Here is a 65,950-nt window from a genome sequence, read left to right as displayed (position 1 = left end):
CTATAGGGTGATAGGTAGGGGTCCAGTTTCATTCTCCTGTATATGGATTGCCAGTTATCCCAGCACCATTTGTTGCATACAGTTCTTTCTCCATTGCTTATTTTCTTAACTTGTTGAAGATTAGATACTTAAGAGTATGTGGCTTTATTTTGGTGTTCTCTATTCTGTTCCATTGGCCTATGTATCTGTTTTTATACCAGTAGCTTGCTGTTTTGGCTACTACAGTAACCTTGTGGCATAGTTTGAAGTTGGATAATGTGATGACTCTGGTTTGGCTCTTTACTTAGGTTTGCTTTCGCTCTTGGGGCTCTTTTTCGGTTCACTATAATCTTTAGAACAGTGTTTTCTAATTCTGTGAAAAATAGCATTGGCAATTTGATAGGATAGGATTTGTAGATCACTTTGTGCAGTATGGCTATTTTAATAATTTTGATTCATTCAATCCATGTGCATGGAATTTTTTTTCATTTGTTTGTCATCTATGATTTCTTTCAGCAGTGTTTTGTAGTTCTCCTTGTAGAGATCTTTCACCTTCTTGGTTACATATATTCCTAGGGATTTATTCTTTTTGTGGCTATTGTTAATGGGATTGCATTCCTGATTAGGCTTTCAGCTCTAACATTATTGATGTATACAAATGCTACTGATTTTCATACATTGATTTTCTATTCTGAAATGTTAATGAAGTTGTTTATTACTTCTAGAAGCCTTTTGATGGAGTCTTTAGGGTTTTAGGTATAGAATTATATCATCAGTGAAGAGAAATAGTTTGACTCTTTCTTTTTCTCTTTGGATGACTTTTATTTCTTTCTCTTGCCTGATTGCCCTGGCTAGGACTTCCAGTATTACATCAAATAGAAGTGGTGAGAATGGGAATCATTTTTTGTTCTACTTCTCAAGGGGACTGCTTCTAGCTTTTTCCCAATCAGTATAATGTTGGCTGTGTGTTTGTCATTGATGGCTCTTATTATTTTGAGGTATGTTCCTTTGATGCCTACTTTATTAAGGGTTTTTTTTTTTTTTTTTTTTTGAGACGGAGTCTCGCTCTGTCGCCCAGGCTGGAGTGTAGTGGCACAATCTCGGCTCACTGCAAGCTCCGCCTCCCGGGTTCCCGCCATTCTCCCGCCTCAGCCTCCGAGTAGCTGGGACTACAGGCGCCCACCACCGCGCCCGGCTAGTTTTTTGTATTTTTTGTAGAGACGGGGTTTCACCGTGTTAGCCAGGAGGGTCTCGATCTCCTGACCTCGTGATCCACCCATCTCGGCCTCCCAAAGTGCTAGGATTACAGGCTTGAGCCACCGCGCCCGGCCGGGTTTATTTTTTTAACACACAGAGACATTGAATTCTATCAAAAGCTTTTTTTTTTTTTTGTGCATCTATTGAGGTGATCGTGTGGGTTTTGTTTTTAATTCTGTGTATACGGTAAATCACATCTATTGATTTGCATATGTTGAAACAACCTTGATTCCAGAAAAGAAATCTACTGGGTGATGGTGAATTAATTTTTGAATGTGCCGCTAGATTAAGTTTGCTAGTATTTTGTTGAGAATTTTTGGTATATGTTCATCAGGGATATTGACCTGTAGGGTTTTTTCTTTTTCTTGTGTCTTTGCTAGTTTTGATATCAGGGTGACACTGGCTTCACAGGTTAGTTAAGGAGGAGTAACCTTCTCTATTTTTTGGAATCATTTCAGCAGAATTGGTACCAGTTGTTCTTTGTATATCTGGTCGAATCCAGTTATAAATCAATCTGGTCCTGGGATTTTGTTGCTTGGTAGATTTTTATAACTGCTTCAATTTGCAATTTAAGATTGGACATTTCAAGGTTTCAATTTCTTCCTAATTCACTCTTGGGAGGTTGCGTGTTTTCAAGAATTTATCCATTTCCTCTAGAATTTCTGGTTTGTATGCATAGAGGTGTTCATAATAGTCTCTGAAGATCTTTTGTCTTTCTGTGGAATCAGTAGTAATGTCACCTTTGCCATTTCTGATTGTGCTTATTTTGGTCTTTCCTTTTGTTACTTTGTTAATATAGCTAGCAGTCTATCAATCGTGTTCGTATTTTCCAAGAACAAACTTTTGATTTTTGATACTTTGTACAAATTCTTGTATCTCAATTTCATTCAGTTCTGCTCTGATTTTATCTATTTTCTTCTGTTAGCATCAAGGTTAATTTGTTCATGTCAATCTAGTTCCTTTGGTGTAATGTTAGGCTGTTAATTTATGACCTTTCTATTCTCTTGATGTGGGCATTTAGCAAAGTTTATCTTTTCTTCTTAATACTACTTTTGCTGTATCCCAGAAATTTTGGCATGATTTGTCTCTGTTTTCATTAATTTGAAAGAATTTTTTATTTCTGCCTTAATTTTATTGTTGATGCAAAAGTCATTCAGGATCAAGTTGTTTAATTTCCATATAACTGTGGTTTTGAGCAACATTCTTGGTGTTAAATTATATTTTTATTGCACTGTAGTCTGAGAGTATGGTCTAATTTCAACTTTTTTGAATTTATTGAGAGTTGGCTTTATGGCCAAGCACGTAGCCAATCTTATAGTGTGTTCTATATGCAGATGAGAAGAATATGCATGTGGAATATTATGTGCTTGTTGGGTGGAGTACTACTAACATAAAAATACACTTAAGTACACAGCCCAAAGACTCTATAAAACAACTACATCGTTGACTCTACAAAACAACCAGCTAACAAAATAATGACAGGATAAAAATCTCACGTATCAATATTAACCTTGAATGTAAATGGTCTAAACAACCCCACCTAAAATGGATAGAATGGTAAGTTAGATAAAATAACAAGACTCTATCGGGTCAAATCGGTCAGGTGTCAAGTTTAAGTCCAGAATTTCTTTGTTAGTTTTCATCACAACGATCTGTCTAAAGCTGTCAGTGGGATGTTCAAATCCCCCACTATTATTGTGTGGCTGTGTAAGTCTTTTTGCAGGTTTAGAAGTATTAGTTCAATGAATCAGAGTGTCCTAATGTTGGGTGCCTACATATTTAGGATTTTTAAATCTTCTTGTTGAACTAAATGCTTTATCATTATATAATCCTTTTTTTTTTTTTTTTTTTTTTTTTTTACTCTTGTTGGTTTAAAGTCTGTTTTATGTGACATAGGAAGAGCAACCTCTGGTCTTTTTGTTTTTCATTTGTATGAGAGATCTTTCTCCAACCCTTTCCTTTCATCCCATGGATGGCATTACATATTAGATAGGTCTCCTGAAGACAGTATATGGTTGAGTCTTCCAGCTTACCACTCTGTCCCTCTTAAGTGGGGTGTTTTGATCATTTACATTCAAGGTTAATATCGATGTGTGAGATTTGTTTCTTGTCATTGTTTTGTTAGCTGGTTGTTTTGTAGATTCAACTGTGTAGCTGCTTTATAGGGTCTTTGGGCTATGTATTTAAACGTGTTTTTATGTTAGCAAATTTCATTTTTCATTTCCCTAAAGAACCTCTTGTAAGGCTAGTGTAATGGTAACAAATTCTCTCAGCATTTGCTTTCCGGGAAAGGATTTTATTTCTTCTTTGCTTATGAAGCTTAGTTTGGCAGGATATTAAATTACTGGTTGGAATTTATTTTCTTTAAGGATGCTGAAAATAGGCTTCCAAGATTTTAAGGATTGTACGGTTTCTGCTGATAGGTCTACTGTTAGCCTAATAGAGTTCCCTTTGTCAGTGACCTGACCCTTTCCTCTAACTCCTGTTAAGGCTTTTTCTTTCATGTTGACCTTGGAGAATCTGATAACTGTGTCTTGGTGATTGTTGTCCTGCATAGTACTCTAAATTTCTAGAATTTCAATTTCTTGAATTGGCATGTTGACCATGCTAATATGATTGAGGATATTTTTGTGTGGATTATATTCCCAACAACTTTTCCAATTTTTTTTTTTTTTTTGAGATGGAGTCTTGCTGTTGAACTCCAGCTGAACCCCAGGCTGGAGTTCAATGGCACAACTTTAGCTCACTGCAACCTCCACCTCCCAGGTTCAAGCAATTATGCTGCCTCAGCCTCTTGAGTAGTTGGGACTATAGGCAAGCACCACCACACCTGGCTAAATACATATTTTTAGCAGAGACGGGGTTTCTACATGTTGGTCAGGCTAGTCTCGAACTCCCAACCTCAGGTGATCAGCCTGCCTCAGCCTCCCAAAGTGCTGGGATTACAGGCATGAGCCACTGCGCCCAGTCTCTTTTAACTGTTTTTGATTATATGAATCTTCCAATTTTCCCCAGCCACCAGTGAATTGTTTCTAATTCTTTTTTTTTCTTTAAAGAGAATGATGGAAACTCCACCCTGTTCCAGTGCGAGAGTACAGGGATTCCCTGGAAAGACTCTGGCTTGGAGCCCTCAGACCAGAGTTTAGGCCCAGGGGTCCACTTGGTGACTCAGGAAAAACCTGGACCCCACCTCAAGGGATCGTGGATCCCCCTGGTGGGGGTCTCAGAAGTAGGAGGCTGCTGGGCCACGTCAGGGACAAGGCTTTCTCCAGCATGCCCATGCAAGGTTCCTCAATAAAAAGAAATCATATTGTCTGTTCTGCAGCAGGCACGCCATCTCCAGGCCCCTAAGACCTTCAGGGGACATCTCCGCTCTGCCATTTGTGTGAACACACTCCACCTCCCAGCCTCTGCCATGTCACAGATGACTGAGGCTTCAGATGAGTGACCTCCCCAGGGTACCATGGGCCTGTGCTTGGGTCTCAGCCTCTTCTATGACCCTTGGGTGGCTCTCAGCATGGGAGGCTGCTTCCTAGGCCTCTATTTGCTGTTCTGTGCATGGGACAGGTAACAGACCTCTATGGCGGACATGAAATGCCAAGCACCTGCCACAGGGCCTGGCAACAAATTATCAGGAAATTCAGGTCATTCTCTGGGAGTGGCCACAGATGCTTCTCAGAACCCCAACCTCTGGCACTACTCCAGCCCATGCAGTCTGGGGAGGACCCTTGATCATCCAGGTGTCCCAGGCCCACAAGTATCTGACACCTCAGATGGTACTTGTGGCCCACTGTGTGACCCCAGGCATACCTCCATGTTCTCTGGGCTGGGTCTCTCAGCTGCCACAGCTCTGCAGAGCCCAGGCTATGGGCTCCAGCCCCTAAGCTCCAGATTGACTTGCTAAATGTAATCTCCAGGGCTAATTTTAATCCTGGACAAGAATTGGACACATTCCCATGGCCAGGATGGGTCCCTGGAGGCTGGAGGTGACACCATCCCACATGACCCAGTGCCAAGATCATCCCCCAAATGACCCCTATGCCTGTGGTCTCATGACAGCAGGGACTGGGCTGAGCTTGGGCCTGAGTCTCTTGAGCATAGAAGGCTCAACTAAGCCCCTTCTCAGTCTGTCTCAATTTTAGTTACAGAGACACTATGGCTAGTGCAGGGGGGATCATGTGACAGGGGAACCCTAAGAGGCAGAAAGTCGGGGGGGCCTTTCTGCACTGAGATCCTAGAGCTGAGACAGGAAGTGAATTCCATGCAGAAGGAACAGCAGGTACAAGGATCCCAAGGGTGAGAGAAACAGCAGTGAGGTTGGAGTGGGTGGGGAGGGTGAGAGGCCACAGAGGCTGGGCCACACTGGGCCTTCTGAGATGCAGGAGGCTCTGGGTTTTAGTCTAAGAGCAAAGACGAGTTATGAGAGGGTTTTGAGGAGAGAAGGAATGGGGCTGATTTATCATTTTAACATGCAGCTCATGGCTACCATGGAAAGCAGGACTATCAGGGTCAGAGTGGAGAGGAGGCTGGAGATGAGGTCAGGGCTGTGTCCATCTGAGCAGAGCTGGGGTGGTACCCTCTGTGCTGGTCTGTACCTCACACTGTAAGTCACTGGGTCCCATGGCTTATTTGACCCTCCAGAACATCAGGAGGTGCCCCACCAACTCTGGTGTGAGGTGACAGGTGTAGATGAGCTGATGCAGGGCTTAACTCTCCTGACCCCCCATGACACTGCAACTCTCCTGATTCCATCACCAAAGAACCAAACTGTTCCCCACTCTGCCCCGAGAGATCAAGCTCTAATCATGGCCTCCCTTGCTTACACATTCTCCATGGTTCCACATTGGCCTTGTGAGAAAATTTCTGCACCCAACCTGACATTCAAACAGCTTGCCCTAATCAGCTCCTGCCTACTTCTCTCTATCTTTGATAAATATTTCTGTCTAGACAGTCCTTTTTTCCCTTCCTCACCTAGCCAACTCCTAGTGACACTTCAGAACTCAGCTCAGGTCAGATGAGGAGGGTCATGCCTGTAGTTCCAGCACTCTGAGAGGCCAAGACAGGAGGATTACTTGAACGCAGGAGTTTGAGGCCAGTCTGAACAAGATGGTGCAACCCCATCTCTACAAAAAGTATAAAAATTAGCTGTATGTGGTGGCATGTGCCTGTAGTTCCACCCTGAATCAGGAGGACCAATTGAGCATGGAAGGTCAAGGCTGCAGTGAACAGTGATTGTGCCACTGCACTTCAGACTGAGCTACAGAGAAAAAAAAAACTCAGCTCAAAAAAACATCTCCTCCAAGAAGCCCTCCCTGTCATTCCTCTGGAATCCCACAGTCCCCATTCTTCCCCTATAGTTCTGACCCAATGAGGCTGGCAATAGATACATCCAGCTTTGTCTCCCCTAGACTAGACAGTCCTCTAGATCAGGCCTAGGAGTGGACAGTAAAATTTAGAGAGTGCAACAGGTAAAGAGAGATGTGACCAACTCCCTCCTCTTTAGCTTCCCTTGACAGCTTCCTCTCAGACTGCCCCAGCTGATATCCTGCCCAGAAATACACATGCTTGCAAATCCAGCCACTCACCATTGACCTGTCGTGGACTCAGGTGTGAAGAGCCAGTCAAGGAATGCAGACCTGGAAGCCCAGGGTGTGCGTGTGTATTCTAGTCATGTGAAAATCCCACCCAAGCTCCAGACAGACCCTGGCGGCCCATTCTGTAGATGTTGGTGAGGTTGGCATTTCTGGGGAGGTATCAGCAAAGGTTTAATGTGCCAGGCATGAGGCAAAGGCCAAGGTTTAAGGAGGCATCTTCTACACACACACCTGCCCCCTTGCCTTGTCCAGCCAGAAGGCAGAGAGCTGCGGCATCTGCCCAGCACAGAGGCAGATAGGTGGATCCACTGACCCGAGGATAGAGCAGGGAAGACAGGACAGGAGAAATCCAAGAGGGCATCTAAGGGGAGAAGGCACGTAGTTTGGCTTAGATGCAGAGGCTAGGTAGGGGCCTGAGCAGATGAGTCGGGGACTGGGCATTTGAAGCTAAGAGTCTTGCACTTTCCTACCCCTTTCTTTGGCACCCTCATACTTGAGCATTTATTAGCAACTTGTGCTAACCACTGAGCTAAGCTGACCTCCAAATAATTAGAAAGCTTAAGTAAATCAACATCCATAGATGACAAAGGTGACTGAGGACCTACTGTTACAAAGGCAAGGTAATTTGAGGCTGCAATGAGCTATGAGCAACTGTATTCCAGCCTGGGAGACAGAATGAGAGCCCCATCTGTACAAAAAAAAAAAAAAAAAGTAATAACAGAAAGTATACATCAATCTCAATTTTTTTAAAAAAAGGCAGATGGCTTTACAGCTGTTTTATCAAAACTCAAAGTAACAGGAAAGCCCAAATTATTTCAACAAAGTCAGACATTTTAAATAGATGATAGCTGCCCAAGTCATTTTTATGAAACTTCTTTATGTCAAAACGTAAGTCTAAAAAGAGAAAAGTGTTGACCTTCATACAGGCTGTGTTAGGCAGAGATTTCAAGGAAGTCTTCTCTGAAAAGGTGACATTTGAGCTGAGACCTGAAGCACCAGAAAGAGGCAGCCAAGCCAGGAAGAGGCAGGAATGGGAAGGTCTAAGGCAAGACTGGTCCTGGGAGCGGGAACTACAGCGGAAAAGGCCCAGAGGTGATCAGGAGCTTGGCATTTGGAAGCAGAAAGAGTCTGTGTGACTGGACAGCATGAGAGGAGGAGATGGTGATAGGGAGCGTAGTACTGCTCAGGCCACCTAGGTCCTGGAACCTACAGTGAGAAGCATGGGCTTGACTCAGAGGGCAAAGGAGAGCCATGGAGAGTTTGGGTAAAGGGGAAAGTTGGCATTTAATTTTATAGCTTTTTGAAGTTTGTTTTGTTTTGTTTTCTTAGAAACAGGGTCTCAGTCTGTTACCCAGACCAGAGTGCAGCTCAAAATATTTTCCAATTTATCTTGTGATTTTTTTTTTGGATCCAATGATTTAGAGGTGGGTTGTTAAATTTTCACACATTTTCAGATGTCCAATACGTCTTACTGTTGTTAGTTTCTAATTCCGTTGCAGTCAGATAACTTGTTTTCTCTCTCTCTTCTGTCTTCTGATCCTGTTTTTCCATTGACTACCATTTTTTAAATAAACTTATTTCAATGTGGTATTTACAATCCTATTTTAATTTTTTGCTCTATCTCTGACGTAGCTGTTCCAGGGATTATAATGTGCTTTTCAATTTTTCCAACGAATGAAGAACGAAGTGATGGACTTCTTGCCTCGGCTGGGGCTCTGGAGTGCTGCCCCGAGGCGGTGGATGGAGGGTGCCAGGCATGACATCAAGAGTTCTGCAGCCAGGGCCTGCGGCAACCTCCCGCTCCACCTCCCCGGAGCATAGCAGCCAGCACCCCAGCGGCCCGTGCGCCCCGGCCAGGCTGGACCTCAGCGCTGTGGCGGCCGCAGACCTCACCTGAGCAGGCCCCGGGCTGCAGGCGGACCGCCGGGCGCCCAGAACCCTAGAGGCAACCGGCGGGATGGATCCGCACTGCGGCCCTGAGGAATGGATGATGTGCAGGCGACGAAGCTACACACGTCTTTCATTTTGGAGGGGGGGAAAAGAAAAGAAAAAACGGAAATGGAAGTTTGAAAATGTGTGGGCTCTCAGTCCTTTCCTTTGCTCCTGCGCGCCCGCTGGGGTGGGAGGCTCGGCGAGCTTCAAGAGGTGGCCGGGATTCCCCCACCTCGCCCCCATATACCCGGGAGAGGTCAGCACGGCCCCTTCCATGGGTGTCACAGAGACGGATGCGGGTCCCTCTCCCCGGGAATAGGTAGGTCTGGGTCCAGTCCGCAGGACTCCCTCGCGAGTGCTGACGCAGAATGGAATTGAGGTCGGGGCAGCGCTGGATCCCAGGGCCCCTGCCTGCCTCCTGGGGAGCCCGGTGACCCAGGCAGCCCTGGTAAGGCCGCAGGTGTCTGGGACGCAGCGAGGCCCCAGGGCTCCCACAGGACGAACGCGGACAATGAGGCCAAGGAGGCCCTGCTGCCCTCGGGACTGTCCCTCCAACACCCAGCTTTCCGTGGTTCCTGAGCCCCCTCTGCAGAGGGGCAGGGGAGCCCACCCTGGATCCAGAGGCGCCAAGCTTGAGGGACCCCAGAGCTCCAGCCAGGCCGCTTCCTTTGTGGATGGTGAAGCTGAGGTCGAGAGGAGGGCAGGGGCAGGGGCAGGTCCCGGGCGCTCCCCAGGCAAAGGGAGCCGATCTAGGGGCTAGGGTCACAGGAAGGGCTCCTGCGACCTCTAGGGCCATAGACCCCAGGAGGATGAGAGACTGGGGGCCTTTCGTTCACCCCTGGGGCTGGGCAGAGGTTCAGCCTGTGCAACCCGAAACAGCTTTTGGCCAGTCCCAGCCGCGGCCCCTTTAAGAGGGGGCGGTGCTTCAGCCTGGCGCGAGGGAAGCTGCCAGCGTGCAGGCCCCTACGGAAGCCGAGACTGCGCTTCGTGCGAGGCCCGGGCAGCAGCGGCGGCGGCGTGGTCAGAGGGAGCCTCGCAGAAGCTGTGGTGGCTTCCGTGTGTTGGTGGAGGAAGAGATAGGTCTTGGCGGTAAGTGACGGGGGATGCACCCCACTGGGAACCCACTGGGTCTCCCTGCTCCTTCCCGGCCGCTCCCTGCTTTCGGGCCCTGACTTGTTCGTGGGCATCTGGGCCCGAGTCGTCAGCGCTGGGCGGTTGTGGGATCCTGGCCGCTGCAGCGTCCGCACCCCGGCCGGGAAGGCTGTGCCCCTGTGCGACCCGCGTCCAGCCTATGGGAACACCCTGGCCCAGAGCTGGCGGTGAAGCGCTGGACCCGGGTCCTTCCGAGCCCCACGGGCCTCCGAGCTGGAGTGTAGGGTGATTTTTGATGCCTCAGGATCTTTAGAAAGAGACCTCGCTAGAGCAGGGGACAGCTGTAGTTTCAATTCTTCGAGGAGTCTCCAGCTATTTAGCTGTTTTCCATGGTGTGTACCCTAATTTTCATTTCCACATACAGTGTATGAGTTACGCTTTCTCCAAAACCACACCCCCATTCCAATTTTTTTTGTTTTTGTTTTTTTTTTTTGAGACAGAGTCTCGCTCTGCTTCCCAGGCTGGAGTGCAGTGGCGCCATCTCGTCTCACTGCAACCTCCGCCTCCGGTTTCAAACAATTCTCGTCTCAGCCTCCTGTGTAACTGGGACTACAGGTGCCCGCCACCACGCCCGGCTAATTTTTGTATTTTTATTTTTAGTAGAGACGGGGTTTCATGATATTAGTCAGGCTGGTCTGAAACTCCTGACCTAAGGTGATCCGCCGGCCTCGGCCTCCCAAAGTGCTGGGATTACAGGCGTGAGCCACCACTTCCAGCCCCTCCTATTTTTAAAATTTTTTCTAGGAATATTCAATAAGTGTGAGATTATATACATGTGGTTTTCAATTACAGTATTCTAATGAATAGTTAATTTTGAGGACCTTATCTCTTACCTGTTGTTCCATTTTATATCTGTGCAGAATTGTCTGTTCAGGTTCTTTGAGAAATATTAGATTGGATTTTTTTTCTACATTGTAGTGTTTTTTGTGTACAAGTTAGTTGACAACTCCTCATGAATTACATGATTGCCTGAAATTTTTGCCTAATCTATAGGATGCTTTTTTATTTGGAAAGTAGTTTTCGTTGCTATGCAGAAACTTTTCAGATTGATGGAGTTCCACATGGTTTTTTGTTTGTTTTTTGCATTTCATGCATGTAATCGTGGTCACCCATATTAGAAAACATGTGTCAGTAACAAAGCATTTAATTGTCAATGAGGTTTTTCTTCCAGAGTGTTTGTTTCTTTTCCTCTTTGCAAAGGTTAGCAGAGATTCAAGTGACCCAAAATATATGCTCAACCTGTGTTTTAGTTAAAACCATTTTGTGGTTTATGGTATTTTGTTTTGGCCTTTGGTTTGTGGGGGGGGAGGTTGATTTTCATACATCGTGTAAAATAAGGGTCCTATTTCTCGCCTCTGAATCCGGATATAATGTTTCTTAAAGATATTCATTGAGCAGACTGCTTTCCACGTTGTAGTGTTCTTTATCAAAGTCAGTTGACTGTGTCCATATTTGTGGTGATCATGTTTTTGTCCTCCCTGTTTTGTCCATAGTTCTAGGTATTCGTTTTTATGCAAGTACCATGTATCTGCTGCATAATTACAACTTGGCAGTTTAATTTGATATCGAGGATTGTGGGTTCTCACTTCGATTGTATTTCTCAGGATTCCTTTAGATATTCATTGTTTTTGTGGTTCCCTGTGATTTTAGCACTATGTATTTATTTCTGTTAATTTTTTTACAATGTAAAGGTCCATAATTAGGGCACATTTGTATACATACAGAGTGTTTGTGGTGAAAACATTTGGAATCTTGCATTTACAAGCGTCTCCATTATCACAAACAGTTGTTAATTTCTTTGTGGTGAAAACATTTGGAATCTTTTTTTCCAGATTTTGTGAAAAAGGTGTGATGTTGTGTTAACCTCTAGTCACTGTGCTGTGGAACAGAGGAACAATTCATTCCTCTCATCTAAGTGTAATTTTGTACCTATTTCTGATCTCTGTCCGTGCCCCCTCTTCCCTCCAACCTCTGATAACCACTATTGTGCTCTCTAGATACATGCAATAAAGCGTTTTATTTCGGATTCTACATGAGTGAGATGTGGCAGTGTTTTTCTTTCTCTGCCTGGTTTAGGTCATTTACCATGATGTCTTCCAGGTTCAACAGTATGGCTCCAAATGATGAAATTTCATTCTGTTTTTCTGGCTGAATACTATTCTATTTGTAGACATCCACCACAGTTACTTTATCCCTTCATGTGTGGGATGGGCAGGTAAGTTTATTCTTTATCTTGACAGTTGTAAATAGTGCTGCAGTTTGCATAGGATGGCAGATATCTCTTGCATGGACTGATTTCTTTTTCACCGAAGATATACTTAGTAGTAAAATTGTTAGATGAAGTGGTAGTTGTAGGTTTAATTTTTGGAGGAATCTCCCACTGATTTTTGTAGTGTGTATACTAATTAACATTCTTACCAAAAGAGTTCCTCTCTGGAAATTTACACCAGCATTTGTGTCTCTTGATATATTTTATCACTTGGATAACATCCATTTGAATTATAGTGAGATGATATGTGTGTTGTTTTGATTTACATCTTTCTCATGATTTGTGATGTTATCCAAGGTTTTAAAACTTGTTTTCAATGTTATGTCTTCTTTGAAGAAATGTCTGTTCAGGTTCTTATGCCCCATTTTGTTTGGTTATTAGTTTCTCTTTTGTGTTTTTGCTAGTAAGTACTGTTAGTTGCTTAGACATTTTGAAGACAACCTTTTATCAGATGTATGCTTGCCGAAACCTTTCTTGTAAACTTCAGAATTGTTTTTTTATTTTTTTCATGGATTTTTTTTTTTTATCTGCTTGGGCACAAACTCTAGAGGGTGATGCAATCCCACGTGTGTCTGTTTTCTTGATTCCCTGTGATGTAGGTGACTGATAGAAGAAAAACAAAATCATGACGAAATTAATCCATCACCCATGAGTTTTCCCCTGTGTTTTTGTTTTGTTTTGGCACACTGTAAGCACAGATCCCTGCTGACCTAAATATCCCCACACCTTATGTCTTCTCATGGGAGGAGCTTGATTCTTTCAAGTTTTGTTTATGAGTCTCTAATTCATTTTGAGTTGATTGTTACGCCTTTTACACAATAGGGGTCCTATTTTATTATTTTACATAGGGATATCCAATTTTCAAAACAATTTATTAAACTGATTCCCCTTCTTTATCATGTCTTTTAGTGTTCTTTTACAAAATGTGTACACTACCTAGGAATTTGGGTTTGTGATTGAGCTCCCTCATTCTGTCTGTTGGTCTGGATTTCTTGGTTAATGCCAGTCATCTGTTTAGATAACTAGCTTTTCAATGTTATTTCAAATGGAGGACAGTGATGCATCCCACGTACTTTGTATTTCCAGGATTGCTTTCGAAATTCAGGGTGTTTCATGCTTCCATGTGAATTTTAGCATCGTTGGCATCCTTTAAAAAAAAAGAAAAGAAAAGAAATTGCCCTAGAGTATATGTATATAACTAGAGGATGCAGGGGCCATTTTGATATAGGTACACCTAGCATATTGATTAAATCACAGTATTTAGCATCTATGAAGTCTGTCCTCTAGGTATTATTTGTCTGTGGAGAAGATATTCAGAATCCTTTCCAGCTATTTGGAAAATTTACTACAATATTAACCCTAGTCACCCTGCTATAGAAGAGAAGTGCAGGATTGATCTCAGTTTTCCAAGTGTAACTTTGTACCCATTACCAATCCCTGCCCAGGCCCCTTCTTCTCCTCAGCCTCTGGTAACCACTGTCGAACTTTCTACTTTTATGAGGTGAAGTGTTTTAGATTCCATGTGCATATGAGATTATGCAGTATATGCCTTTCTCTGCCTGGCTCATTTCCTTTAACATAATGTCCCCCAGGTTTTTCCACATGGCTGCAAATGACTAGATTTCACTCATTTCTGTGGTTGAAGAGTATTCCATTCTGGATGTATATTGCAGTTTCCTCATCCCTTCATCATTGAATGAACAGGTAGGTGTATTTCCTGTCTTAGCTATTGTGAGTACCACAGTACACAGGGCAAGGCAGGTATCTCTTCCACACAGGAATTTCGTTGGCTGTAAATGTATAGCCAATGGCGGGATGGCTAGATGAAATGGCGTTTTTACTTTGAGGAACTTCTGGCTGTTTTTCCTAATGTGTGTACAAATTGACATTCCTACCAATCGTGTATTAGAAGAGTTTCCCCTTCTGCAAGTCTATACCAGTTGTTTCCTTTTCAAACTTTTATTTTTGTTTTAGGTAACATTCATTCTATGAGAGTGGAAGTGGTATCTCAGTGTGGTTTTCCTTCACATTCTCGTGAGGATTAGAGCTTTTGAGAAACTTTTCCTTTACCTGTGAGTCAGTTTCACGTCTACTTTTCAGACATGTCTATTCAGGTCCTTGGTCCAAACTTAGCTTGGGTGTTTGTTTTTGCTTCTGTTTTTATTTTCCCCCCACATGGTAGTGTTAGTTTCTTGCACGTATTTTATAATGATAACCCTTTCAAAGACAGGGTTTTCCATAGTTTTCTTTCAGTCTGTGAGATGCCTTCTCTTCTGGTTCGTTGTTTTCTTTTCCCTACATAAGATCCAATGTTTTCCATAGTACCACATGTTTATATGCTAGTGGTGACTTTTGTGTGCAACTAAAAACAGTGAATAGGCCACACGCGGTGGCTCACACCTGTAATGCCAGCACTTTGGTAGGCTGAGGCGGGTGGATCACCTGAGGTCAGGAGTTCAAGACCAGCCTGACCAACATGAAGAAACCCCGTCTGTACTAAAAATACAAAAAATTAGCCAGGCATGGTGGCGCATCCCCGTAATCCCAGCTACTCGAAAGGCTGAGGCAGGAGACTCACCCGAAACTGGGAGGCGGAGGTTGCAGTGAGCCAAGATCGCACCATTGCACTCCATCTTGGGCAACAGGAGTGAAACTCCATCTCAAAAAAAAAAAAAAAAAGAGAAAGATTGTCACACCCTGGCATTGTCTATGGGTTTTTTTCTTCTATTTTTCTTCTTTTTATTTTTATATTTTACATTTTGCAACGTGTGTGCCTAGGTTAGTCTTCTAAAATATACTCTCACCCTATGTTTCCTAAGAGAAGTAAGTGGTTTTCCAGATTGAGTTGAGGTCTTTAATGTAATTTACATTGATTTTTGTCCTGTTTCACTCTTTTGTGTGGTTATCCGGTTCGCTTAAAATTGTTTATTGAAGAGGCTTTCCTCTTCTCATTGTGTCTTTTAGTGTTCTTTTGAAAAATGTGTTCACTGTATATACATTTGGGTGGCATATGGGACTCCCTCATTCTGTCCATTGGGAAGCCTTTCTATTTTTATGCCAGTAGCAGATTGTTTGGATAAATATAGGTTTTAGTTGTTTTATCTTTTTGCCCACTTATTAGCTTTAGTTTCTTGTGTATGTTAGATAGATAACAGTTCCTTTCAGATACATGATTTTCCATAATTTTATCCCAATGTGTAGGATGCCTTTTCTTTGGGTTCGTTGTTTTCTCCTTGTTTAGCAATTTTAAAAGTTGTCCTTTGTCTAACATGTTTACATTTGCTTTGGTTAGCAGTGATTTCTGTGTCCCATTGGGAAATACAAAAGAGAGATGGTGAAGCCATTGTATTGTTTATGGGTGTATTCTCCCTAATTTTTTCTTTTTGCAATTTGTGTTCACAGATCCAAGTTTCCCCAAAATAGACACTCACCCTGTGTTTTTTCCTGAGAGCTTTTTTGGTTTCAGGATTAGACTTAGGTGTTCAGTTTATTTTGTGTTGATGTTTGTGTCTTGTGCAACATAAGGGTCTTACTTCAGTCCTTTGCACGTGACTATCCAGGCTTCTCAATCTGGGTGTCTTTGGTGTGTTTCTGAAATACGTGTTTACTCTACATAATTTTGGTCTGATTATCTGGCTCCCTCATTTGGTCCATTTGGTTATATTTCTGTGTTGATGCCACTAATGGATGGAGAGGGGGTCAGTGTAAGTTTTATTTTGTTTTCTTGTGTGTGTGGTTTTGTTTTGGTTTTTGTTTTGTTTTTGTTTTTGTTTTCAGCCTTGATTTTCTAAAAGAATACCTACTTTTACTGTGATTAACAATATTATGGAAGATGGCCGAATAGGAACAGCTCCAGTCTCCAACTCCCAGCGCAAGTGACACAGAAGACCGGTGATTTCTGCATTTTCAACTGAGGTACTGGGGTCATCTCTCTAGGGAGTGCCAAACAATCGGTGCTGGTCAGCTGCTGCAGCCTGACCAGCGTGAGCTGAAGCAGGGCGAGGCATCGCCTCACCTGGAAGCGCAAGGGGGAAGGAAATCCGTTTTCCTAGCCAGGGGAACTGAGACACACACACCTGGAAAATCGGGTAACGCCCACCCCAATACTGCGCTTTAAGGAAACAGGCACACCAGGAGAATATATCCCACACCTGGCCGGGAGGGTCCCACGCCCACGGAGCCTCCCTCACTGCTAACACAGCAGTCTGCAGCGATCTATCCACAAGGCAGCAGCGAGGCTGGGGGAGGGGCACCCGCCATTGCTGAGGCTTAAGTAGGTAAACAAAGCCGCTGGGAAGCTCGAACTGGGTGGAGCTCACAGCAGCTCAAGGAAGCCTGCCTGTCTCTGTAGACTCCACCTCTGGGGACAGCCCACAGCTGAGGTCCAACAGGGGAAGCAGCGGGGGCCCGTGCAGACGCGAACGACTCTGTCTGACAGCTTTGGGGAGAGCCGTGGATCTCCCAACGCGGAGGTTGAGATCTGAGAACGGACAGACTGCCTGCTCAGGTGGGTCCCTGACCCCTGAGTAGCCTAGCTGGAGACATCCCCCACTAGGGGCAGTCTGACACCCCACACCTCACAGGGTGGAGTCATCCCTGAGAGGAAACTTCCAAAGGAAGAATCAGACAGGTACACTTGCTTTTAGCAATATTCTATCTTCGGCAACCTCTGCTGCTGATACCCAGGCAAACAGGGTCTGGAGTGGACCTCAAGCAATCTCCAACAGACCAACAGACAGTCCTTCTGACTGTCAGACGGAAAACTATCAAACAGGAAGGACACCTATACCAAAACCCCATCCGTACGTCACCGTCATCAAAGACCAGAGACAGATAAAACCACAAAGATGGGGAAGAAAAGCAGGGCAGAAAAGCTGGAAATTCAAAAAATAAGAGCGCATCTCCCCCTGCAAAGGAGCGCAGCCCATCGCCAGCAACGGATCAAAGCTGGTCAGAGAATGACTTTGACGAGATGAGAGAAGAAGGCTTCAGTCCATCAAACTTCTCAGAGCTAAAGGAGGAATTACGTACCCAGCGCAAAGAAACTAAAAATCTTGAAAAAAGAGTGGAAGAATTGACAGCTAGACTAATTAATGCAGAGAAGATCATAAACGAAATGACAGAGATGAAAACCATGACACGAGAAATACGTGACAAATGTACAAGCTTCAGTAACCGACTGGATCAACTGGAAGAAAGAGTATCAGCGATTGAGGATCAAATGAATGAAATGAAGCGAGAAGAGAAACCAAAAGAAAAAAGAAGAAAAAGAAATGAACAAAGCCTGCAAGAAGTATGGGATTATGTAAAAAGACCAAATCTACGTCTGATTGGGGTGCCTGAAAGTGAGGGGGAAAATGGAACCAAGTTGGAAAACACTCTTCAGGATATCATCCAGGAGAACTTCCCCAACCTAGTAGGGCAGGCCAACATTCAAATTCAGGAAATACAGAGAACGCCACAAAGATACTCCTCCAGAAGAGCAACTCCAAGACACATAATTGCCAGATTCACCAAAGTTGAAATGAAGGAAAAAATCTTAAGGGCAGCCAGAGAGAAAGGTCGGGTTACCCACAAAGGGAAGCCCATCAGACTAACAGCAGATCTCTCGGCAGAAACTCTACAAGCCAGAAGAGAGTGGGGGCCAATATTCAACGTTCTTAAAGAAAAGAATTTTCAACCCAGAATTTCATATCCAGCCAAACTAAGTTTCATCAGTGAAGGAGAAATAAAATCCTTTACAGATAAGCAAATGCTTAGAGATTTTGTCACCACCAGGCCTGCCTTACAAGAGACCCTGAAGGAAGCCCTAAACATGGAAAGGAACAACCGGTACCAGCCATTGCAAAAACATGCCAAAATGTAAAGACCATCGAGGCTAGGAAGAAACTGCATCAACTAATGAGCAAAATAACCAGTTAGTATCATAATGACAGGATGAAGTTCACACATAACAATATTAACCTTAAATGTAAATGGACTAAATGCTCCAATTAAAAGACACAGACAGGCGAATTGGATAAAGAGTCAAGATCCATCAGTCTGCTGTTTTCAGGGGACCCATCTCACATTCAGAGACACACATAGGCTCAAAATAAAGGGATGGAGGAAGATCTACCAAGAAAATGGAAAACAAAAAAAAAAGCAGAGGTTGCAATTCTAGTCTCTGATAAAACAGATTTTAAACCATCAAAGATCAAAGAGACAAAGAAGGCCGTTACATAATGGTAAAGGAATCAATTCAACAGGAAGAGCTGACTATCCTAAATATGTATGCACCCAATACAGGAGCACCCAGATTCATAAAGCAAGTCCTTAGAGACTTACAAAGAGACTTAGACTCCCATACAATAATAATGGGAGACTTTACCACCCACTGTCAACATTAGACAGATCAACGAGACAAAAAGTTTACAAGTATATCCAGGAATTGACCTCAACTCTGCACCAAGCGGACCTAATAGACATCTACAGAACTCTCCACCCCAAATCAACAGAATATACATTCTTCTCAGCACCACATCACACTTATTCTAAAATTGACCACATAGTTGCAAGTAAAGCACTCCTCAGCAAATGTAAAAGAACAGAAATTATAACAAACTGTCTCTCAGACCACAGTATAATAAAACTAGAACTCAGGACGAAGAAACTCAATCAAAACCGCTCAACTATATGAAAACTGAACAACCTGCTCCTGAATGACTACTGGCTACATAACAAAATGAAGGCAGAAATAAAGATGTTCTTTGAAACCAATGAGAACAAAGACACAACATACCAGAATCTCTGGGACACATTTAAAGCAGCGTGTAGAGGGAAATTTATAGCACTAAATGCCCACAAGAGAAAGCAGGAAAGATCTAAAATTGACACCCTAACATCACAAGTAAAAGAACTAGAGAAGCAAGAGCAAACACATTGAAAAGCTAGCAGAAGGCAAGAAATAACTAAGATCAGAGCAGAACTGAACTAGATAGAGACACAAAAAACCCTCCAAAAAATCAGTGCATCCAGGAACTGGTTTTTTGAAAAGATCAATAAAATTGATAGGCCACTAGCAAGACTAATAAAGAAGAAATGACAGAAGGATCAAAGAGACTCATAAAAAATAATAAAGGGGATATCACCACTGACCCCACAGAAATACAAACTACCATCAGAGAATTCTATAAACACCTCTACGCACATAAATTAGAAAACCTAGAAGAAATGGATAATTTCCTGGACACTTACACTCTCCCAAGACTAAACCAGGAAGAAGTTGAATCCTTGAATAGACCAATAGCAGGCTCTGAAATTGAGGCAATAATTAATAGCCTACCAACCAAAAAAAGTCCAGGACCAGATGGATTCACAGCCGAATTCTACTAGAGGTACAAGGAGGAGTTGGTATCATTCGTTCTGAAAGTATTCCAATCAATAGAAAAAGAGGGAATGCTCCCTAACTCATTTTATGAGGCCAACATCATCCTGATACCAAAGCCTGACAGAGACACAACAAAAAAAGAGAATTTTAGACCAATATCCCTGATGCACATCAATGCAAAAATCCTTAATAAAATACTGGCAAACCAAATCCAGCAGCACATCAAAAAGATTATCCACCATGATCAAGTGGGCCTCATTCCTGGGATGCAAGACTGGTTCAACATATGCAAATCAATAAACGTAATCCAGCATATAAACAGAGCCAAAGACAAAAACCACGTGATTATCTCCATAGATGCAGAGAAGGCCTTTGACAAAATTCAACAGCCCTTCATTCTAAAAACTCTCAATAAATTCGGTATTGATGGAACGTATCTCAAAATAATGAGAGCTATTTACAAACCCACTGCCAATATCATCATGCTTGGGCAAAAACTGGAAGCATTCCCTTTGAAAACTGGCACAAGAGAGGGCTGCCCTCTCTCACCACTCCTATACAACATAGTGTTGGAAGTTCTGGCTAGGGAAATCAGGCAAGAGAAAGAAATAAGGGGTATGCAGTTAGGAAAAGAAGTCAAATTGTCCCTGTCTGCAGATGACATGATTGTATACTTAGAAAACCCCATCGTCTCAGCCCAAAATCTCCTTAAGCTGATAGGCAACTTCAGCAAAGTCTCAGGATACAAAATCAATGTGCTAAAATCACAAGCATTCTTATACACCAGTAACAGACAAACAGAGAGCCAAATCATGAATGAACTCCCATTCACAATAGCTTCAAAGAGAATAAAATACCTAGGAATCCAGCTTACAAGGGATGTCAAGGACCTCTTCAAGGAGAACTACAAACCACTGCTCAGTGAAATAAAAGAGGACACAAACAAATGGAAGAACATACCATGCTCACGGATAGGAAGAATCAATATCGTGAAAATGGCCATACTGCCCAAGGTCATTTATAGATTCAATGCCATCCCCATCAAGCTACCAATGAGTTTCTTCACAGAATTGGAAAAAACTGCTTTAAAGTTCATATGGAACCAAAAAAGAGCCCGCATTGCCAAGACAATCTTAAGTCAAAAGGACAAAGCTGGAGGCGTCCCACGCTACCTGACTTCAAACTATACTACAAGGCTACAATAACCAAAACAGCATGATACTGGTACCAAAACAGAGATATAGACCAAAGGAACAGAACAGAGTCCTCAGAAATAATACCACACATCTACAGCCATCTGATCTTTGACAAACCTGAGAGGAACAAGAAATGGGGAAAGGATTCCCTATTCAATAAATGGTGCTGGGAAAATTGGCTAGCCATAAGTAGAAAGCTGAAACTGGATCCTTTCCTTACTCCTTATACGAAGATTAATTCAAGATGGATTGGAGACTTAAATGTTAGACCTAATACCATAAAAACCCTAGAAGAAAACCTAGGTAGTACCATTCAGGACATAGGCATGGGCAAGGACTTCATGTCTAAAACACCAAAAGCAACGGCAGCAAAAGCCAAAATTGACAAATGGGATCTAATTCAACTAAAGAGCTTCTGCAAAGCAAAAGAAACTACCATCAGAGTGAACCGGCAACCTATAGAATGGGAGAAAATTTTTGCAACCTACTCATCTGACAAAGGGCTAATATCCAGAATCTACAAAGAACTCAAACAAATATACAAGAAAAAAACAAACAACCCCATCAAAAAGTGGGGAAAGGATATGAACAGACATTTCTCAAAAGAAGACATTCATACAGCCAATAGACACATGAAAAAATGCTCATCATCACTCGCCATCAGAGAAATGCAAATCAAAACCACAATGAGATACCATCTCACACCAGTTAGAATGGCAATCATTAAAAAATCAGGAAACAACAGGTGTTGGAGAGGATGTGGAGAAATAGGAACACTTTTACACTGTTGGTGGGATTGTAAACTAGTTCAACCATTATGGAAAACAGTATGGCAATTCCTCAAGGATCTAGAACTAGATGTACCATATGACCCAGCCATCCCACTACTGGGTATATACCCAAAGGATTATAAATTATTCTACTACAAAGACACATGCACATGTATGTTTATTGCGGCACTATTCACAATAGCAAAGACTTGGAATCAACCCAAATGTCCATCTGCGACAGACTGGATTAAGAAAATGTGGCACATATACACCATGGAATACTATGCAGCCATCAAAAAGGATGAGTTTGCGTCCTTTGTAGGGACATGGATGCAGCTGGAAACCATCATTCTTAGCAAACTATCACAAGAAGAGAAAACCAAACACCGCGTGTTCTCACTCATAGGTGGGAACTGAACAATGAGATCACTTGGACTCGGGAAGGGGAACATCACACACTGGGGCCTATCATGGGGAGGGGGAAGGGGGGAGGGATTGCATTGGGGAGTTATACATGATATAAATGATGAATTGATGGGTGCTGACGAGTTGATGGGTGCAGCACACCAACATGGCACAAGTATACATATGTAACAAACCTGCACGTTATGCACATGTACCCTAGAACTTAAAGTATAATAAAAAAAAGAAAAAAAAATAAAATAAAGAAGAACAAAAAAAACAAAAAAAAAAAAAAGAAAAACTCATCATCACTCGCCATCAGAGAAATGCAAATCAAAACCACAATGAGATACCATCTCACACCAATTAGAATGGCGATCATTAAAAAGTCAGGAAACAACAGGTGCTGGAGAGGATGTGGAGAAACAGGAACACTTTTACACTGTTGGTGGGACTGTAAACTAGTTCAACCATTGTGGAAAACAGTGTGGCAATTCCTCAAGGACCTAGAACCAGAAATACCATTTGACCCAGCCATCCCATTACTGGGTATATACCCAAAGGATTATAAATCAAGACACATGCACATGTATGTGTGTTGTGGTACTATTCACAATAGCAAAGACTTGGAACCAACCCAAATGTTCATCACTGACAGACTGGATTAAGAAAATGTGGCACATATACACCATGGAATACTAGGCAGTCATAAAAAAGGATGAGTTCGTGTCCTTTGTAGCAACATGGATGCAGCTGGAAACCACCATTCTCAGCGAACTATCGCAAGAACAGAAAACCAAACACCGCATGTTGTCACTCACTGAACAACGAGATCACTTGGACACAGGAAGGGGAACGTCACACACGGGGGCCTGTTGTGGGGTGGGGGCAGGGGGGAGGGATAGCATTAGGAGATATACCTAATGTAAATGATGAGTTAATGGTTGCTGCACACCAACATGGCACATGTATACATATGTAACAAACCTGCACGTTGTGCACATGTACCCTAGAACATAAAGTATAATAATAATAAAAAAAGAACCACAACCTAAAAAAAAAAAAAGAATAGAAAAAGTGGCATATATACACCATGGAATACTATGCAGCCATAAAAAAGAATGAGTTCATGTCCTTTGCCGGGACATGGATGAAGCTGGACATGCCTCAGCCTCCCGAATAGCTGAGATTACAGGCGCCTGCCACCATGCCTGGCTAGTTATCACAAGACAATCACAAGCCCGGCTAATTATCAGCAAACTCACAAGATCAGAACACCAAACACCACATGTTCTGACTCAAAGTGGAAGCTGAACAATGAGAATACATGGACACAAGGAGGGAACATCACACACCAGGGCCTGTCGCGGGTTGGGGGCTAGGGGAGGGATTACTTTAGGAGAAATACCTAATGTAGGTAATGGATTGACGGGTGCAGCAAACCACCAGGGTACATGTATACCTATGTAACAAACTGGTGGATTTACATGGAAATTTTTTATTTCTGTCAATCCCTCTACATTTATTAGTTAGTATTCTTCTGTAGAGATTTCCCTTTCCCCTTTAATTACCTATTTTTAATCAACATTAATTAGAATCAGCATAGGATTCTTTTTTGAATCACTTCTCTCATTTTATAGTGCATACTTATACAGCACTCTGCCATACTCTTAATCACATTTTCTCTCTCCCTCTCATATTCTGTCATAAATAAAATAGGTGATTCATTGAGCTAGGTCATGTGAAATCAGGAAGGAACAAAACTAGTGGAGTATAGAGATGAAAAGCCATGTCATCTGTAGAGCTATGAGATGGCCCATGGGAAGTCTAAGACTTGAGTTGAGCCCTCTGGGATAAGAAGAATTAAGAAGGATAGGAGCAAAGAAAGGGCATTCCAATCATGGGGTGAGGAATGACCATTTTGAAATAGAAAAGAGAGTTGTGAGAGAGAAAGATGAAAAGGAGTCAGCATCTTCAATGTCAGGATGTGGAGTGTGGTGTTTTCCTGAAGAGAGGCACAGGTGTTAGTGCAATTAAGAAATGTAGAGGAAAAAAAAGTCAGTGCTTATGGAACTAAGCAAGTAATTATATGGAAGATCAGTGGCAGGATGATTCAAAACTGGTGGAAGGATAGAATCCAGAAGGAAACACAGGGCTTGAACTCATTGTTTGTGATGGAGATGGAAGGAAATGCAGGAAAATTCAAAGGACAAAGTGGTTAAATATGGAATGAAGGAAAGAGAAGACATTCAAAATGACATCCAAGGAATGACAGAGAGGGAAGTAAGAGGGGAAAGATGAGAGCAGAGATGCAGCTAGTCCTGATGTCAGAGACACTGTCCTGATCACATCTATATTTCCAGCTCCCTTGTAAGGTTGTGTAAAGCAGTGTCCACCTGTTTTTTGGCTGGATCCATCTAGTCTAGAAAAGGTTAGGGCAGGGCTTTCAAATTTTAATGTGCAAAGGAATCACTTGGAAAACTTGTTAAAATTCAGATTCTGATTCTGTAGGTTTGGAACACGGTATGAGATTCTGCACCCTTGATAGTGCTGCTGCTGTTGTTCTGTGGCCCATACTTTGCATAGCAAGAAGTTAGGGGATTTCTATGCAGACAAGCCAAGCCCAAAGCCCATAGTTGTGAAAAAAAGAAACCAAAACAATCAGTTCCTTTCTCATCTCTAGGGATCATCTTCGTGCCCGGACCACCCAGTTGAAGGTCAAGGACATTCTCTACTGACTACAAATGTCAAAAGCCGAGGGCATTGTGACCATAGATACCCTTGACCCAGAGGTGAACTCCATGGCTTCTGAGTGCCCCACTCTGAAAACTAGGCTCCTGGTGTCTCTTCACAGCCATGAAGTGTGGCTGGACTTCTGATCATTGGTTAAGCGGGTTTCTGGTCTGATGAATATGGTCTCTGAGGACATGTAGAAAATGACCATTTACTCCGAAGTGGTGGGAAACAATTACCCAGTGGTAGGAAGCTCACCAGGTCGGCTGTAAGAAACCTCACCTATGTTACTGATTTGCTCTATGACCCTGGCTTACTTCCTTCCCCTCTCTTGATCTCAGTTGCTTTATCTGTAAAATTTCAAGTTTTTCAGCAAGTCAGACTTCTATGTTCCTCTCATTAGAATATGCTCACCCCTGGGACTGTGCAAAGGAGATTTGTAAAGTCAGAAGTTATTGTGTTGCACATATATATGTGTGTGTATGTGTGTGTGTGTATGTGTGTGTGTATATATATATGTATATATATGTGTGTATACGTGTGCATGTGTGTGTGTGTACATATATATATGTGTGTGTGTGTGTGTATTTCATTCTCACTCTTTCTCTCTTTCTCTTCCCTACCCCTCATCACCAAGGTCACAGAGTTTAATTTTTTTAAAAAAGCCTACGCCACTGCACTCCAGCCTGTGCAACAGAGCGAGACTCCATCTCAAAAAAAAAAAAAAAAAAAAACAAGCTTAGCAGTCTGGTTAAAAGCACGGACTAGGGTGCAGACTGAGTTTGAATCCTAGCTATGCCACTTGCTAGCTGTATATTACCAAGCAAATTACCTAACCTCTCTGAGCCTCAGTTTTCTTATCTACAAAATGGGCATGATTAGAGTAGTACTCGCCTCCTAGGGTTTCTCTGAGTATTAAATGAGTTCATATTTATAAATCACTTAGAGCATTGCTTGAAACATAGCAAGTGCTATTTGTGTGTTCTATTAAATTATTTAAAGATTCACTATATTTTACCAGTTTCTCAAATGAAAAAATGCCAATCCACATATCCAAATCACCCATCAAGTCAGTTTGATGCCTAACACCGGGAGAGCCAGTTTTCCTCCAGTGTTGCAAACTTCCAGTTTCCTGTCCATGCATCATGTTGTTTCTTTTGCTTCCCTAGAAGATGAGAAGCCAGCAATCATAACCTTTTTCCTTTTATCTTGAACCCCTTTGCAGATCAGCATCCCCAGAACACATCTGTATTAAGTCAAAGACCTTGGACCCGATGGTCATCTTCTTCACCAGTGGGACCACAGGCCTCACCAAGATGGTGAAACACAGCCATGGGCTTGCCTTACTATCCTCCTTCCCTTCATGGTAGGAAAGAGGGTACCAGCATAGAGGCTGGATCCCAGATCTGGGCGAGGGATGTGTGTGTGTGTGTGTGTGTGTGTGTGTGTGTGTCTTGGGAAAGGAGTGTGTGGTTGGGTGTGTGTGTGTGTGTGTCTTGGGAAAGGAGCTCTAAGTAGAAGTGACTCCATCCTCTTTCTCCCTTCTGCTGTCTTTGTTTCAGACCTCTCAGGGTCTGAGAGGTGAAGGCTGGGAATCCTAAATGTTTGCTAACAGAGACCTCAGAGTGACAAAGGAGGCACATTTTAGTCCTATCTGAGCATCTTCATAGGAGATGTGGAGGAAATGTGGGTAGAGACATTCTGCAGGCCACACACATGACAAGCCATTGTGTTCCTGAAAGTGGTTCCACAGTTTGATGGAGAAAGACAGAATATTCTAGCAGAGTGACCTCAGATGACAGAGCCTCTTCTATCCCCTTTTATGGGCAAATCAGACTTGGAGTTTCCCAATTATTAACTGCTAGGGAAGAAAATATCTGGAACCAAGCTATGCCAAGCCATCACCCCTAACCTAGAAAAAACAATACATAGAGGGTGAAGCTCTAGCCTTGTGTTAATTATTTAATTACCTGTAAACCAAACCTCTCTCTCTGCACTTTCTCATCTCCAACTAGTAATATTCGGAATGGACCAAATTCTTTATATTTTCTAATTTATTAACATATTAACCAGAACATGGAACAGAGAAGTTTTTTTGTATTATCCAGAGGAGGGGCACTGGGTATTTGCACTAATGATAACAATTGAGTAGCAAAACCCATGGAGGAATGGAGGTGAGATAAGGGAGAGCTTTCTGTGCAGGTAGAATAATATGTGCAAAGGCACAAAGATATAAAAAGTAATATTCATAGAACTATAGAGATGGGAATATCTGGTGCTCAGAGTGTAGGGTGAAGGACCAATGGGAAGAGTTGGAAAAGTTAGCAAGGCTTAGACCATGCAGGGTCTTGCAGGCCTTGTTGTAGAGTTCGGACTTTATTAGGAAAACAATGGGGAGATACTAAAAGTTTTTTTTTTTTTTTTGAAACAAAGTCTTACTCTGTTGCCCAGGGTGGAGTGCAGTGTCACGATCTCAACTCACTGCAACCTCTGCCTCCTGGGTTCAAGTGATTCTCGTGCCTCAGCCTCCCAAATAGCTAGGATTACAGGCGCCTGCTACCACACCTGGCTAATTTTTGTATTTTTAGTAGAGACAGGGCTTCACTGTGTTGGCCAGGCTGGTCTCAAACTCCTAATCTCAGGTGATCTACCCACCTCAGCCTCCAAAAGTGTTGGGATTACAGGTATGAGCCACTGCGCCTGGCCAATACTGCAAGTTTTTCAGTGAGGGGGAGATCTGATCAGATTTGTATTTTGAAAAGGTCACCATGGCTGCAGGATGGAGATTGGGTTGGAGAAAGTTAGAATTGAGTTAAGGAAGACCAGCTAAAGGCTCTTAGACTAATCCAGGCTCAAGCTGGTAGTGGCATGGACCACGTGCCAGAGATATGAAGGAAATTAACACAGTTGAGATTTTAGGAAATAGAGTGCACCAGATCTGCTGGATAGACATGGGAGATGGGAGGAGGTCAAGGTTGATGCCACAGTTTGGGGCTTGGACAACTTCTTGGACGGTGATGACATGTATGGATGCAGAGAACACTAGAGGAGAATCAGTTCAAGAGAGGTAGTGTGATTTGAACCAGTTTCAGTTACATGTAATCGAAAAATGTTTGCCAGTACACCTCTGAGACCTGGGGTAAGGGTAGTGTGGAGCCCCACAAAAATCACATGAACTGTGAGTGAGAAGGGTGGGTCCATAGCTAAAAACCAGAGTACTTAGCCCATCATCACATCAGCCACGATCACACAACTGAAGCTACTGCATTTTGGAGTTAGCAGGAAGTTACTGAACCTGAAGACATCTGATATCATCTGGTGCCCATCAACTCAGGCTGGATTCTGGCTGCCTTGGGGACCCTGTTTGAACCATGGACAGCAGGGTGTACAGTCTTCATCCATTATGTGCCGCAGCTTGATGCCAAGGTCATTGTACAGGTAAGAAGACTTACCCTTCCTCGATCAACAATATTCTAGGGAAAAAAAATCTGTGTTTCCAGAACAAAAGCCAGACCCTGCTAAAAAACATCTTATTAAGCAAAGAAGCCCATGAGCCTAAGAATCCTGGGTCTAGGCTTCTCAAAATATGGGGCAGTGAATTGGAGTCATTGTATCTGAGTCACATTAAAACGTGACCTTGAAGAAAATGCATGTTACCACGCCATCCTTCAGACCTGTGGATCAGCCTTTGTAGACTTGGGACCCAGGAGGTGCATATTGAAAAATTAAAGCAAGCACAACAAACCCAGCTTTCCAGGATCCTGGAGACTGACTCTGCAAGAGCCAAGCAGCTGGCGTGTGTGTGTGTATGTGTTCTTAATATGATGAAGTGTTTAAAAACAGACCTCTTGGAGGCCAGGCACGGTGGCTCATGCCTGTAATCCCAGCACTTTGGGAGGCCGAGGCGGGCGGATCATGAGGTCAGGAAATCCAGACCATCCTGGCTAACACGGTGAAACCCCGTCTCTATTAAAAACTATAAAAAATTAGCCGGGCGTGGTGGTGGACCCCAGTAGTCCCAGCTACTCGGGAGGCTGAGGCAGGAGAATGATGTGAACCCGGGAGGCAGAGCTTGCAGTGAGCTGAGATCGCGCCACTGCAACTCCAGCCTGGGCGACAGAGCGAGACTCCATCTCAAACAAAACAAAACAAAAAAACAAACCACTTGGAATATGACAGATCTAGCTTCTTATCCCAGCTTTGAAATTAACTAGCAGGTTACATGTCACTCTGAGTCTCAGTTTCCTTATCTATAAAATAGGACTTTTTTACATTTTTTACACCTATTTTAAAATAGGTGGCTCAAGCCTGTAATCCCAGCACTTTGGGAGGCCGAGGCGGGTGGATCACGAGGTCAAGAGATCAAAACCATCCTATTCACATGGTGAAACCCCATCTCTACTAAAAAAAAAAAAAAAAAAAAAAAAAAAGTTAGCTGAGCGTGGTGGCGCGTGCCTGTAGTCCCAGCTACTCAGGAGGCTGAGGCAGGAGAATCGCTTGAACCAGGGAGGCAGAGGTTGTGATGAGCCAAGATCGCACCACTGCACTTCAGCCTGGTGACAGAGTGAGACTCCGTCTCAAAAAAAATTAATAATAATCACTACCTCATAAAATCTTTGGTAATATTAATGAGATGATAGAGGCAAAATGTGTAAAGTACTAACCCCGAGGCCAGCACACAGAAAACACTCTATCAGTGTCAGCTGCTGTTGCTATTTTATGATAAGTAAATCACGACGACAATTCAAGTCACCTGCATGAACTCCTTCTGTGTACATCCCTTCACCCAAAACTTTTCTTTATGTCTCCACTCACACTCTTGCTTTCCTTCTCAGAGGCAGACCTACCCCTCCACCTCTCAAAATCCACCCAGATCCTGTTCTATTTCCTAGCCTTGGATAAAGAGCCTTTCTTTAATAATCTTTATTATGCATTTTATCCTGTATTTTAAATCTCACTTTTCTCTAAGTTCTGCTTCTTCAGTCCATAAACATATTCAGTGTCACCATCCTGAAATGCCTTCCTTTGAACCTGCTACACACTGGGTCAACCCATCTTTTCCACCTTAACACCAAACTTCACCAAAGAACATTCTCCATTTGCTACAGCACCTCTGCTTCACCTAGCTTGCTCCTGAATACTGCAGTCCTCCAATGGTCTGCCCTTACTTTTCCTCTGCAATTTCCTTTACTTCCATTTTTCTCAGCAAGCACATCAATGCAGGTGACTGTCAAAACTGTACCTAGAATCTAGTCTTCTCTGTCCAAGCTGATTCTCCCAGGCTAGCAATACATTTCCAACCTGCTAATTGGTCAAGTCCATCTGATCATTCCTCCACCCCCTCAAACTGTACTTCCCATATCTCATTTCCTGCCTCTATATCAGTATCTCCTCTTGCCTCACCATCATTATTTTCTGTACCACATTCTGCACTTGAGACTTAAAGCACCACAAGCAACACTGACTCCACTCTTCCCACCCTCATGCCTAATTCTCCCTCCACTATAGGGAGTGTCCCAAAAGGTCTTTATGTATTTTAAGTTTGAATAGTTTAAAATTATATACATTTACAAAAAAATCAGCATTTGCACATTTATTCTTATTTCCCACTTACTATTTTTATAAATTATTCATAACAAATTTTAAATGTATTTATTATATTAGTTCCTCTAATTGAAGACTAAAAACAAAAAGTCTTTTTTTTTAATTTTTTTGATTTAGAGGGTACATGTTCAGGTTTGTTACATGAATATATTACATGATTCTGATGTTGGGGTAAGAATATTCTCATCAACCAGGTAGTGAGTATAGTACTCAATAAGCAGTTTTTCAGCCCACGCCCCCTCCAACTCCCTTCTCATAGTCCCCATCTTTATGGCCATGTGTTCTCAATGTTTAGCTCCCACTTATAAGTAAGAGCTAGTGATGTTTGGTTTTCCACTCCTGCATTAATGTGCTTAGGATAACAGCCTCCAGTTTCATCTATGTTGCTACGAGGGATACAATTTCTTTTTTTTTTTAATTGTTATACTTTAACCTATGGTACATGTGCACAACGTGCAGGTTTGTTACATATGTATACATGTGCCATGTTGGTGTGCTGCACCCGTTAACTCACTTGTCATTTACATTAGGTATATCCCCTAATGCTATTCCTCCCCCCTTCCCCCACCCCACGACAGGCCCTGGTGTGTGATGTTCCCCTTCCTGTGTCCAAGTGTTCTCTCATTGTTCAATTCCCACCTATGAGTGAAAACATGCGGTGTTTGGTTTTCTGTCCTTGCGATACTTTGCTCAGAACGATGGTTTTCAGCTTCATCCATGTCCCTACAAAAGACATGAACTCATCTTTTTTATGGCTGCATAGTATTCCATGGTGTATATGTGCCACATTTTCTTAATCCAGTCTGTCACTGATGGACATTTGAGTTGGTTCCAAGTCTTTGCTATTATGAATGGTGCTGCAATAAACATACCTGTGCATCTGTCTTTATAGCAGCATGATTTATATTCCTTTGGGTATATGCCCAGTAATGGGATGGCTGGGTCAAATGGTATTTCTAGTTCTAGATCCTTAAGGAATCGCCACACAATGGTTGAACTAGTTTACAGTCCCACCAACAGTGTAAAAGTGTTCCTATTTCTCCACATCCTCTCCAGCACCTGTTGTTTCCTGTCTTTTTAATGATCGCCATTCTAACTGGTGTGAGATGGTATCTCATTGTGGTTTTGATTTGCATTTCTCTGATGGCGAATGATGATGTGTACTTTTTCATGTGTCTGTTGGCTGCATAAATGTCTTCTTTTGAGAAGCGACTGTTCATATCCTTTGCCCACTTTTTGATGGGGTTGTTTGATTTTTTCTTGTAAATTTGTTCAAGTTCTTTGTAGATTCTGGACATTAGCCCTTTGTCAGATGGGTAGATTGTAAAAATTTTCTCCCATTCTGTAGGTTGCCTGTTCACTCTGATGGTAGTTTCTTTTGCTGTGCGGAAGCTCTTTAGTTTAGTTAGATCCCATTTGTCAATTTTGGCTTTTGTTGCCATCACTTTTGGTTTTTTAGTCATGAAGTCTTTGCCCATGCTTATGTCCTGAATGGTATTGCCTAGGTTTTCTTCTAGGGTTTTTATGGCTTTGGGTCTAACATTTAAGTCTTTAATTCATCTTGAATTAATTTTTGTATGAGGTGTAAGGGAGGGATCCAGTTTCAGCTTTCTACATATGGCTAGCCAGTTTTCCTAGCACCATTTATTAAATAGGGAATCCTTTCCCCATGTCATGTTTTTGTCAGGTTTGTCAAAGATCAGATGGTTGTAGATGTGTGGTATTATTTCCGAGGACTCTGTTCTGTTCCATTGGCCTAGATCTCTGTTTTGGTGCCAGTACCATGCTATTTTGGTTACTGTAGCCTTGTAGTATAGTTTGAAATCAGGTAGCGTGATGCCTCCAGCTTTGTTCTTTTGACTTAGGATTGTCTTGGCAATGCGGGCTCTTTTTTGGTTCCATATGAACTTTAGAGTCGTTTTTTCCAGTTCTGTGAAGAAAGTCATTGGTAGCTTAATGGAGATGACATTGAATCTATAAATGACCTTGGGCAGTATGGCCATTTTCATGATATTGATTCTTCCTATCCATGAGAATGGTATGTTCTTCCATTTGTTTATGTCCTCTTTTATTTCACTGATCAGTAGTTTGTAGTTCTCCTTAAAGAGGTCTTTTACATCCCTTGTAAGCTGGATTCCTAGGTATTTTATTCTCTGAAGTTATTGTGAATGGGAGTTCATTCATGATTTGGCTCTCTGTTTGTCTGTTACTGGTGTATAAGAATGCTTGTGATTTTTGCACATTAATTTTGTATCCTGAGACTTTGCTGAAGTTGCTTATCAGCTTAAGGAGATTTTGGGCTGAGAGAATGGGATTTTCTTTTTTTTTTTTTTTTTTTTTTTTTTTTGAGACGGAGTCTCACTCTGTCGCCCAGGCTGGAGTGCAGTGGCCAGATCTCAGCTCACTGCAAGCTCTGCCTCCTGGGTTCACGCCATTCTCCTGCCTCAGCCTCCCAAGTAGCTGGGACTACAGGCGTCCGCCACCTCGCCCGGCTAGTTTTTTGTATTTTTTAGTAGAGACGGGGTTTCACAGTGTTAGCCAGGATGGTCTCGATCTCCTGATCTCGTGATCCGCCCGTCTCGGCCTCCCAAAGTGCTGGGATTACAGGCTCGAGCCACCGCGCCCGGCCGAGAATGGGGTTTTCTAAATATGCAATCATGCCATCTGCAAACAGGGACAATTTGACTTCTTCTTTTCCTAATTGAATACGCTTTATTTCTTTCTCTTGCCTGATTGCCCTGGGAAGAACTTCCAGCACTATGTTAAATAGGAGTGATGAAAGAGGGCATCCCTGTCTTGTGCCAGTTTTCAAAGGGAATACTTCCAGTTTCTGCCCATTCAGTATGATACTGGCTGTGGGTTTGTCATAAATAGCTCTTATTATTTTGAGATACATCCCATCAATATCTAGTTTGTTCAGCGTTTTTAACATAAAGGGCTGTTGAATTTTGTCGAAGGTCTTTTCTGCATCTATTGAGATAATCATGTGGTTTCTGTCTTTGGTTCTGTTTATATGCTGGATTAAGTTTATTGATTTACATATGTTGAACCAGCCTTGCATCCTAGGGATGAAGCCCACTTGATCATGGTGGATAAGCTTTTTGAAGTACTGCTGGTTTCAGTTTACCAATATTTTATTGAGGATTTTTGCATCGATGTTCATCAGCGATATTGGTCTAAAATTCTCTTTTTTTGTTGTTGTTGAGTCTCTGACAGGCTTTGATATCAGGATGATATTGGCCTCATAAAATGAATTGGGGAGGATTCCCTCTTTTTCTATTGATTGGAATAGTTTTAGAAGGAATGGTACCAGCTCTTCTTTGTACCTCTGGTAGAATTTGCCTGTGAATTCATCTTGTTCTGGACATTTTTTGGTTGGTAGACTATTAATTATTCTCTCAATTTCAGGGCCTGTTATTGGTCTATTCAAGGATTCAACTTCTTCCTGGTTTAGTCTTGGGAGAGTGTATGTGTCCAGGAATTTATCCATTTCTTCTAGATTTTCTAGTTTATTTGCATAAAGGTGTTTATAGTATTCTCTGATGGTAGTTTGTATTTCTGTGGGATCGGTAATGATATCCCCTTTATCATTTTTTATTGCATCTATTTGATTCTTCTCTCTTTTCTTCTTTGTTAGTCTTGCTAGTGGCCTATCAATTTTGTTGATCTTTTCAAAAAACCAGCTCCTGGATTCATTGATTTTTTGAAGGGTTTTTTGTGTCTCTCTCTCCTTCAGTTCTGCTCTGATCTTAGTTATTTCTTGCCTTCTACTGGCTTTTGAATGTGTTTGCTCTTGCTTCTCTAGTTCTTTTAATTGTGATGTTAGGGTGTCAATTTTAGATCCTTCCTGCTTTCTCTTGTGGGCATTTAGTGCTATAAATTTCCCTCTACACACTGCTTTAAATGTGTCCCAGAGATTCTGGTATGTTGTATCTTTGTTCTCATTGGTTTCAAAGAACATCTTTATTTCTGCCTTCATTTCGTTATGTAGCCAGTAGTCATTCAGGGGCAGGTTGTTCAGTTTCCATGTAGTTGAACGGTTTTGGTTGAGTTTTAGTCCTGAGTTCTAGTTTGACTGCACTGTGGTCTGAGAGACAGTTTGTTATAATTTCTGTTCTTTTACATTTGCTGAGGAGTGCTTTATTTCCAACTATGTGGTCAATTTTAGAATAAGTGCGATGTGGTGCTGAGAAGAATGTATATTCTGTTGATTTGGGGTGGAGAGTTCTGTAGTTGTCTGTTAGGTCCGCTTGCTGCAGAGTTGAGTTCAATTCCTGGATATCCTTGTTAACTTTCTGTCTCGTTGATCTGTCTAATGTTGACAGTGGGGTGTTAAAATCTCCCATTATTATTGTATGGGAGTCTAAGTCTCTTTGTAAGTCTCTAAGGACTTGCTTTATGAATCTGGGTGCTCCTGTATTAGGCGCATGTATATTTAGGATAGTTAGCTCTTCCTGATGAATTGATCCCTTTACCATTATGTAATGGTCTTCTTTGTCTCTTTTGATCTTTGATGGTTTAAAGTCTGTTTTATCAGATACTAGGATTGCAACCCCTGCCTTTTTTTTTTTTTTTTTTTCATTTGCTTGGTAGATCTTCCTCCATCCCTTTATTTTGAGCCTATGTGTGTCTCTGCATGTGAGATGGGTCTCCTGAATACAGCACACTGATGGGTCTTGACTCTTTATCCAATTTGCCAGTCTGTCTTTTAATTGGACCATTTAGTCCATTTACATTTAAGGTTAACATTGGTATGTGTGAACTTGATCCTGTCATTATGATATTAGCTGGTTGTTTCGCTTATTAGTTGATGCAGTTTATTCCTAGCACTGACGGTGTTTACAATTTGGCATGTTTTTGCAATGTCTGGTACCAGTTGTTCCTTTCCATGTTTAGTACTTCCTTCAGGATCTCTTGTAAGGCAGGCCTGGTGGTGACAAAATCTCTAAGCATTTGCTTGTCTGTGAAGAATTTTATTTCTCCTTCACTTATGAAGCTTAGTTTGACTGGATATGAAATTCTGGGTTGAATATTCTTTTCTTTAAGAATGTTGAATATTGCCCCCACTCTCTTCTGGCTTGGAGAGTTTCTGCTGGGAGATCTGCTGTTAGTCTGATGGGCTTCCCTTTGTGGGTAACCCAACCTTTCTCCCTGGCTGCCTTTAACATTTTTTCCTTCATTTCAACTTTGGTAAATCTGACAATTATATGTCTTGGAGTTGCTCTTCTCGAGGAGTATCTTTGTGGCATTCTCTGTATTTCCGGAATTTGAACATTGGCCTGCCTCGCTAGATTGGGGAAGTTCTCCTGGATAATATCCTAAAGGGTGTTTTCCAACTCGGTTCCATTTTCCCCATCACTTTCAGGTACACCAATCAGACGTAGATTTGATCTTTTCACGTAGTCCCATATTTCTTGGAGGCTTTGTTCATTTCTTTTTACTCTTTTTTCTCTAAACTTCTCTTCTCACTTCATTTCATTCATTTGATCTTCAATCACTGATATCCTTTCTTCCACTTGGTGAAATCAGCTACTGAAGCTTGTGCATGCGTCACGTACTTCTTGTGCCATGGTTGTCAGCTCCATCAGGTCATTTAAGGACTTCTCTACACTGTTTATTCTAGTTAGCCATTTGTCTAATCTTTTTTCAAGGTTTGTAGCTTTTTTTGCAATGGGTTCGGACATCCTCCTTTAGCTTGTAAAATTTGTTAATACCGATCATCTGAAGCCTTCTTCTGTCAACTCATCAAAGTTATTCTCCATCCAGCTTTGTTCCATTGCTGGCGAGGAGCTGTGTTCCAGAGAAGAGGCACTCTTGATTTTTAGAATTTTCAGCTTTTCTACTCTGGTTTCTCCCCATCTTTGTGGTTTTATCTACCTTTGGTCTTTGATGATGATGACCTAGAGATGGGGTTTTAGTGTGAATGTCCTTTCTCATTGTTAGTTTTCTTTCTAACAGTCAGGACCCTCAGCTGCAGGTCTGTTGGAGTTTGCTGGAGGTCCACTACAGACCCTGTTTGCCTGGGTATCACCAGCAGAGGCTGCAGAATGGCAGATGTTGCTGCCTGATCCTTCCTCTGGAAGTTTTGTCTCGGGGGCACCTGGCCGTTTGAGGTGTCAGTCACCCCCTACTGGGAGGTGCCTCCCAGTTACACTACTCAGGGGTCAGGGACCCACTTGAGGAGGCAGTCTGTCTGTTCTCAGACCTCAAACTCCATGCTGAGAGAACCACTACTCTCTTCAAAGCTGTCAGACAGGGACATTTAACTCTGCAGAAGTTTCTGCTGCCTTTAGTTCAGCTATGTCATGCCCCCAGAGTTGGAGTCTACAGAGGCAGGCCGGCCTCCTTGAGCTGTGGTGGGCTCCACCCAGTTCGAGCTTCCTGGTCGCTTTGTTTACCTACTCAAGCCTCAGCAATGGTGGACCCCCCTCCCCCAGCCTCGCTGTCACCTTGCAGTTCCATCTCAGACTGCTGTGCTAGCAGTGAGCGAGGCTCCATGGGCATGGGACCCTCCAAGCCAGGCGCGGGATATAATCTCCTGGTGTGCCATTTGCTAATGCCGTTTGAAAAGTGCAGTATTTTTTTTTTAATTATACTTTAAGTTCTAGGGTACATGTGCATAACGTGCAGGTTTGTTACATATGTATACTTATGCCATGTTGGTGTGCTGCACCCATCAACTCATCAGCACCCATCAGTTCATCATTTATATCAGGTATAACTCCCAATGCAATCCCTCCCCCTCCCCCCTCCAATGATAGGCCCCAATGTGTGATGTTCCCCTTCCCGAGTCCAAGTGATCTCATTGTTCAGTTCCCACCTATGAGTGAGAACATGCAATGTTTGGTTTTCTGTTCTTGTGAAAGTTTGCTAAGAATGATGGTTTCCAGCTGCATCCATGTCCCTACAAAGGACGCAAACTCATCCTTTTTTATGGCTGCATAGTATTCCATGATGTATATGTGCCACATTTTCTTAATCCAGTCTGTCACTGATGGACATTTAGGTTGATTCCAAGTCTTTGCTATTGTGAATAGTGCCGCAATAAACATACATGTGCATGTGTCTTTATAGCAGCATGATTTATAATCCTTTGGGTATATACCCAGTAGTGGGATGGCTGGGTCATATGGTACATCTAGTTCTAGATCCTTGAGGAATCACCATACTGTTTTCCATAATGGTTGAACTAGTTTACAATCAATCCCACCAACAGTGTAAAAGTGTTCCTATTTCTCCACATCCTCTCCAGCACCTGTTGTTAGAAAAGTGCAGTATTAGGGTGGGAGTGTCCCGATTTTCCAGGTACCATCTGTCACGGTTTCCCTTTGCTAGGAAAGGAAATTCCCTGACCCCTTGTGCTTCCCAGGTGAGGCAATGCCCCGCCCTGCTCCATGGGCTGAACCCACTTGTCTGACAAGCCCCAATGAGATGAACCTGGTACCTCAGTTGGAAATGCAGAAATCACCCATCTCCTGCATCACTCATGCTGGGAGCTGCAGACTGGAGCTGTTCCTATTCGGCCATCGTGGAACCTCCTATATCCTTTATGGGCATTTATGTATCTTTTAAGGACTCTGAAATTGAAGTAGCTATTCAAAAATCAGAGCTAACATGTTTTAGACATAAGAGTTAAATTATCAGAGTTTAATGATTGCCCTTACAGAGCTAACTGAATTATAATTTGATTTTACTCATGAAGCTTCAGTCTGGTTGTATTCTGTTTCCATCTGTGTTTCAAAGCTCATATGACAGCCAAGTTTTGCAACATTCCTCAGATGATGGCCTTGGTCCAAACTTGGTAGACATCTTATCAGGACATAACTAATGACTCCACCTGAGACTCTGCCTAGGTGGTTTTTATGTATTTTGGTTTAAGCTTCAGAAGAATGAGGAAGACATCCTCAGTAAATCTAATCCTCCTATTATTACTCTGGACCCTGTCTGTACCAGGAGAGGGTGATGAAGTGGAAAAGTGATCCCGATGGTGCTACTTTCCTCATCACCAAGAGCTGGCTAGGCTCAGCCTCATGCTAGCTGGATCCACATGGCTCTCAGGCTTCCAGAAACAGGTTATGTTGGTAAATCAGAATAAGTGGCAAGAAACGTTAAGAGAGAGAGAAAGGAAGAACATTAACTAGCAAAGGTGGCTTTGTTAGGTACATGAAGACTCCCTCAGAGAGAATAGATGGTAAATGTTTCTTTTTAGACATTTAAAGACCTCAGACTCTCAATCTTTCCTGGATCTGGGAAAGACATAAAAAGGGGGCAGGGCATGACTACATTAATAGAGATTCTCTACAGATGCAAATTTTCCCCATAAAAGATGGCAAGGCCATCTCTGTTTGCTATCTAATGATGGTCATTTCAAAAATATGTCAAAGAAATATATTTTGGGGTAAATTATTTTAATTTTTTCCATTCACATCAGCCTCTTCTGTTTTCTTTGTAATTCATTCTGCCAGAGCTGTTCCCTGTGACCCTTCTCCTTCTCTCTTTCCCTACACTCAGCACAATCTGCTCTGATGTCCTGAACAATTCATTTCCAAACCCTAACATGCATTCCCCATTCAGAAATACAAAAGTCCTTAGTTAGCATTGCCCAGGCTCCATAGAACAATGTATGGTTCTATTATCACCCTAGCATGTCTGTAAGATCTTATCTTTTACCCCTTTATGATTATTAAAATCTCCTCAGCTATATAGAATGCTTCCCCAAGATGTATTCTGATAAAACACAGTTCTCCCTCTTGTTACATGAATATCCAAACTTAATCCAAACTTTCCCAATTTAACCCAATAGCCTCACCACACGCACCCACCCTCTGCCAGAAGAATTCACAGGGACTGGGAGGAAGTGAATGATGTCTACTTGGCCATGACCATCTATAAAATGACCAGAAGACAAATAAGAAAGTGAGGAACTAGAAGGATGAATGATCTGGGCAACAGACCTAGGAGCTCTTAAGACACAGAGCTGGGGTGGCTTGCCAATGCCTCACACCCTGCCTTCTCTCAAGTATCAGGTTCCCCACCATGGAGCACTACTGTACTGGTGGGGAGGCTCAGTTGCCCGAGGAACATGAACAGTGGAAAAGAAAGACAGGCTTTCTGCTCTATGAGGCCTATGGGCAGTCAGAAACAGTAGGTGGTGTAAACTGGAGAGTATCTGAGACAGGTCTCAATCAATTTAGGAGTTTATTTTAGCAAGGTTAAGGACATGTGCCTGGGAAACAAGTCTGTGCCTTTCTCCAAGGATGATTTTGATTGCTTCAGTATTTAAAGGGGAAAGGGCAGATATTGGGAAGAGAGGAAGAAATTGTTTAAAGATTTGGGTAGATACGAGACAAACTGTTGCATTATTTTGAGTCTGATCACCCGTTCAAAGCCTGTGAAAGGAGGGTAGAGGAATCATCACTGTGCATTCATCTAGATCAGTGAATTTGCATTTTTACATAAGATAAAATAAACATAGGCCAGGGAAAGCAATCAGGTATGTGTTTGTCTCAGGTGAGCAGAGGGATGATTCTGAGTTCTGTTCTTTGTCCTGTATCTGTGAAGATGAGCTATCAACTTACATTGCCAGGGTGAAATTTTACAGAACTGTTGTACAGTGAAGATCTTGAGGCCTACAAGGAATTTCTTAGTGTGCAAATTGTGAAGGAGACATGTAGTTTTTGTTTTGTTTTGTTTTCTTTTTTTTTTTTTTTTGAGGCGGAGTCTCGCTCTGTCGCCCGACTGAGTGCAGTGGCCGGATCTCAGCTCACTGCAAGCTCCGCCTCCCGGTTTTACGACATTCTCCTGCCTCAGCCTCCCAAGTAGCTGGGACTACAGGCGCCCGCCACCTCGCCCGCTAGTTTTTGTATTTTTAGTAGAGACGAGTTTCACCGTGTTAGCCAGGATGGTCTCGATCTCCTGACCTTGTGATCCGCCCGTCTTGGCCTCCCAAAGTGCTGGGATTACAGGCTTGAGCCACCGCGCCCGGCCTGTTTTGTTTTCAATCTTTGTAGCTATCTTGTTTAGGAATAAAATGGGAGGCAGGTTTGCCTGATACAGTTCCCAACTTGACTTTTCCCCTTGGCTAAGTGATGTGGGGGTTCTGGGACTTATTTTCTTTGAAAATGGACAGGTCCCTTCTGGAGAGTCATGATATGCTTGGCCACTGAGCCCAGCAGATGTGCTAGGTTATGCCATGTGTGTAGGTCCCGGCCCCACTGTATACACAGCATTGCTTGATGCCAACCAGAGGCTCTAGAGTTCTAGACTAGTCTGCCACAAATCTATCTGCAGAAAGAAAATTTACAACTCATCAGCTTATCAAGGAACCAGTGTGCTGAAAACTGTTGGACAAAACCTTAAAAAGGGGTCTAAGGACATTTTACCACTGTCCCTGTGATCATCAGCTCAGAGCAGCCCAGAAGGAGGGTGGGATAAGAGTGTCTCTAGTAACATGGAGACCGCCTCCATAGGCAAGTCCTGTCAACCCCACCATCCCTCCCTTGGGCTGCAGAAACAGGTGGAAGCTGGCTCTAAAAGTTCATTGCTTGGTGTTTAGGAGGACAACATGCAGGTTTGATTGTGGAATACTAGCAGGGTGGATGAGGGAGCAGAGACCTTCTGTATACACCAAACACATATATACACATAAATACAGTGTCATCCCAGAGTGTCACTGAGCTGCCAGGTGGCCAGGTCATTTAGAGTATTATGCATGTCTGGAAGCTCAATGACCTCATCAGTTAGAGTGTGGGTGGACATCTCTTCTAACACATTTGCAATCCATTTCCAGTGCTGGATAGAGCCATTTTCCCTCATGTCTCCATTATCCCTCTAGCACATAGAGGATGACTGCTATCCCAGGCCCTGTACAAAATTATTATTTCACTGCCAATTTACGTACTTGGCTGACACTATTTTACAAAATAGTATAATAGTAATTCAGTTAATTTATCTGCTTTCAGGCCTGAAGAATGCTGAGACTTTGGGCCTGTGCTTGAAAGGCTCACAGGTCATATTTGGACAAGGACGAGGTGGGCCAGAGTAACACACTACAGCCACAACTCCAATATTTGCAGCATTACATGATGCTTTATTTCTCAAAACACTTTGACATCTATTCACTCATCTGTGCAACATTTTTCACATGCCTACAGTATGAACAGTGATATGTCAGTGGGCAAAGATCCTCTTATCCCAGGAGCACAGACCTGAGTCCAAGTCTCAGCTCTGCCAATTACAGCTTTAAGACCATAGGGATATCATATATGCTTTCCCACCTCAGCTTCCTCACCTTTAGGATGATAATTATAATACCAATCAGATTGGGATAAGGTAAATTAAAAGAAATACATAAGGCTCTGGCTGGTGTCCAGTCCATAGTGTATGCTCACATTGCAGCTGCTGTGGTCCTTGCTATTTTTAGGTGGGTATTGTGCCAGATGCTGGAAGCTCAGGGGTAAATAGGGCAATCTGTGTTCTTGGGATGCTCATTATCTACTAAAGGAAACAGACAATCAAAAATAATTATAATGGTCTGTGGACTGCAACGGAAGTATGGAGGAAATGCTGCAGAAAGAGAATATTTCCCTTGACTCCTGTTGGAGCCTGAGTAGTGATCATTCATTGAACACGTGGTGTGTGCCTTTCATTGGGCAAAGAGCTTTCCAAATGCTTGCAAGCACTCTGGGAGGTAAATGTTATAGTTATTACCCTTTGATGAAGGAGATCAAGAGGAATTAATTGGCATGAAGTTAGCGTGTGATGAAGTCAAGATTCAAACCCTCATCGTTCTGACTGTAAAGCTATAGAGAGAACGTTATTTGCGGGAACAGTAAAGCGGGAACCAAGTTCTTCAGGAAGACAGATGGTGATAGGGCAGTGCTGACAGAACAGCACCAGCAATCTAGACAACCTCCACACACACTGGGGCATCCTACCGGGTGAGATTCACAGGCCTCTTTGTGCAGATCACTGACGACAAAGGCAGCATTCTGCCACTCAACACGGAAGGAAAAATTGGCATCAATCAATCAAGGAGTTGTGGCAGCATCCCTATCACTCTTCAACAACCTCAAGTAAATGTTAGATGGACTCATGACCTTCTCCTGGCAAACTGACATATGCCTGGCCTATGGTGGGCACACCACACCCCACATTACATGCCCACAACACCAGGAGTACCCTGTTTCTTCTTTCTTTGCCTCCCTCTTGGATTCTGTAGACTCTGCACTTAGTACAGAGTCATACTACACTGGTTGCAGAAAATGACTGCTGAATAGAGTTGGGTCAACACATTAAGCCTAGACTCAGGCCTTCCAACTTCCCCACAAGGGCTCTTTGTGCAGCGTCAAATAACATTCTGAGCAGGGAATGTTCTGTGTGAAGCTGGCTGCTTTGTGATCAGCCTGACCTCTCTGATCAACCCCAATCCTTTATTTTGCAAACAAGGAATAACTTATGGCACCTTCTGGGGAACAAAGATCAAGACAGATTCTTTAGGGAAGGCCATTCCACCCTTTGATATCCAGGTCTGGTCCTAAGGGCATTGGCAGGGAGCAGTTAGGGCTCAGCGGGGGTTGGACCATTGTGTGACACCAGGTGACAATACCAGCCATGCTTCCCTCCCCTAGTCATCCTTCCTCCTCTCTCCCATTTTTTCCTCTTATTTCCTATGTAGGCCTCAGTTGAAAACTGCATTATTGTGGGCATGAATTCAGCTCACCTTGGCAGCCAGAGCATCACACACAGTGCATGCAGTGGATAGAAAAGAACACTTGGAGGTAGTGCTGGCAGTTCTCTTTAGCAGCTGGTGCTTTTCATCTTTCTTGATGAGCATTTTCCAGCTTTGAGACACACTGGTGACGTCTACTAACCCATGACACATAGACCCTTGGCTTGGGTTTCACATTTGCTGATTTTAAAGACTTTTGGAATTTTTATTCCATTTTCTGATAAGGTTCCTCCATCACTTTATCCACTCTGGCATCCGTGAGCCAGACAATGCTTGGGTGGGGCAGAAGGGCTAGGGCCTCTTGCAGGGTGTGATTCACAGGCCTCTTGCTACAGATCATTGGCAACACAGAAGAAAACATTGGCATCAGAATCAAGCCTGCTAGGCCTGTAGGCCTCTTTACAGGCTATGAGGTAAGGACCGCCCCCCCCCCCCCCATCTGCCCCCTTCCAGGCCCGGAGGATCCCGACAGGGAGCTCTGCATCCTGAGGATTCTTCACATCTTTGTTTATTTGCTTCAACTCAACGAAGCATGTTTTTTGTTTTTTTGTTTTGTTTTGTTTTTTTTTTGAGATGGCGTCTCGCTCTGTCGCCCAGGCTGGAGCGCAGTGGCCGGATCTCAGCTCACTGCAAGCTCCGCCTCCCAGGTTCACGCCATTCTCCTGCCTCAGCCTCCCGAGTAGCTGGGACTACAGGCGCCCGCCACCTCGCCCGGCTAGTTTTTTTGTACTTTTTAGTAGAGACGGGGTTTCACCGTATTAGCCAGGATGGTCTCGATCTCCTGACCTTGTGATCCGCTCGCCTCGGCCTCCCAAAGTGCTGGGATTACAGGCTTCAGCCACCGCGCCCGGCCAGCATGTTTTAATTAAACTCAAAACTCACAATGCATTCCCACATCCTTTCCTGCCCTAACCCACCTGGAACGTTGGGGCTGACTGATGGGGTAGAAAGAAGACTGGCTTCAGAACCATCAGACTTGGGTTCCAATGATCTATTGTAGTTAAGAATATAGGGTTTGACTGGATTCAAATCATACCATCCCACTTACCAACAAGAAGGTGTGAACAAATCACTTATCCTCGCCGAGCCTCCAGGAAACTCTATTATCCCACTTTACAGGGAGAAAAACTGCAGATTAAAAGTGTTACCACTCGACCTCTGATGATCTACCTGCCTCGGGCTGGAATTACAGGCGTGAGCCACTGCACCCGGCCTATGTTTAATATTTTGTTTTTTTGTTTCTTTGTTTTTTGTAGTGACATATTTTGTTCCCCTCTCATTTCCTTTTGTTTATATTCTATAAATATTTTCTTCATAGTTACTATGAATATTACATACAACATCCTAAGGTTGTAACAATCTAATTTGAATTAATACCTACTTAACTTCAATTGCATACAAAAACTGTACTCATGTCCAGGCATGGTGGCTTACACCTATAATCCCAGCACTTTGGGAGGCCAAGGTGGGCGGATCACCTGAGGTCAAGGGCTCAAGACCAGCCTGGCCAACATGATGAAACCCCATTGCTACTAAAAATACAAAAATTAGCCAGGCATGGTGGCATGCACCTGTAATCCCTGCTACTCAGGAGGCTGGGGCAGGAGAATCACTTGAACCCAGGATTGAACCCAGGTTGCAGTGAACCAAGATCTCACCACTGCACTCCAGCCTGGGTGACAGAGCAAGACTCTGTCTCAAAAAACAACAAACAAATAAAAACTCTACTCATGTACAGTCTTCCATTTATATTGTTGATGTAATCTTCTGCCTACCAACTCAGTCCACAAAGGCACTCATGTTAATCTAGTATCACAAGTGGAAAACAGTATTACTTGCCATAAACAGAAGGCAATTATAACCATAACTCTAGGTTTAAAAAAAAAAAAAAAAAACAATTTTCTCATATTCTACCTAAATCCTATTCCCACTGAAAGCTCTGATCCCAAAGTGTATCTTCCTCTTGGGACTTCCAGAGAGTTCAAAGCATGTCAGCACTAAACTAAGAGTCAAGCTGATATACTCAGAACAATTGGAAGTGAATCCAAAAAGGGAGATCATTCAATGTTTTTAAAATGATTTTTCAGATAGCTCTTAAAACCATTTCATGGTGTATACACCATGGAATACTATGCAGCCATAAAAAAGGATGAGTTCATGTCCTTTGTAGGGACATGGATGTAGCTGGAAACTATCATTCTCAGCAAACTATCGCAAGAACAGAAAACCAAACACTGCATATTCTCACTCATAGGTGGGAATTGAACAAGGAGAACACTTGGACACAGGAAGGGGAACATCACACACTGGGGCCTGTCATGGGGTGGGGGCAGTGGGGACGGATAGCATTAGGAGATATACCTAATGTACATGACGAGTTAACAGGTGCAGCACAGCAACATGGCACATATATACATACGTAACAAACCTGCACTTTGTGCACATGTACTCTAGAACTTAAAGTATAATAAAAAAATTTAAAAAAAAAAACCTCAGGGATTAGTGAATTAACCAGGAAACTATATTTTATGAAGGTAATAAACACATCTTTGATAAAAATTAAAAAAACAAAAACATTTCATGTTCCACAAGAGATATTGCTTAGGGGTCAAGTGAATAGGTTGTGAAGCAAGAATTAAATTTAAATACCAACCCTCTCAGTGAGCAGCTGAGTGACTTTGAGGAAGTGAATGTGCCTCTCTGAGCATGAGGTTTTTCTTATTTAAAATGCGCTATGAAAAAGTGCCAGCTTCACACAAAAACATGTATGCAAATGTATGTAGCAGCTTTACTCAAAATAGCCAAAACCTGGAGACAACCCAGGTTTTGAAAGGCCTGGAGATGCCTTTCAATGGGCAAATGGTTAAACAAAAACTGAGCTACACCCACAACATGGAATACTGTTCTGGAATAAAAAGGATCAAACCATTGATACACACAACTTGGATGAGTCTCTAGAGAATCATGCTGAAAAAAAACCCAACAGTCCCAAACAGGTGTACAGTATTTAATTATATTTATATAACACGCTTGAAACAACAAAATTATAAAAACAGAGAACAGCAAGGATGGGGAGAGGAGAGGAAAAGAGAAGGAGGAGGTGGATGTGGTTATAGAATAGCAACATCAGAGATCTTCCTGATGTGCTGGTGAATGTGCAGACCTACATATGTGATAAAACTGCATAAAAATAAATACACACACACACACACACACACACACACACAAAAGTACAAGTGAAATGGGAGATCTGAAGATTGGTGGATTGTATCAACATCATAATTCTGGCTGAGATACTGAACTATAGTTTGCAAGATGTTGCCACTATGGAAAACTAGTAAAGAGTACAGGGGCATCAATCTGTATTATTTTTTACAACTGCATGGAAGTCCACAATTATCTTAAAATGAAAAGTTAACTTTAAAAAAAACGCCCTCATAGGCTTTCTGTGAGGATCAAATGAGATAGTACTTAGGGAAGAAAATTCACTCAGCAAATGTTTATTGACCCCTCTCACCTGTCCAGACACTGTGCGAATGCTGAGCTTACAGCAGGGAACAAAGTTCACACTATAATAGAATTTTATTCTAGTATAGTGTCACATAAAAGTAAACTGATTTTTTTTATCATACTTTAAGTTCTAGGGTACATGTCCACAATGTGTAGGTTTGTTACATATGTACACAGGTGCCATGTTGGTGTGCTGTACCCGTTAAGTCATCATTTATATTAGGTATATCTCCTAATGCTATCCCTCCCCACTATAGGCCTTGGTGTATGATGTTCCCCTTCCTGTGTCCAAGCGTTCTCATCGTTCAGTTCCCAACTGTGAGTGAGAACATGCAGTGTTTGGTTTTCTGTTCTTGCAATAGTTTGCTGAAAATGATGGTTTCCAGCTGCATCCATGTCCCTACAAAGCACACGAACTCATCCTTTTTTATAGCTGCAGAGCATTCCATGGTGTATATGTGCCACATTTTCTTAATCCATTTGGGTTGATTCCAAGTCTTTGCTATTGTGAATACTGCCACAATAAACAGACGTGTGCATTTGTCTTTATAGCAGCATGATTTATAATCCTTTGGGTATATACCCAGTCACGGGATGGCTGGGTCAAATGGTATTTCTAGTTCTAGATCCTTGAGGAATCGCCACACTGTTTTCCACAATGGTTGAACTAGTTTACAGTCCCACCATTAGTGTAAAAGTGTTCCTATTTCTCCACATCCTCTCCAGCACCTGTTGTTTCCTGACTTTTTAATGGTTGCCATTCTAACTGGTGTGAGATGGTATCTCATTGTGGTTTTGATTTGCATTTCTCTGATAGCAAGTGATGATGAGCATTTTTTCATGTGTTTGTTGGCTGTATATGTGTCTTCTTTTGAGAAGTGTCTGTTCATATCCATTGCCCACTTTTTGATGGGGTTGTTTGTTTTTCTCTTGTAAATTTGTTTGAGTTCTTTGTAGGTTCTGGATATTAGCCCTTTGTCACATGAGTAGACTGCAAAAATTTTCTCCTGCAAAAAAATTCTGTAGGTTGCCTGTTCACTCTGATGGTAGTTTCTTTTGCTGTGCAGAAGCTCTTTAGTTTAATTAGATCCCATTTGTCAATTTTGGCTTTTGTTGACATTGTTTTGGTGTTTTAGACATGAAGTCTTTGCCCATGCCTATGTCCTGAATGGTATTACCTAGGTTTTCTTCTAGGGTTTTTATGGTTTTACGTCTAACATTTAAGTCTCTAACCCATCTTGAATTAATTTTCGTATAAGGAGTAAGGAAAGGATCCAGTTTCAGCTTTCTACTTATGGCTAGCCAATTTTCCCAGCACCATTTATTATATAGGACATCCTTTCCCCATTTCTTGTTTTTGTCAGGTTTGTCAAAGATGAGATGGCTGTAGATGTGTGGTATTATTTCTGAGGGCTCTGTTCTGTTCCCTTGGTCTAGATCTCTGTTTTGGTACCAGTACCATGCTGTTTTGGTTACTGTAGCCTTGTAGTATAGTTTGAAGTCAGGTAGCGTGATGCCTTCAACTTTGCTCTTTTGGATTAGGATTTTCTTGGCAATGCAGGCTCTTCTTTGGTTCCATATGAACTTTAAAGCAGTTTTTTCCAATTCTGTGAAGAAAGTCATTGGTAGCTTGATGGGGATGGCATTGAATCTATAAATTACCTTGGGCAGTATGGCTGTTTTCACGATATTGACCCTTCCTATCCATGAGCATGGTATGTTCTTCCATTTGTTTGTGTCCTCTTTTATTTCACTGAGCAGTGGTTTGTAGTTCTCCTTGAAGAGGTCCTTCACATCCCTTGTAAGTTGGATTCTTAGGTATTTTATTCTCTTTGAAGCAATTGTGAATGGGAGTTCATTGATGATTTGGCTGTTTCTCTGTTATTGGTGTATAAGAATGCTTGTGATTTTTGCACATTGATTTTGTATCCTGAGACTTTGCTGAAGTTGCTTATCAGCTTAAGGAGATTTTGGGCTAAGACAGTGGGGTTTTCTAAATATACAATCATGTCACCTGCAAACAGGGACAATTTGGCTTCTTCTTTTCCTAATTGAATACCCTTTATTTCCTTCTCTTGCCTGATTGCGCTAGCCAGAACTTCCACCACTATGTTGAATAGGAGTGGTGAGAGAGGGCATCCCTGTCTTGTGCCAGTCTTCAAAGGGAATGCTCCCAGTTTTTGCCTATTCAGTATGATATTGGTTGTGGGTTTGTCATAATAGCTCTTATTTTGAGATACGTTCCATCAATACCGAATTTATTGAGAGTTTTTAGCATGAAGGCTGTTGAATTTTATCAAAGGCCTTTTCTGCATCTATTGAGATAATCATGTGGGTTTTGACTTTGGTTCTGTTTATATGCTGGATTACGTTTATTGATTTGTGTATGTTGAACCAGCCTTGTGTCACAGGGATGAAACCCACTTGATCATGGTGGATAAGTTTTTTGATACACTGCTGGATTTGGTTTGCCAGTATTTTTTGAGGATTTTTGCATCGATGTTCATCAGGGATATTGGTCTAAAATTCTCTTTTTTGTTGTGTCTCTGCCAGGCTTTGGTATCAGGATGATGTTGGCCTCATAAAATGAGTTAGGGAGGACTCCCTCTTTTTTTATTGACTGGAATAGTTTCAGGAGGAATGGTACCAGCTCCTCCTTGTACCTCTGGTGGAATTTGGCTGTGAATCCATCTGGTCCTGGACCTTTTTTGGTTGGTAGACTATTAGTTATTGCCTCAATTTCAGAGCCTGCTATTGGTCTATTCAGCGATTCAACTTTTTCCTGGTTTAGTCTTGGGAGAGTGTATGTGTCCAGGAATTTATCCATTTCTTCTAGGTTTTCTAGTTTATTTGTGGAGAGGTGTTTATAGTATTCTCTGATGGTAGTTTGTATTTCTGTGGGGGGGGTGGTGATATCCCCTTTATCATTTTTTATTGCATCTATTTGATTCTTCTCTCTTTTTCTCTTTATTAGTCTTGCTAGCGGTCTCTCAATTTTGTTGATCTTTTCAAAAAACCAGCTCCTGGATTCATTGATTTTTTTTAAGGGTTTTTTGTGTCTCTATCTCCTTCAGTTCTGCTCTGATCTTAGTTATTTCTTGCCTTCTGCTGGCTTTTGAATGTGTTTGCTCTTGCTTCTCTAGTTCTTTTAATTGTGATGTTAGGGTGTCAATTTTAGATCTTTCCTGCTTTCTCTTGTGGGCATTTAGTGCTATAAATTTCCCTCTACACACTGCTTTAAATGTATCCCAGGTATTCTGGTATGTTGTACCTTTGTTCTTATTGGTTTCAAAGAACATCTTTATTTCTGCCTTCATTTCTTTATGTACCCAGTAGTCACTCAGGAGCAGGTTGTTCAGTTTCCATGTAGTTGAGCGGTTTTGATTCAGTTTCTTAGTCCTGAGTTCTAGTTTGATTGCACTGTGGTCTGAGAGACAGTTTGTTATAATTTCTGTTCTTGTACATTTGCTGAGGAGTGCTTTACTTCCAATTATGTGGTCAATTTTGGAATAAGTGCGATGTGGTGCTGAGAAGAATGTATATTCTGTTGATTTGGGGTGGAGAGTTCTGTAGTTGTCTGTTAGGTCCGCTTGGTGCAGAGCTGAGTTCAATTCCTGGATATCCTTGTTAACTTTCTGTCTCGTTGATCTGTCTAATGTTGACAGTGGGGTGTTAAAATCTCCCATTATTATTGTATGGGAGTCTAAGTCTCTTTGTAGGTCTCTAAGGACTTGCTTTATGAATCTGGGTGCTCCTGTATTGGGTGCATATATATTTAGGATAGTTAGCTCTTCCTGTTGAATTGATCCCTTTACCATTATGTAATGGCCTTCTTTGTCTCTTTTGATCTTTGATGGTTTAAAGTCTGTTTTATCAGAGACTAGGATTGCAACCCCTGCCTTTTTGCCTTTTTTGTTTTCCATTTGCTTGGTAAATCTTCCTCCATCCCTTTATTTTGAGCCTATGTGTGTCTCTGCATGTGCGATGGGTCCTAAATACAGCACAGTGATGGGTCTTGACTCTTTATCCAATTTGCCAGTCTGTGTTTTTTAATTGGAACATTTAGCCCATTTACATTTAAGGTTAATATTGTTATGTGTGAACTTGATCCTGTCATTATGACATTGCTGGTAATTTTGCTTGTTAGTTGATGCAGTTTCTTCCTAGCATCGATGGTCTTTACATTTTGGCATGGTTTTGCAATGGCTGGTACCAGTTGTTCCTTTCCATGTTTAGTACTTCCTTCAGGATCTCTTGTAAGGCAGGCCTGGTGGTGACAAAATCTCTAAGCATTTGCTTGTCTGTAAAGGATTTTATTTCTCCTTCACTTATGAAATTTAGTTTGACTGGATATGAAATTCTGGGTTGAATATTCTTTTCTTTAAGAATATTGAATATTGGCCCCCACTCTCTTTTGGCTTGGAGAGTTTCTGCTGAGAGATCTGCTGTTAGTCTGATGGGCTTCCCTTTGTGGGTAACCCGACCTTTCTCCTTAACATTTTTTCCTTCATTTCAACTTTGGTGAATCTGACAATGATGTATCTTGTAGTTGGTCTTCTCGAGGAGTATCTTTGTGGCATTCTCTGTATTTCATGAATTTGAATGTTGGCCTGCCTCGCTAGGTTGGGGAAGTTCTCCTGGATAATATCCTGCAGTGTTTTCCAACTTGGTTCCGTTCTCCCCGTCACTTTCAGGTACAGTAATCAGATGTAGATTTGGTCTTTTCACATAATCCTATATTTCTTGGAAGCTTTGTTCATTTCTTTTTACTCTTTTTTCTCTACACTTCTCTTTTTGCTTCATTTCATTCATTTGATCTTCAATCGCTGATACTCTTTTTTTACAGTTGATCGAGTCAGTTACTGAAGCTTGTGCATTTGTCACATAGTTCTTGTGTCATGGTTTTCATCTCTATCAGTTCATTTATGGACTCCTCTGCATTGTCTAGTTATCCATTCTTCCATTCTTTTTTCAAGGTTTTTAGTTTCTTTGCACTGGGTATATAGTTCCTCCTTTAGCTCTGAGAAGTTTGATAGACTGAAGCCTTCTTCTCTCAACTCGTCAAAGCCATTCTCTGTCCAGCTTTGTTCCATTGCTGGCAATGAGCTGTGTTCCTTTGGAGGGGGAGATGCACTCTGATTTTTTTAATTTCCAGCTTTTCTGCACTGCTTTTTCCTCATCTTTGTGGTTTTATCTGCCTTTGGTCTTTGACGATGGTGACGTACTGATGGGGTTTTGGTGTAGGTGTCCTTTCTGCTTGTTAGTTTTTCTTCTAACAGTCAGGACCCTAAGCTGCAGGTCTGTTGGAGTTTGCTTGAAGTCCACTCCAGACCCTATTTGCCTGGGTATCAGCAGCAGAGGCTGCAGAAGATAGAATATTGCTGAGCAGGGAGTGTTGCTGTCTGAATCTTGCTCTGGAAGCTTCGTCTCGGGTGTACCCTGCCATGTGAGGTGGGAGGTGTTGGTCTGCACCTAGTGGGGGATGTCTCCCAGTTAGGCTACTCAGAGGTCCGGGACCCACTTGAGCAGGCAGTCTGTCTGTTCTCAGATCTCAACCTCTGTGCTAGGAGAACCACTGCTCTCTTCAAAGCTGTGAGACAGGGACATTTACATCTGCAGAGGTTTCTGCTGCTTTTTGTTTAGCTATGCCCTGTCCCCAGAGGTGGAATCTACAGAGACAGGCAGGCCTCCTTGAGCTGTGGTGGGCTCCACCCAGTTTGAGTTTCCCAGTGGCTTTGTTTACCTACTTAAGCCTCAGCAATGGCGGGTGCCCCTCCTCCAGCCTCGCTGCCACCTTGCAGTTAGATCTCAGACTCTTGTGCTAGCAGTGAGGGAGGCTCCGTGGGCATGGGACCCTCCAGGCCAGGCGTGGGATATAATCTCCTGGTGTGCTATTTGCTAAGACCCTTGGTAAAGCGCCATATTAGGGTGGGAGTTACCTGATTTTCCAGGTGTTGTGTGTCTCAGTTTCCCTTGGGTAGGAAAAGGAATTCCCTTCCCCCTTGGGCTTCCCAGGTGAGGCAATGCCTCACCCTGCTTCAGCTCTCGCCGGTTGGGCTGCACCCACTGACCAGCACCGACTGTCCGACACACCCCAGTGAGATGAACTTGGTACCTCAGTTGAAAATGCAGAAATCACCCGTCTTCTGTGTCGCTCATGCTGGGAGCTGGGGGTTGGAGCTGTTCCTATTCGACCATCTTGAGTGCCCCTCTTCCAGCAAACTGATTTTTTTAATTTGTCATTGAAATTGGTTTAATCACAACCACTCATAGAACAGTAGCATGCATCGTGTGCCTACATGTAATGAAAATAGACTCAGAGAGATGGCAACATTTGCCCAGGTACCAGGTAGAATCAGAGGCAGAATTCAAACCCAGATTGGAACCCGAGGTTGTGGCTCATCATCTCTAAAGTCACTGCCTTCAACAAAGGAGCTCTCTTCTCTTTGCAGGGTAACCCAGAGAAGACAGCCAAAGTGGAATGTGGGGTCTACATTCTAAAACACCAGAGACAGAGCAACTATGGATGAAGAGGGCTATATCTGGTTCCTGGGGAGGAGTCATGACACTATCAATGCCTCTAGGTAGGTGTGGCTGACGCCAGGCTGGCTGTTGTTGTCCTCACATGCCTTATGGGATCTTGCATGCCCAAACAGTCTTTCATGCATTGGTGACAGGACCCTCAGCCCAATTTGAATACAGCCATGTCTACAGTGCCCTGATCCCAAGTTTTGGTGCACCTCCCTAACCCCTGCATACAGAAAACTCAATAAAAATGAAATTCAAGAAGGTCTTGAAGACATAAGAAGACACTGTGCAATTTAGAGAAGGGGGAATGAGATTGAGAAAGGAGACTCTGTCTTGGTCCCCATAGGTTCGGGGAGCTTATTTCATGTTTGTGCTCCTCTAATGCAGCACAAGATGTCACAGAACAAACATAGTAATAATAATAACTAACCTTTAGCTATTGTTTATTTTTTATTATTATTATGAATCTATTATAAATCTATGAATACAATAAATCTATTAAGATATTGTCATAAATCTATTATTATAAATCTATTCATTATTATAATTATTTAGCTACTAACCTGGAGTACTTACTATGTGAAAACACTGTTCTTAATGCTTTATATGACTCACCTCTCAATGCTGGAAGGGAGATGCGATTATTACCCCTATTTTACTGATGAGGAAACTGGGTGACTGACCAGTGAAGAAATTTGCCTGAAGTCTCAAAGATAGCACAGGGTGCAATCCAGATTTGAACTGAGGCAGGCTGGCTCTGAGCCCCTGTCCCTAACCCCTACCTGATTTTTTAAAAGACACATTACACTACAGTAACAATTTCTCTTGTATATTTTAGAGAAATGGATGTGATTTTTTTTTTTATTTCTAAAACATGATGTACTGGAAATTTGCAGAAAGTAGATTTTAAATGCTCTTACCACAAAAGAAAAAAAGAGGTAATTATGTGAGATAATGGATATACTGGTGCCTGAGTGTAGTAATCGTGTTACTATATATATGTACATCAAAACAGCATGTTTTATGCCTTGAATATATATAATAAAAGCCAAAAATCATGCTGATACAATGGGAAATAGTGTGCAGAATTTGCACAAATGTTTAAGACCAAGTTTGAGGTTTCCAAGAGATTTCGTGTCTGGCGAAGCTGCATGGCCCAAGGGCCCAGGGAACTAAGCATTCGCCCTTCTTTGTCAATAAAGGCAGTGAGGCAAGAAACCCTGGGATTACTGGAGTCATTTATTTCTCAGCCTACAATGTCCAAGTCTTCAAATTCTGGGCCTGTGACACAGACAGATCAGGAGTCTCTGGCTCCCTATGACTTCTACCTCTGTGCCAAAGGAAGCTGTGACTCTCCAAAGCAGGAGATTTGAGGACTTGGTTCACCCCAGCCCTGGTATCTGCCCCAGAACCCTTCATCCTCCCGGTACGGCATTGGGCCTACAGAGGTGGAGCATGCTTTGGTGGACCACCCAGCAGTGGCAGAGTCAGCCATGATGAGCAGCCCAGACCCGATTCAAGGGGAAGTGAGGAGAACACAGAGATCATCGTATCCATACATGGACACTAGGAAAGCAGATGCCAGGGAAACTTCCAGGCTTTACCTGGGCCACCTTAGGGGAAGGAGGGCATAGTATGCATGTGCACTTACACAGTATAGTGACCTGGGGGTACTGCAGCCTCTCTGTGGCTCTGAAGATAAAGATGACAGATTATATTTAGTGAGCACTTAACTACATGCCAAATAATTTAACTGTCACAAAATGTAATAATCTAAGAGCTCTTCTACTCTTTATAGATGAGGAAGGAGGAGGAGAAGGAAGTTAAGTAACCTGTCCACATCACACAGCTAGCAAGGGGTGGAGCCAGAATGGCATTTCAGCAACGTGGCTGAAGAACAAGCATGCATTTGTTTATTAAAAAGTGTTTATTGAGCACCTTCTATTTGCAAGGCCTTGTGCAATAAAATGGGGATAACACTACTAATATATGAATAATAAATTGTCAAGAATTATCAAATGCCCATTGGGTTACAGGCACAGGATTGCATGTATAATAATAGTAAAAATAATGATGAAAGTACTGATGACAGGGATAATAATGTAAACTACCTGGATGTTTCATATGTATTATCTCATGGAAGCTTTAAAGAAACCAAATGAGGAATGGAATCTTTATTGTTCCCATTTCACAGAGAAGGAAACTGAGGTTAAGGAGAGGTCAAGTAACTTTTCAAGGCATGGAGTGGACATTGGAAGTATAGGCATTTGCACCTGGTCCTCTTCTTTTCCAAAACTACCGTAGGGTCCAACGTCACCTTGTTTTTCCACTCATTCAATAAATACTGACTTTTTACACTATGTAATAGGTTGACACTCATCATGAGCCTCTGCAGGTAGTGAAGGCATTTATTGTCCTGACCCCACACTTTCTGTCTCATGACAAGGGCCAACTGACCAAGGAGCTGCAGCAGCATGTAAAGTCAGTGACAGCCCCATATAAGTACCCGAGGAAGCTAAGTGAGGGCAGATGGAAGGGGGTCAGTTCCCAGTACTTCTACCCATGTCTCCTAGGGTGGTTGTGCAGGGGGAAGCTTGGACACTCACAGTAGTGGCTATTTTTTCTGCATAAGAAGCAATTTGGCTTAGGGATGGGGTGTTCTCTTAAAATGTGTTTAAACTGACAAATTAGAAAATGATCTATTAAAAGCAAGGAGACTTGGCCGGGCGCGGTGGCTCAAGCCTGTAATCCCAGCACTTTGGGAGGCCGAGACGGGCGGATCACGAGGTCAGGAGATCGAGACCATCCTGGCTAACCCGGTGAAACCCCGTCTCTACTAAAAATACAAAATAGCCGGGCGAGGTGGCGGACGCCTGTAGTCCCAGCTACTAGGGAGGCTGAGGCAGGAGAATGGCGTGAACCCGGGAGGCGGAGCTTGCAGTGAGCTGGGATCCGGCCACTGCACTCCAGCCGGGCGACAGAGCGAGACTCCGTCTCAAAAAAAAAAAAAAAAAAGCAAGGAGACTTATAGATAAATCCTAATTCAGGTGATTACAACAAATATTTCTTAAGCACTTTCTATATGCTGGCAATTACAAGTGTTTAAGATAAATCTAGTGTAATTACTGAACTCAGAGTGAGAGTAAGAAAATGACAGATACTTATAGGACAACACATGGGATATTACAAGCACATGCAGTGTTCTGAAATAACACAGAGGAGGGCATCATTAACTCTGCAAGAGCTAGGAGGAGGTTCAGAGAGGAGGGCCTAGTGAGTAGGGATTTTCAAGATGCAAAGGACTAAAGGGGATGATATGAAAAGAGGAAGAAGCTCTCAAAACAAGATGACAGGGCTGGGCATGGTGGCTCACACCTGTAATCCCAGCACTTTGAGAGGCTGAGGCAGCATGATCACTTGAGCCCAGGAATTCAAGACCAGCCTGAGTAACACAGCGAGAACCCTATTTCTATTTAAATAAGTTTAATATATAAAAAAAGGACAATAGAGTAAACAAGAAGCACTGAGACATGAGGCAACATGACATGCAAAAGACAGTAAATTAGAACTAGTAACATAATTTCTAATGTCTCCAAATGATGAAAGTAGCATACAGCTCTTAAAACTGACATGAGAAACTGCATTTAGTGACTTCAGTCTTTGGTGGAAGTTCCTAGTGCATGAAATGGAACAGATGAGAAAAGGCCTTGGTTCCTGTGCTGTGGGAATAGGGAACTGGTGAAGGGCTAAGTATCAGAGGATCTGTAATTCAGATAAATCACTCTGTTGGTAACCTGGAGGGTGAATTTGAGGAGAATGAGACTGGAGGCAGGAGCAAGGCAGTACCAGTGCAGGTGAAGAAAGAACATAGGTAGAACTTGGCCACCATTTAGAAAAGGTGAGAGGAGGAGCCAAAGAGGGGGAAACCTGTGGGATCATGGCCAGGTTTCAGGACAAATGGCAGAAGCATCCAATATTGAAAATAGAGCCAGAAGAGCCTTCTTGAGTGGAGGTGGGTAACAGGGCATTGTAGGACAGGATGTTTGAGATTTCTTGACATATCCAAGTGGAAAAGTCTTGGAAGCATGAGGCCACACCAGAGCTCAGTGAGGGCAAGAAAATAGGGAGTGTGGAGTCATCAGCTTGCAGGTGACAGCTGAAGCCATTCTCCCACTTCAGGAGAGAAGCACATGAGCAAAGAGTTGGTGTCCTGGAGAACACCAACATCCCAAGTGAACTGAAAGAGGGAATTCAGAGGAGTGGCAGAGGGAAAATTAAATGGAAGAGTGTGCTGCAGAGATAGCACAGTGATCCAGGGCTTGATCTTTGGAGGCAGACTGCCTGAATGATGGTTTCCTTTTCTGTAAATGAGAGTAAAATTGTGTACCCATGCATGTAAAAAAATCTCAACAAATAGAAACAGGAAGGAACTTCATCAATATGATGAAAAGCATATGTGAAAACCTAGCAGTTAACAGATTTAATGGTGCAAGACTGAATGCTTTCCCCTAAGACTGGGAACAAGACAAGGATGGCCATGTTCAGCAGGTCTATTCAGCTTTGGTTCTGGCCAGGATGATTAGGTGATTGATATGTAAAAAGATCCAGATTAGAAAAGAAGACGTAAACTGTCTTACTCCCACATGCATGATGTTGTATACAGGAAATCCTAAGGCATCCAGTTTAAAAAAAAAAAAAAAAAAAAACTAGAACTAGTTCAGCAAGTTCACAAAATCAGCATACAAAAATCAGTTGTATTTCTGTAGCAATGAAAAATCCAAAAATGAAATTCAGAAAATTATTCCATTTACAATAGCATCCCAAAGAATAAAATACTCACTGTGGGAAGAAACTAAATTAGAACAAAATAAATGAAAGATATTCTATTTTCATGGATCAGAAGACTAAATATTATTGTCAGTACTCCTCAAATTAGTCTATACGTTCAACCTCATTCCTATCAAAATCCCAGCTACCTCTTCTGCGGAAATTGGAAGGGGATCCTAAAATTCATATGGAAATGCAAAGGACACAGAATAAGCAAAATCATCCTGAAAAAAAGAACAAGGTTGGAGGACTTATCTTCCTAATTTCAAAACTTGCTACAAAGTAATCAAGAGAGTATGGTACTGGCTTAAGGACAGATGTATAGGTCACTGGAATATAGTACAAAGCTCAGCCTGGGCGTTCATGCCTGTAATTACAGCACTTTGGGAGGCTGAGGTTGGGGGGAATCCCTTGAGGTCAGGAATTCAAGACCAGCTTAGGCAACATAGAGAGGGAGACCGGTCTAAAAAAAAAATTTTTTTTTTTGATTAGCCAGGCATGGTGGTACAGACCTGCAGTCCCACCTAGTCAGGAAGCTGAGGTGGGAGGATGTCTTGAGCCTAGGAATTTGAGAATGCAGTGAGCTATGATTGACTACTACACTCCAACCTGGGGAAGAGAGAGAAAACATATCTGTAAAAAGAAAATAAAGGTGTCTCATGCCTGTAATCTCAAAACTTTAAAGGGCCAAGGAGAGAGGTTCCCTTGAAATCAGGAGTTTGACACCAGCCTGGGCAACATAACAAGGCTCTGTATCTAGGAAAATTAAATTAAATTTAAAACTATGGCTGGGTGTGGCGGCTCACACCTGTAATCCTAGCACTTTGGGAGGCTGAGGTGAGTGGATCACCTGAGGTCAGGAGTTCGAGACCAGCCTGGCCAACATAGTAAAACCCTGTCTCTACTAAAAATGCAAAATTAGCCAGGCATGGTAATGTGCACCTGTAACCCCAGCTACTCCAGAGGCTAAGGCAGGAGAATCACTTAGAACCTGGGAGGTGGAGGTTGCAGTGAGCTGAGATCACAACACTGCATTCCAGCCTGGGTGACGGAGGGAGACTTTGTCTCAAAAAAAAAAAAAAAAATTAGCTAGGCCTGGTGGCACACACTTGTTGTCCCAGCTACTTAGGAGACTGAGGCAGGAGGATGAATTGAGCTCAGGCGTTTGAGGCTGCAGTGAGCTCTGATCGCACCACTGCACTCCAGACTGGGTGACATAATAAGACCCTGTCTCAAAAAAAAAGTAATTGATTAACTGAAAAATAATTGAAATCCCAGAAAGAAACCATTACATTACAAGTCAATTGATTTTACAAAGGGGTCAAGCAACTTCATTTGGAAAGGAATAGTCTTTTCTTTTTTTGTTGTTTTTCATTTTGTAGAGAGGCGTGTCTCACCATGTTGCCCAAGCTTGTCTTAAACTCCTGGACTCAAGCAATACTCCTGCCTTGGTCTCCCAAAGTGCTGGGATTACAGGTATGATCCTCTGTGTCCAACCATGAATAGTCTTTTCAACAAATGGTGGTGGGGCAATTGGATATTCATGTGCAAATAAATTAATTTGGGTCCCTGCTTAACACTATACACAAAAATTAACTGAAAATGGATAGCAGACCTAAATGTAAAAACTAAAACTATAAAACTGTTAGAAAAAAACATAGGAGTAAATCCTTGTGATCTTGTGTAAGGCACTGATGTCTTAGATACGATGTTAAAAGCACAGTTTGAGATGAGCCAGGGCTACATAATGAGACCTGGAAAAGGAGGAAAGTGAGAAAGTGAGAAAATGAAAAATGGCAAATTGAACGTCAGCTGAATTTAAAACTTTGGCACATCAAAAGATACAATCAAGAAAGGGAAAGGCAGCCCACAGAATGGGAGAAAATATTTATAAATCATATGCCTAATAAGTGATATATCCAGAAGAACTCTTACAACTCAATATTAAAAGACAATCCAACTTAAAAATGGGAAAAGAACATGAATAGACATTTCTCCAAAGATGATATATTAATGTCCAACAACCACATTTAAAAGTGTTTAACATCGTTAGTCACTAGGAAAATGCAAATCAATCCACACTGAGATGTCGCTTTACACCCACTAGAATGAATATAACCAATCAGACGGATAACACAAGTGCTGGAGAGGAGGTGGAGAAATCGGAGCCCTCATGCACTGCCAGTGGGAATGTCAAATGGTGCAGCCACTTTTTTGGAAGATAGTATGAGAGTTTCTTAAAATGTTAAAAATAAAATTGCCTTAAACCCAGCAACTTTACTTATAGGTATCTACCCAGGGAAAATAAAAATGTATCTTGATACAAAGACTTGTATGTGAATATTCACAACACCATTCACAGAAACCAAAAGGTGGAGACAACCCAAATGTCCATCTACTGACAAAGGGATTAAAATGTGGGGAATTTTAATACAAAGGAATACTCCTCAGCAATCAAAAGGAAGTTCTGAGGCATGCTACCACAGTGATCAACCTCAACACCACAATGCTTCATGAAAGAAGCCAGATGCAAAAGAACACACATTGCATGATTCAGTTTATATCAAATGTCCAGAACAGCCTGATATAGGGACAGAGAGCAGATTATTTGTTGTTGAAGGCTGGGAATAAGACTGAAAAGTGACTCTGATGGGCACAAGTTTCTTTTTTTTTTTTCTACTTTAAGTTCTAGGGTGCACGTGCACAATGTGCAGGTTTGTTACATATGTATACATGTGCCATGTTGGTGTGCTGCACCCATTAACTCATCATTTACATTAGTTATATCTCCTAATGCTATCCCTCCCCCCTCCCCTCACCCCACAACAGGCCCTGGTGTGTGATGTTCCCCTTCCTGTGATGGGCACAAGTTTCTGGGATGACGAAATGTTCTAAAACTAGATTTTGGTGATGGTTACATAATTCCATAAATATACTAAATATACTAAAAATCATTGAATTGGACCAGGCACAGTGGCTCACACCTGTAACCCCAGCACTTTGGGAGGCCAAGGCAAGAAAGCCCAGGAGTTCAAGACAAGCCTGGGAAACATAGAGAGACTCCATCTCTACAAATAATTTTTAAAAATTAAACAGGTATGGTGGCACAAGCCTGTAGTCTCAGCTACTCAAGAAGCTGAGGCAGGAGGCTCACCTGATCCCAGGAGGTTGAGGCTGCAGTGAGCCATGATAGCATCATTACACTCCAGCCTTGGTATCAGAGTGAGACCTTGTCTCACACACACACACACACACACACACACACACAAATTGTTGAATGGTACACTTAAAATGGGTGAATTTTACTATGTAAATTAGACCTCTATAAAGCTGTTGATTTTCTTTTTTTTTTTTTTTTTTTTTTTTTTTGAGACGGAGTCTCGTTCTGTCGCCCAGGCTGGAGTGCAGCGGCCGGATCTCAGATCATTGCAAGCCCCACCTCCCGGGTTCATGCCATTCTCCTGCCTCAGCCTCCCGAGTGGCTGGGACTACAGGCGCGCGGCCTCCACCTCGCCCAGCTAGTTTTTTTTTTTTTTGAGACGAAATCTTGCTCTGTCGCCCAGGCTGGAGTGCAGTGGCCGGATCTCGGCTCACTGCAAGCTCCGCCTCCCGGGTTCCCGCCATTCTCCTGCCTCAGCCTCCCGGGTAGCTGGGACTACAGGCGTCCGCCACATCGCCCGGCTAGTTTTTTGTATTTTTTTAGTAGAGACGGGTTTTCACCGTGTTAGCCAGGATGGTCTCGATCTCCTGACCTCGTGATCCGCCCGTCTCGGCCTCCCAAAGTACTGGGATTACAGGCTTGAGCCACCGCGCCTGGCCGCTGTTAATTTTCTTAAGGTTGTTTTTTTCTTTTTCTTTTTGAGACAAAGTTTCGCTCTTGTTGCCCAGGCTGGAGTACAATGGCATAATCTCAGCTCACTGCAACCTCTGCCTCCCAGGTTCAAGCCATTCTCCTGCCTCAGCCTCCCAAGTAGCTGGGATTACAGGCTCCCACCATGACGCCCAGCTAATTTTTTGTATTTTTAGTACAGACAGGGTTTCACCATGTTGGCCGGGCTGGTCTCGAACTCCTGACCTCAGATGATCCACACGCCTCAGCCTCCCGAAGTGCTGGGATTACAGACATGACCCACCACCCCCGACAATTTTTTTAACTTTTAAAATTATAATATTTACCCCTAGCACAAAGATTGTCTCAAAATACCATTGTCCACTAAAAGAAAACAAGCCTTCCTGGAGAGAATGCTGATTCCAAGTCTAGGCCAGAAATGTATAAGATAAGCCTGGAACACATTGTCACTCTGGATAGCAAGGAATCTATCAAAGATTATTAGGATGATTTCAACACATCTGAAGAGCCAATCTGAAGGGACTCCTTCTAACCAAACATAGGACATTTTGTACATTAATAAGGATAATAATTGCAGGGGATTGAAATACATCAAATATGTTTGAATGTCTGCATTCATAATGCTTCTTTATAAAAAATAAAAGTGGGTTGGCCAGCCACAGTGTCTCATGCCTGTAATCCCAGCACTTTGGGAGGCCGAAGCAGGTAGATCACCTGAGGTCAGGAGTTTGCGACCAGCCTGGCCAACCTGGTAAAACCCCATCTCTACTAAAAATAAAAAATTAGCGGAATTTAGTGGCGCATGCCTGAAATCCCTGCTACTCAGGAAGCTGAGGCAGGAGAATCGCTTGAACCTGGGAGGCGGAGGTTGCAGTAAACCAAGACCTCGCCACTGCACTCCAGCCTGCGTAACTCTGTCTCAAAAAAAAGAAAAAATAAATAAGTAAATAAATGTGGGCTGGGGACAGTGGCTCATGCCTTTGGGAGGCTGCGGCAGGAGAATCACTTCAGCCCAGGAGTTAAAGACCAGCCTGGACAATGACCCTGTCTCTACAAAAAGTTTTTAAATTACTCAGGCATGAGGGCTCATGTCTATGGTCCCAGGTACTCAGGAGGCTGATATGGGAGGATTGCCTAAGCACAGAAGTTTGAGACTGTAGTGGCATGATGGCCCCACTGCATGCCAGCTCAGGCAACAGAGCTAGACCATCCTTGTCAATAAATAAATAAATAAATAAATAAATAAATGTGGTCACCATTGAAGGATATAAATTAAACAGACCATCATTTTGAAAAATGTTAAACAAAAAGAACAAAGCAAGCCACTAATGGGCCTTTTCTATATAAATTGTACAACTGGGTAACACAATAATTTATAAGAAGTAGCATCTCTTTTTTATATTTACTTTTTTTTTCTTCATGCAAGGCCCTTCTCAGGGTAGCAGTATCTCTTTCTGGAAGTATAGCAGCTCCTAAATGAAGAAGGAATGATATAACAATACCATCATTGTTCAGTCCATAATTGACCAATGGCTGTTAACATCACCAAAAAAAAAAAAAAAAAAAAAAAGATGGCCAGACAGTACACACCTCCTGCTGGAAGAACCTAGAACAGTCTTTTTGCCTTGATCTCCAAATCCAACCTGAATCTGATCAAGCTTTCAGATCAAACTACTAATTTATAAAAACTAGAACAAAGTGAAGAACAAGTTAACATCACAAGGATACAATTAGCAAAATTCAAACTATGAGAAACAGCATAATGAGAATACAGTTAGCAAAATCCAAACTATGGGGAAACAGCCTAATTTATTCAATAACTAAACTGCAAGGGACAAAAAAGAGATCAAATGGGGAAGCTTTCAGGATCAAAAAAAAAAAAAAAGCTAAGATATGAATGAAACAATCCAAAAGAGAGACTTTATTTGGATCCTCATTCAAACAAACAAAAAATATATGAAATTACTGGAAATTTGGAGCTAACAAGAGAGTTGACAATATTAAAGAGCAATGGCGTGGGGTGGTTGGTTGATGATAGCATTGGGATTGTGTTTTTAAAAGAGTTCTTGTCACCAGGCACAGTGGTTTATACCTATAATCTCAGTACTTTGGGAGGCCGAGGCAGGAAGATTGTTTGAAGCTGGGAATTCTAGACCAGCCCGAGCAACATAGCAAGACCCTGTCTCTACTAAAATAAAAATTAAAAATTAGCTGGGCATGGGGGCATGAGTCTGTAGTCCCAGCTACTTAGGAAGCTGAGGCAGGAGGTCAAGGCCACAGTGAGCCATAATCATGCCACTGAACTCCAGCTGGGGCGACAGATCCCGGGCAACAAAGACCTTGTCTTGAAAGAACAAAACGAGAATCTTTATCTTTTACAGACATATACCAAGACATTCAGGGAGGAAATTATATGATGTGTGGGATTTGCTATAAAATAATAAGAGAGGAAGAGGAGAAACATGCAGGAGTGTACATGAAACAAGATTGGTCACGAGATAACAAATATCTGAATCTGCTGAGGAGTAGGTGAAAGCTCACTACACTAGCCTCTTGTTTAAAATGCTCCAGAATAGAAAGTTTGTCTGAAAATCCACTTCATGGGTTTGTAGCGAGCATTGAGTAAGATCACGTATACAGAGGGTTTTATCACCATGGCTTACAGGTAATCAGCACACATTGTTTTTAGTTTTGTATACACCCTGTCCGTTAATCACATCCAAAAAAGGTATGTTATTCATTCACACCAAGAGCTCTGGCTAATGGAACTTTGTCCACTTGGTGGTAATTTATTGAAATTTGAGGTTTAGAATGAGCAAATGCCAGCCTTCAGAGCCCCAGGCCTACTATGCAACAGCCAAGCCAACAGTCCAAAATGCCTTCCTAGCACACCCAGTAAGTAGGGTCACTTTCCTCTCACCTTGTAGGCATACTTGAGTTCATTCACTATTTTTCATTCATTTCTTATGTGCCAGGTATTGGGTGCTAGGGATCTGTAATACAGTGAACCCATATTGACTGGAAGCATCACTTTCAAAGCATCGTTTCAGGATGAGTATGTAAGTGTCAAGTGAATTCAAGGAACAGTGCAAAGGATCCATGGCCTCAGTCACCATGAAGGCTCTCCCAAGAGCCAGCCCTACTAGGCACATACAAATGAGTGGAGACATGGAATTCACCCTTACTGCCGGGGTCCAGCCCTAGCGTGGCCAAGGTACCCAAAGGGGAGAGGCAAGGTGGCGAGAGACAATAAAGACACCAGACACAACATATAAGAGGACACAGACAAGACTGCAGCCCAGTAAAGGGCTGACAGCCCCGAATGATTTTTACTGTAGGCTTATATAGTATTTTATAGAACAATTGTCAATCAGTAGAGCATCAGGCGATTACATAATTATACATAGAACAATTGTCAATCAGCAGAGCATCAGGTGATTACATAATTATATATAGATTATCAGGATATTCTCAGAAGTTCATCAAGAACAGTTCTCTTCATGGATGGTCAGTTTGTTCTTCTTTCCTTGGTTACCTTTTTTGGGGAATCTTGATCTTCTTTTATGAAACTAGATAAGCAAGCCTTAATGGTTAACATAACAAAGTCTTATTTCAGACTTGGTGGCTCTTGCGGTTACAGGTGCTAAACAGGACTATTGAAGTAAACCTGTGTGGCCTTGAGGAAAAGGTTGCAGGGACAATTACAGCAGCACAATTGTTTATAAGCTTTGAACTGACGCAGCAGTTTCTTAAAGTGTATAGAGTGGAAAGTTATATTTTAACATCGATTGTATAACTATGTACAACACCACCTCTACTAGAGCGGTGCAGAGGCAGAATACGGGGTTGCAGCCTCCACACTGGAGGCCACCATCATGCAGATCCCAGACTCCTAGACCCAGCAAGAGTTTTGGACCCTCTGTGGGTAAAAACTACAGGCGCTCAACACCAGCACAGCCTATGAGGGCAGCTTGGGGGGCCGAAGACTGCAAAGCCACAGGTGCAGAGCTGCCCCAGGCCTTGGGAGCCCAGCCCTGACACCGGGGACAGGGAGTAAGAAAGGATGACTTTGGAGCTGTGTGTTTGAGTAACTGGCCTGCTGGGTTTTGGACCTTCACGGGACCTGTAAGTCCCGTGTGTGTTTTGTTGTCTCTGGCAAAAGTCTTTCTTTTGGGTGGGAATTCGTATTCAATGCCTGGACAATCATTGTACCTTGGAAGGAGTTAACTTGCTTTCATTTCAGAGGCC

At 42.5% G+C, this 65,950-nt stretch overlaps 1 long non-coding RNA gene and 1 pseudogene across 1 annotated transcript; both read left to right on the top strand.

Moving 5' to 3' along the window:
- Nucleotides 1-9,735: 9,735 nt before the first annotated feature.
- Nucleotides 9,736-14,669, top strand: LOC117080412. Its single transcript, XR_004435824.1, has 3 exons — nt 9,736-9,851; nt 12,015-12,129; nt 13,776-14,669. It is a non-coding gene; the product is annotated as an uncharacterized LOC117080412 (long non-coding RNA).
- Nucleotides 14,670-23,874: 9,205 nt separating this feature from the next.
- On the top strand, nt 23,875-55,799 carry LOC117080484 (annotated as a pseudogene).
- Nucleotides 55,800-65,950: the final 10,151 nt, after the last annotated feature.

Source organism: Trachypithecus francoisi, unplaced genomic scaffold (genome assembly GCF_009764315.1).
Source record: "Trachypithecus francoisi isolate TF-2019V2 unplaced genomic scaffold, Tfra_2.0 Contig00231, whole genome shotgun sequence".
NCBI classification, from domain to species: domain Eukaryota; kingdom Metazoa; phylum Chordata; class Mammalia; order Primates; family Cercopithecidae; genus Trachypithecus; species Trachypithecus francoisi.
This window is presented reverse-complemented; position numbering and strand designations above follow the sequence as displayed.